This window comes from Phoca vitulina, unplaced genomic scaffold (genome assembly GCF_004348235.1).
Source record: "Phoca vitulina isolate PV1807 unplaced genomic scaffold, GSC_HSeal_1.0 scaffold22, whole genome shotgun sequence".
Lineage (NCBI taxonomy): Eukaryota > Metazoa > Chordata > Mammalia > Carnivora > Phocidae > Phoca > Phoca vitulina.
In genome coordinates, this window is record NW_022589725.1 from 13,320,383 (window position 1) to 13,381,330 (window position 60,948).

The 60,948-nt window shown below is 40.2% G+C and overlaps 2 protein-coding genes and 2 pseudogenes across 2 annotated transcripts; all 4 read right to left on the reverse strand.

Annotated features, from left to right (window-relative positions):
• Nucleotides 1–5,679: 5,679 nt before the first annotated feature.
• Nucleotides 5,680–7,410, reverse strand: DEFB132 (defensin beta 132). Its single transcript, XM_032419401.1, has 2 exons — nt 7,223–7,410; nt 5,680–6,003 (listed from the first exon to the last, which is right to left on the reverse strand). The coding sequence occupies exons 1-2, from the start codon at nt 7,272–7,274 to the stop codon at nt 5,726–5,728; spliced, it is 330 nt and encodes a 109-aa protein (XP_032275292.1). The 5' UTR covers nt 7,275–7,410; the 3' UTR covers nt 5,680–5,725.
• Nucleotides 7,411–13,938: 6,528 nt separating this feature from the next.
• LOC116641935 lies at nt 13,939–14,669 on the reverse strand (annotated as a pseudogene).
• A 16,967-nt stretch (nt 14,670–31,636) lies between these two features.
• Nucleotides 31,637–35,706, reverse strand: LOC116641610 (annotated as a pseudogene).
• A 2,752-nt stretch (nt 35,707–38,458) lies between these two features.
• On the reverse strand, nt 38,459–41,200 carry DEFB129 (defensin beta 129). Its single transcript, XM_032419394.1, has 2 exons — nt 40,827–41,200; nt 38,459–38,904 (listed from the first exon to the last, which is right to left on the reverse strand). The coding sequence occupies exons 1-2, from the start codon at nt 40,882–40,884 to the stop codon at nt 38,459–38,461; spliced, it is 504 nt and encodes a 167-aa protein (XP_032275285.1). The 5' UTR covers nt 40,885–41,200.
• Between the last annotated feature and the right edge of the window lie 19,748 nt (nt 41,201–60,948).

Sequence of the window (60,948 nt, forward strand, 5' to 3'; positions counted from 1 at the left end):
AAATTTTGTGTATCAGTGAAAGTGTTCTTTTTTATAATTATATATATATATATTTAAAAATTGAGGTATAAATGACATATATTAGTTTCTAGCATACTTTAAAGCAACTTTCAAATATATAATACAATATTATTAATTGTAGTCACCATGCTATACATAACATCTGTGGACTTCTTTATTTTATAATTGAAAGTTTGTACCTTTGATCCCCTTCACCCCTCCCTCCCAACCACCAATCTGTTATCTGTATTTCAGTTATTTATTTTTTTAAGATTCCACATTATTATAGTTACATTCTTAATTATTTGGGATAACAAGGATAATAAATAAAACATTTATATATAATTTATATATTATATACATATAATATAAATATAAAAAATATTTTTGACCATTTCTAGTTATCGTGCCACATGGATCCCTGTGAATCCTTGACAGAGAGTGAGGAAATGAGTAGGAAACTGGAAAATGTTATTATTTTTTTTTTGTAAGATTTTATTTATTTATTTGACAGAGAGAGAGACAGCGAGAGAGGGAACACAAGCAGGGGGAGTGGGAAAGGGAGAAGCAGGCTTCCCGCCTATCAGAGAGCCCGATGCAGGGCTCGATCCCAGGATCCCGGGATCATGACCTGAGCCGAAGGCAGACGCATAACGACTGAGCCACCCAGGCGCCCTGGAAACTGGAAAATGTTTTGCCAGTTTGAGTCGTGACATGCTTTATAATTATCATGATTCCATTAGGATATTACTTTTTCTTGGTATTGTGTTTACTGTAGAAAAATTAGAAAGTAGAAAAATTACATGTATAAATAATAGAAAACATTGTCCATGATCCCATATCTTTGTATATCCATTTAGGGCCTCTTGCTTTCAGAAATGTTTTTATGATGATAGAGAAATAATTTACTTGCAATCCCATGCTATTTTCTAAAGAGATTAAGTGCTAAGGAAGGTCATTATCTGCTGACTTGGTTAGGGAGGGAAGGACATGAATGGAAGAAGAAGCGAGAGGGCAAGATGGCCTTCACATAGGGAGCGGGGTTTGTGGGGGAATTATAGGGAGCGGGTTGGGAATCCAAGGTGTGGGAAAGAACTGTGATGAATGGAGGAGTGGAGTGACTGCCAAGACCCAAGGCCTGTGGGCTGAGCTGTCAGTGACTGAAAAAGAACTTGGAAAAAAAACAAGGATTTTTAAAGGGAGGGATTGTGAAGATTTGGTGGATAGGATAATGGAAAAGGTCTTCTGTATTTCCCCATGAAATCTTCGGTAAAACATTTTTTTCTCATGACTGCATTGTGGAGCTGAATCTGCTTTGGGACATGTTGCATTTCTTCTTTGAGGAAGTCATGGAACAAAAATAATAGCTGTTGATAGAACCCCACCCAGCATTTTGGGTACCTGTTTGTATGTGTGCATGTGTCTTTGCTATAAAATGGGATCAGTGTGATTTTTATAGTGCTCTTTGAATTAATAGCACAGTTGGATTCATTCTGTATGACTGAAGAAAGCTCTAAATTTATCCTTTTTAAAGGATGCATAGCATTACACATTATGTATATATCTACTTTATTTAATACCTCTCATTCCTGGATATTTAGGTAGTTTCTAGTTTTCCACTCTTCTAATCTATGCTGTTAGGATTATGTTTGTACAATACATTTAAAAAAACATGGATTCTTGGGGTGCCTGGGTGGCTCAGTCGTTAAGCGTCTGCCTTTGGCTCAGGTCATGATCCCACGGTCCTGGGATAACTGAAGTATACTTGACATATAATATCATATTAGTTTCAGGGGTACAACATACTGGTTGGACAGTTATATGCATTACTCAGTGCTCACCATGAGAAGTGTAGTTACTATCTGTCATAAGTTATAATAGCATTGTACTACTATTACAATATTATTGACTATATTCCCTATGCTATACTTTTCATCCTGGAAGTTTATTTTATAAGTGGAAGTCTATAACTTCTAATCCCTTTCCGTATTTTGCTTCCCTACCTCACAACTACCAGTTTATTTTCTGTATTTATGACTGTTTCTCTCTGTTCTTGTTGTTCTTTGTTTATGCATTTGTTTTGTTTTCTAGATTCAACGTATAAGTGAAATCATATGGTCCTTCTCTGACTTATTTCACTTAGCATAATACCCTCTAGGTCCATTCATGTTGTTGCAGATGACAAGATGTCATTCTTTTTATGGTTGAGTAATATTTCATTATGTACATATAATATTTGTTTAATTTGCATTTATTTGATTCCAAGTAAGATACTGTTTGCCTCATGTTCTTTGGCCATTTTAGACAGTTAAGTTGCTAGTTCATGTCACTTATCCATTTTTCTACTGGGGGTTTCATATTTTCCTTCTCTTTAAAATTTTGTTTTCTCCTTTTTTTCTTTAAAGATTTTATTTATTTATTTGACAGAGAGAGAGAGTGAGAGAGAGTGCGTGCACAAGCAGGGAGATCAGTGGGTAGAGGGAGAGGGAGAAGCAGGCTCCCGGAGAAGCAGGGAGACCGATGCAGGGCTCGATCCCAGGACTCTGGGATCATGACCTGAGCTGAAGGCAGACACTTAACCGACTGAGCCACCCAGGTGCCCCTCATGTTTTCCTTCTTACTTTATGTTAACTTACTATATTTTTAGGGTATCAGCACTTTTTTTTTTTTTTTTAAAGATTTTATTTATTTATTTGATAGAGACACAGTGAGAGAGGGAACACAATCAGGGGGAGTGGGAGAGAGAGAAGCAGGCTTCCCGCTGAGCGGGGAGCCCGATGTGGGGCTCGATCCCAGGACCCTGGGACCATGACCTGAGCCGAAGGCAGACGCTTAACGACTGAGCCACCCAGGCGCCCCTAGGGTATCAGCACTTTATCATATATGTCTCACTTTGTCATTTACCTAAGTATTTATGATACTTTAATTTTTCTGTTTCACTTTGACGTTTATTTTATTTTAATAGCTTTTTTTGAGGTATAATTGACATACAATAAACTGTATACATTTAAAGTGTCCAAGTTGGTAAGGTTTTGCCTTATGTATACCCCTGCTAAGCCATCACCATAGTCAAGGTAATGACCACATTCATCACTTCAGAGTATCCTCATGGCCCTTTGTAATTCCTCTCTCCAGTCCGCCCCACCCACCCTCCCTATTCCTGGGCAACCACTGGTCTGCTTTCTGTCATTAGCACTTACTTTGAATTTTGGAGAATTTTATATAAATGGAATAATACAGAATACACTTTTTGGGTAATTAATTATTAAAGAAATACAAATTAAAACCACAATGAGATACCACTACACACCTATTAGAGAGGTTAAAATTAAAAAGACTGACTATATACCAAGTGCTGGTGAGGGTGAGGGGCAAGTGGACCTATACTGATGGTGGGAATGTATAATGACACAAGCATCTTGGGGAACAGTTTGGTATTTCTTTAAAAGTTAAGCATTCACCTACCATGTGATCCAGCCATTCCACTCCTAGGTATTTACCTAAGAGAAATGAAAGCATAGGTCCATACAAATACTTGTACATGAATGTTCATAGAAGCTTTATTTGTAAATAACTCCAAACTGGGAACAACCCAAATGTCTATCAACAAATCTGGATAAATAAATTGTGGTATATTCATACTATGGAATAGTACTCATAAATCAAAAGAAGTGAACTATTGATACATGCAACAATATGGATAGGTTTCAAAATGATATTTTTTGACATGGAAGTTAATATTTTATGCTATATAATCATCAACTTAATTTTACATGAATTTTTCCTTTATTGCCATACTTAGAGCTTCCTTGCTCCCAAATTAAGTATTTAACTATATAATCTTTTTTTTTTTTTTTAAGAGAGAGAGTGTGTGTGCATGCACGTGAGCAGCAGGGGGTGCGGGGGTGCAGAGGGAGAGGGAGAATCCCAAGCAGGCTCCACACCCAGTGCGGAGCCCAAGGCAGGGCTGGATCACACAACCCTGAGATCATGACCCGAACCAAAAATCAAGAGTCAGATGCATAACCAACTGAGCCACCCAGGTGCCCCTCACTATATAATTTTTTATTTTTATTTTATTTTATTTTTTTATTTTTTTTAAAGATTTTATTTATTTATTTGAGAGAGAGGTTGAGAGAGAGAGAGCACATGAGAGGGGAGAGGATCAGAGGGAGAAGCAGACTCCCTGTGAGCAGGGAGCCTGATGTGGGAATCGATCCAGGGACTCCAGGATCATGGCCTGAGCCGAAGGCAGTCACTCAACCAACTGACCCACCCAGGTGCCCTATATAATTTTTTAATACTTTATTTTTCACACTGTCATTTTTAAACCATCTGGACTTAATTCTGGTTTGAGGTATGAGGTAGGGAATTGGCATATAAGTTTTTTGTATGGTTAGCTAGTTTCCAGGATTGCTTGGAATTGTTTAGGCCTGAGTGTCCTGGTTTGTTTCTCTTGGGTGGAATTTGGCATCTGTCACATAAATGTTATACAAAATTAATGGACATCAAATGTAAGAGGAAACTTATGTATAATCCTGCTTTCCAACAACAACAAAAAAAAGTCATAATTTTCATGAGTTTCATTGTATCATTTGAAGAGATAGTTTGACATAATGGCAACCATAGCATAAGTGGTATTTTGGATAATGTTATTAGTGTGTACTGTATTTTATAAGTGTTTTCATTTGTCCATAATTATACATATACATATTTATATACATAATTATACATATACATAATCATTAGTATATAATATTTCATCCTTTAGAGTTTTCTCATTTTCTTGCCATTTTAAATAACATTGCATTGCACATCTTTGTGCCTTTTTGCTTCTTTTGAATTAACTTAACAAATGGATAGATTCCTAGAAGTTATGTTTACTGGGTTAAACAAATAGAAGTTCTGTTTCTTTGTTCTTATTTCCACCTGGCTTTGCAACAGGGTTATGCCAATTTTATATTGTGGGTGGGCACGTTGGAGTCACAAGCATCATTGCAGAGCGTGTTACCATGTTGGATCTATGTATTTGGTCTATTTTATTACACAAATGAGTAAGTGAATGCCTCATCAGTCAGTCTACATGGCTGACCCAAACATACACTTTTAGCCCTTTCCTTTCTCACCTCATGCTCTGTGGCGGCCGTGGAGGAGCACCTCTTGGACCTCCGTTCCCGAGAAGCTGCTGAGAGTGCGGTTGGTGGATGGCCTCCAGCTACCACACTGCCAGGTCCATGGTAACATTCACCTCCAGGCCACGTTCTCCAGGGGCCGCTCCCAGCCATGACTATGCTCCATGGGGTACCAGAGCCTGGTGATCTCTGCCCTGGGCGGGGCTCCTCTGAGGGGGCGATCCTTGCTTTGAGCCTTTCCGTTAGCCTTAGATCTGTAAACTCAGGCTCCTCCTGGGCAGTCCTCCTGTCGCCCTCCTTTTACAGATCCCAGACCCGCATTGCGGTCTGAAGACTCTCCTGCCTCCTTCTGCCCCTCACCTTCCTCCATCATAGGCCTTTGCCCCCCCCGTGAGTCTTTTCATGTCCAATTCCACCTTGACTTCCGCTCTTGGAGGCCCCAAACTGACACATGCCGGGTGGATGAGCGCATAGGGCAGTCATTTGCATAGGATAGATACAAACTCCAGTGTTTATTAAGTGAATGACGGAGTGATGTAGAAGACAGGAGCTTTGAGATGGGTCATAAATTGGAGCCTCAGAAGGAAGGAGCCTCAACCTTTTATAGGGGTACGGTAGTTATGTTGAATACTTGGAAATGACAGTGGTTTTGGTGGTATACCCATTTGATGCTCCTCATTTTGTCTTTTTGTAGTTTTTCTGCAGCGGTTCTGAGCTTTGTGGACAGGAGGTGGTGCGATGGTCCTTAAGGGGTCTTTGACACAGCACAGTTTGTACCTGTCGCACATGAATATGGATCTTTCCAGGGAGTTGCAGGACATCTTGCAGCGTCCCGGGAACTTGTGCGTGCACCTTGCCCCGCCCCCACTGGCTGCAGAGGAGAGGACAAGAGTGGAGGTTAAGGGTAGAAGCAGCCCAGGGTCTTCCCAGGGGTCGGGGCTGTGTAGGAGTGTTTGGCGTTTTATTCTGAGATGTATGCTTGAGATAGCTGGCAATTGAGACGTGGGGAGGCAGGGAAGAGGAGACAGAACTTGCCTTGACTGCTGGCCTTTGGGAACTCTAAGGAGCTCTCCCTCTGCCAGTCTTTGTGGCTTCGCCTCTGTAGTTAAAGCCTGTACTTTTCGCTGTCACTGCTACCACAGAATGTATGCGTGAAACCAGGTCTTCACGTCAGGGAGGAACTTGAACACTTGAAAGGGGGAATTAGGGCTATTCTTACCCCACAGCCTCCACTTTATATGATGTTTCTGCCTCATTTGTTCTCAGGGAATATGAAACTAAATATCAGTCAACCCAGGGCAAAGGAAAAAAAAAGTCACATCATTCCCGAAGGCATTAAAGGGAAAGTGACTGTTGCTACTGACAGGGTATTTGTGCATTCATACACTGCCTGACACCAGGGGCACTTTCTGGTTAATTCTGAGGGCTTTATCTCCGCTCTGTCTGCCATCACCTCAGCACTGGCATTTTCTGAGAACCCTTCTCCTCTGGCTTTCTACACACCCATTGCCTGGCTCTCTGCTTTCTCTCTCTTTCTCTCTGGCTCTGCATGCTCTCCTCACCCCAGGGTTCAAGTTGAGCACCTTGTTTGCCATCCTGCGTGAACTTGCCCTCTGAGAGGTCTCTTTGCCCTGCCTGCCAGCATTCTGTTGGACACAGGGATGGGACCCCTCTGTCTTCCTCCCAGGCGCGGTCTTTCCTCCAAGCACTAACCCTGGGGCTGATTTGGCAGGATGAAAATGGCAGAGAGAGATGCCTTCTCAGCATCTTAGGAGTTTAGTAGATATAGGGAGCTCACGAAAAGTGAAAGAAAGATATTTTGGACCAGGTTGAGGCTGACTCTTGTTTTAGAACAGGAAAAAAATTTGGGGGACTGATTTTTGTATAAGGTCTTATATAGGGTGGTGGCTGGGTCCAGGGTGTTGAGGCTGGTGGTGAGTATTGAGAGATCCCCCACCTTAGGTTGGAACTCAGTAGGGTGAGTCCTGCCTCCAAGCCTCAGACTGGCTTGTCTGTCACCAGGTCTGTCAACCAGATCTGCTAGTGTTCCTGGCCCCCAGCCCTCCTCCCTTCTCCTCCATCCATTTTACCTGTAGTCATCAGGAATCCAAAGGATGCAAAGACCAGGAGCAGGAGCTTCATGGCTGAAGGGGTGGTTTGGGGAGCAGGTGGTGGTTTAATGGAGTCTGGGCCCTGTTTGTGATGTGCTTGGAGCTACTGCCTTTATAGGAGCCACATGATGCCAGGATACTGGGCAGTGAGCCAGGGAAGAGTTCTTTGCCACCCAGAACAGTCAGAGTAGATCATGATGTCTACTAGTCTGGAGCTTTGATTGATTTATTGAGCACCTGTATTCTAGGCTGTTGGGAGGGGAAGAGGCAGAATAAAGAGAACATCAGTTCACAGCACCCATCTTTCAAACTCTGCTTTCTAGCCAGTGTTGGTGAGAATGAGTACTCTCTTTCACTGTTGCTGGGCGTGCTGATTGGTATTGTTTTGCTTTTGGAGAGCAATTTGGCAATATACATCAGAAGTCTTGAAAAATATCTATATTTTGCCTCAGGAACTATTCTTGGACTTTTGTCTAATGGAAATAATTGAACAAGTAAGTACACTAACAGGTTTATCTCAACATTGTTTGCAATAGCAGAAAAACTGAAAGCGATCTAAATGATGGTAAAACATGAATGCAATTGAATATAAAATATAATCAAACACCATGCAGTGATTAGACCTATAGGAGAGACTCATTCACTAGGAGGGCAGCTCAGTAAGGACACTCCAACACTCTTCTGTTTCAATTAGAAATGTGTGAGGTTGCAAGAGACAGGCAACTCAGCTAGCAGTGGCTTACCTCATAGAAGTATCTAGTATTTATCCAACAAGAAGAAGAGGGGGATTTGGTGGTGGTATGAAGTCGTTCTTGGATCCTTCTTCTCTGCTCTCCTCAGCGTGTAGATGTGCTGATAACCGGTTTATTCTCTCCTATCTCCAAATCCACCCTTCTTTGTCCTGCTCTGCAATACTGGATTTGGGTCCTGGAAACATGCCTCTTTTGCCAACTGGCCCTGTGTTAGGTTTTGACAATAGAGGGTGTTGGAGGAATACCACAAAGCGATAATCCCCTTCTGGGTTCCAGTTTTCCATTTTTAAATTCAGCCAAGGAGCCCTGTGGCTCTCAGACGAGCCCCAGCCTTGCCCAGGCCAGACTCTTTCCACCTGGTGGCCAGTCCAGTAGCAGCGCTGGCTGTGTCCTCAGGCAACTGTCTGCCCAGTGACCACGTCTGCAGATCAGCTCTGGCCTGCTCCCTCGGGTGAGTTTCCTTGTCACTGCTCTGTGGCAACCACATCCTCTTTGAAGAGAATGTGTGAGGTGTATGTGGCTCTTCTAAGTCCTTAGTTCCTCCACTGGAAATCAGAAGTAGGGAAATGTGTTCTTTCTCTGACATTAATATTGCTACTACTTCAGGTCCACAATCATTTACCTTTTTTTTGTTGATTAGGCCATTTAGCAGTTTTTATTTAATTGTCTTTTTGGGAGAGTAAAGCAATAGACCCTTGAAGTAGTTTGACCCAGATGTATACTTTGTCCATTTCCATACCATGTATATACCCACCAATAGGAATAATAGCCATTAACAGATTGACCCTTATGACTAAATGGGACATTTTCCAGACTGGTCACTATATCCCTCCTGGGATGTTCTTCCAATTTGTAAAAATGACTTTTCTTGTTTGCCCTATGGGTACACGACTTGCACCCTAGAGGAGTCAGCAACCATTCCAAAATTTCTGGGACTCACCTCGATGCTTCCACAGCTACTCTCAGGAGTGGGTCTGAAGGAGTGACTGTCTTGGGGAGGGTAAGAGATATCACCTTATTCATGGGGAGTGGGCATTTAAGCTCTAAACAATAGTATGAAATCTGTTAGTCATGCTAGACAAAAATCACCAAGGAAATCACCTTAGATGTACAATAGACCAGCCTGAGTTCCTTGGCCTAGGTATCTTAGAGCCAATAGAATTCTCTTGACTCAGTTGGGCAGCAAGGGGGCATCTTCACATTGGCTAATATATCATGTTTTGTATTAGTCGATACCAGCTGACTAATTGGGTTAGAATAATAAGTTTCCTGCACAGGAATAGGTAGAATAGTTGGACTTGGCATGCTGTTTAGCACTCTAGAAACACTTCTCTTAGCTTGGTCTGGGTACCCTAAGTCCCTGGTTTAGGAAAGAACTTCAGGTGCTACTTGCTGTTTCAGTTATCTGTTGCTACATAACAAACTGGCTTAGAACAATAACAGTCATTCATTCAGCTCATGAATTTGCAGTTTGTGCAGGGTTCAGTAGAAGAGGCTCATCTCTGCTCCACATGGTGTCCACTGGGGCATGTCAACGAGGGCTGGAGGATCTATTTCCAAGATGGCTCACTCATACGACTGGTGCTGATTGTCAGTTGGAAACTCAGTGGGCATGAGGGTTCTCTTCATTTAGGCCTCTCCATGTGGGCTTCCTTACAGAATGGTGGCTGGGTTTCAAAGGTGAGCATCCCAAGAGAAAGGGACTAGCTTTCTGATTGCCTTGTCTTCAATAGGTGTAACTCAGAGAACATCAATCAAGGCTGAAGAAGCAAGTAATAAAAGTATAGACATATTTGGCAATGTAGAGATAACATTGAGAAAGAGTATTGTATTGACTCATCTTGGATGGTGTTGGAAAAGGAGAAGAAAGAAAAAATATGCTAATTATGTCATTGTTCTAGAAGGGAACTAGTAGATACTGTAAAAAGAGAGGAATATCTAAGGGTACTGTATAAAGTTTTTGTTACAAAGATGAGCACTCAAAAGTCTAAATCTAATTAAATGTCTGCAACCTAAATATCAGAAGACCACACACAAATACTATGTAGTGAAGGACTTTTTAAAAACATAAAAAATACTTAATTTAAAATATTGCAGAATTCAGATTAAATATTTACCTGCCCTATCATTCACTTTGAAAATTTCATATTAGATCATAAGGCAAGCCCAACTCTACACTATATATAAGATAACTAAATTTCTGTTTTAGAAAGCAAGAGAGGTCTGGCTTGAAAAGTGTTACAAACATACCAGTGCTCCTATCTTGTCTGTACCCTTGGAACCTGGAGCAAACTGGCTTTTTCTGGAGTGACACCACTGCTCTATGAGCTGGAGCTTATGCTGGGGTCATGGAACCTTTGTCTTCTTGGCTTGCACCTCTTGGAACCTCTGCCTATGAGGTGGGAGGGTGATCACAGTCCAAGTATTCTTGGTTTGGTGCGCCTGGGGTAGAGCCTCCACCCTAGGAGTGGGAGTTAGGTGGAGGGGAGGGAGGTTCAGTCTTTTGGACTGTGCTTGCCTTGATTAGAGCTGGGGTGAAGGCTGGAATGAGAGACACTTCTCCTGGGGTGGAACTATAACTCTATCGCTGGGGGCTGGGGGAAAGAGAGTCACTGTATTTTGAGCTGCCCCTGCCAGGAGTTCATGGACCTGCTGTGTGTGTGTGTGTGTGTGTGTGTGTGTGTGTGTGTGTTTGTGTTTGTGTGTGTGTGTGTGTGTGTGTGTATTGGGAGCAAGTGCTGGTCCCAATGTTACAGACTCCTACTGTCTTATTGAGATTTAGTAGTTTTCTTGAATAAGTGCTTCCTGATTTGCTGTATACCCTTAGGTAAATTTCCAGGGACTTAACTTTAAAACTTTTTTGTCCTTTCTTTTTCCCAGAGACTTTTAAATGATTGTTTTTGTGATTTTCACCAGTGAAATGGTGAGGATGGAGAGGACCTGCTGAGTTTCTCACATAGCTGAAGTACTCCTTTTATAAGGGCTTTTAAATTTTATTTTATTTTTTAAAATTTATTTTATTTATTTATTTTTAAGTAGGCTCCACAACCAACATGGGGCTTGAACTCATGACCCTGAAATCAAGAGTCGCATGCTCTACCAACTGAGCCAGCCAGGCGCCCCTATAAGGGTTTTTTAAATTTGATGTTTCAGAGACTCTTGAGTGACCAGTTCAGTGCAATAATTCCCTTCCATCCACTTCTGCATCCACTCATGTGTAGGGACCCTCCAGATTTGACAGGTGGTTCTCAGATCTAGTTGCCCGGTTTTGTGGTTTTCAAACTGTAGCATGTATCCTAGTCACCCGGAAGATTGACGAAAATGCAGATTGCTGAGCCCCTACCCCTAAAGTTGCTGATTTAGTGGGTCTCAGGTAGGTCTAAGATGGGCATTTCTTTTTTTTTTTTAATTTCTTTTTATTTTTTAGAAAGGGGAGAGGCAGAGATAGACTTTTTTTTTTGAGAGGGCGAGTGAGCCAGTGGGCGGGGGGGGGGGGAAGGAGGGAGGGGTAGAGGAAGAGGGAGAGAATCCCAAGCACTCTGCTGAGCATGGAGCTGGATGCAGGGCTCGATCTCATGACCTTGAGATCATGACCTGAGCTGAAATCAAGAATCAGACGCTCAACCAACTGAGCTACCCAGGTGCCCCTAAGATTGGCATTTCTGAAACATTCCCATGGTGTTGATGCTGCTGGTTCTGAGACCACACTTTTTTTTTTTTTAATTAAGGTATAATTGAATACATTATATTAATTTCAGGTATAGAACATAATGATTCTATATCTGTATAGAATTTCGATGGATTTAGAAATGATCACCGCACTAATAAGTCTACTTAACACCCATTAGCATACATAATTACGGAGTTTCCTTTTTCTTGTGTCGAGAACTTCAGATTTACTCTCTTAGCAACTTTCAAATATGCAATACAGTATTATTAAATATAGTTGCTATGTTGTATAGTCTGTCCCCATAACTTATTTATTTTATAGCTGGAAGTTTGTGCCATTTGATTCCCTTCATTCATTTGCCCACCCCTCATTCTCACCTCTGGCAACCAACATTCTGTTCTCTATTTCTGTGAGCTTGACTTTTGTTTGGTTTAGATTCCACATATAAGTAAGATCATATTACATTTGTCTTTCTCTGACTTAGCATAATGCCCTCAATCCATGCTGTTGCAAGTGGCAAGATTTCCTTCTTTTTATGGCTGAATAATATTCCATTGCATATATAAACCACATCTATCCATTCATTCACCAGTGGACACTTAGGTTGTTCCCATATCCTGGCTATTGTAAATAATGCTGCAGTGAACAAGATATCTTTTTAAATTAGTGTTTTTGTTTCCTTCAACTAAATACCTAGAAGTGGGATTGCTGGATCCTTGGTAGTTCCATCTATAATTTTTTGAAAAACTTCCATCCTCCATATTGTTTTCCACAGTGGCTGCACAAAGGCTCCTTTTTTGGAGACCACACTTTGAGAGCAACTGGCTTAATCTTACATTCAAGGCAAAATATTCTTGTTGAGGCACATGTTAGCACTTTTATTGTGCTTGTAGTCCACTTTCATTTTTTTCACTTTCACTTCTTTCTCTTTTTTCACTTAGTTTTGTTAATACCATCTGTGCATGCACGCGCACGCACGTGTGTATGTGTGTGGGTGCGTGTGCACATGCACATGTATGTTTGTATTTGCTACTGTTGGGGAGAATATAATTAAAAACAAAATCTCTTCTCAACCCATAAAACCTCCCCACAGAGGTAGAAGAGAAAGAAAACAGTTTTGTCACTGAATAGGCATTAAACCAGAACATGATACACATCATAGACAATCTGCTAAGAGATTGCAAAGACCGAAGTCTTACCCATATCTGTAGCCAAGCAGATACAACTCATTAGAGACATTTTCTCAAGATAAACGATCACTAGCCCTCAAGTAAGAGGATGTCAAAGTAGCATTTGTTACACATAGCTCATCCTAGATTCACTTGATAATTGGAGTGGCTATCTGTGTTTGCTGATTGGTTTCATCTAAAGGAAAAACAAAATTCTCATATCCTTGAATTTTGAAGCAAGGAACCCTAGGAATCTGCTGAGTTAGGCTCCTATCTATCCGCAGAAACTGGGAGATGTATGCCATCTTTCTTGATGACTACATTTCAAAGAGGTGGCTCCCAGGTCTTTGGAAAGACCTTCCCTGGGTTGTAAAGTGGTCAAGAGGTCTATTTACATTTTAAAAAGATTTGCATATGTTTTAAAGAGAAAGAACTTACAAGTTTTCTAAAGTAAATATTCTAAGGAAAGGGAGGGGAAGTGTAATAAGTCTCTAACAGGGAGAATGAAGGCTCTTTTTTTTTTTTTTTTTTAACTTTACACAGATTTTTATTACACAGAAGTTGTCACATATTTGGATACTTCTCTACTTTGTACACAATTATTCTTGCTTTCCACAGAAAGGCTGCTCCTTAACTTTTCATCTGGTGATGGCAAGCACTAAAATCCCGATTTTATTTTATTTTTTTAATTTAATTTTTTTATTTTTAAAGATTTTACTTATTTATTTGGCAGACAGAGAGACAGCATAAGCAGGAGGGGCGGCAGAGGGAGAGGGAGAAGCAGGCTCCCCACTGAGGAGGGAGCCTCACACTGGGCTCGATCCCAGGACCCGGAGGTCAAGACCTGAGCAGAAGGCAGATGCTTAACTGACTAAGCCACCAGGAGCCCCTAAAATCCCAATTTTAATAGAAGAGTAGTACAAATGCCTCAGTGATTTAAGTTGAAAGCAGTACATTGGTACATGGCTCTTGCACTCGGTTATCAGGATTGTGTAAATGTCTTTTTGTTCAAAAATATAAGATAAATTGTCTGTAGGCATGGACAATGACAGTAGTAAACTGTTGTATGTTGTCACCTGAAACCAGTAAGTGATGGTTGTAGTGATTTTCTTAAACATCAGCCAGTCTTTTCTTCAGTCATCTCCTTCAGCTGACTTCTTCAAAGTTATTATTGAGGAGCACAGCCTTGAGCTTCTTCTCACAGCTTATTAATAATGGTAAAGCACTATTCTAGAAATCAGAACATGCCACCTCCCATACCACTTCCCATACCACCCATCCTGCCCATTCCTGGGTCTTTCTGTTCTTTCAGAATTCTGGCAACTGCCACCTCTGCTGTAGTTGACAGAGACGCCACTCCAGCAGCATCCAAGAAAGCAGTTCTTACCACCAGTGACTCCTTTTTCCACCACGTTCGGAAAATCTCTAAAGCATAGTGTCATAACCAACTTCTGAGGAACTTTGCATAATTTTCTCAACTTTATCAATGATCCTTCAACACCTGCATTCTTAGCAGCAGTCACTGCAGGAATTTTGAGTGTTCTCTTAGTAATTTCTATACCAATTTTTTGATCTGCAGTAGCTGGAATCATTGAATCCAAGGCTGGAATGCACCGAAGCGGGGCACAACCATCTCCCAGAGCAATGCCTTCTTCAGCAGCAGCTCATGTAGCTTTGAGGGCATCTGTAATGCTGCCTTTCTTTTCATTCACTTCAACGTCACTTGTGCCACCAACCTTCAGCACAGCTACTCCATCTGAGAGTTTTGCCAGACGTTCATTCAGTAGCAGTCGTGGTGCCAGCCCCAGCCTCTTCATCTGTGTTATTGGCAACATCTTGAACAAGTTTAGCGCCAATATTTTCATATTTATCTTTTAAGTCAATGGAGTTTGTGAGGGTCACATCATCTTTTGTTACTTTGGGACTTCCCCAGTTCTGTTCATAATCACTGTTCTTCCCTTTGGCTTCATAGTCACGGCTCCCGCATCCGCTAAAGTCTACATTTTGAAACTTTAAGGCTCGGGCACCTGCACCCAGTTTTACATCTTCAGCATAGGCCCGAGTGAGATGGGGGCCAGGGCCCTGGACGCTGGCCTAATCTGGCGAAGGACTGCAGGTCATCGAAGCATTTCTGCGGGGCAGTGGCCGGGTGTGTGTGTGGCAAGGCAGGCCGTCAGAGGCGAGTAAGGCAAGGCTCTTATTTTTAATTTTTATTTGCCCTTACGCTATCCTGCTTGCTGTTTGCTTTAGGGAGGATTTAGGTATGTGGCAAATCATTTTCATCATGTATATGCCTTTCTTTTAATTTCAAAAAGTTAATTTTGATGTTCTTTCTATAGGTTCTTGAATTGGCTGCTTATTTTTATCTTCCTTTTATGTGTTTGTGTTTTTTTTTTTTTTTTTAACTTTACCAAACATCTTTGTGTGTTTTGTTTTAATCACATAAATAATATATAATATACTTTCTTTTAATTCTATGACTTTTTCAAACAAGTGTATGACTGCACGTTGGTAAGAATTGCCAAAATAAAAATTCTCAACAACACTAATTGCTGGTGAGGATGTGGAGAAACTGGGATCTCCTGCATTGCTGGTGGGAATGCAAAATGGCACAGTCACTCTGGAAGATGGCTTGTCAGTTTCTTTTAAAGTTAAACATGCACTTACCATCCATTGGACCTAGCAATCCTGCACCTGGGCATTTGCCCTAGTGAAATGAAAACCTAGGATCACACAAAAATCTGTAAACAAATGTTTATAGCAACTTTGTTTGTGATAGCCTAAACTGGAAAACCCCAAATGTCCTCAATGAGTGAAAGGAGAAAAAATCTGCACTGTATCTCTAGAATGCAATACTGTTCAGCAGTAAAGAGGAATGGGTTATTGATGCACACAGAAAATTGGATAAATCTTAAAGACATGCTGAGTGAGAGAAGCTAGTCACAAAACATTTTATTTAGGTGCCATTCTAGGAAAAGCAAAACCATAGTGATGGAAAGTAAATCAGTGGTTGCCAAGGGTTGTGGTGGGATGAAAGTTTGAATAAGAAGGGGAATTTTTTAGGCAATGAAGCTATTGTATGTTCTGTTTGTGGTGGTGGTTGCATGAATCTAAACATATCAAAATTCATAGAACTGTACACCAAAAGAACAAAAAGCCAAATTTACTCAGTGATATTGAGCAAATTATAAAAAATAATTGTATCATTCTCTACTTAGGGTTCTTTAGCTTCCTTTCAAAAATTTAATATGTCCAAGAGCTCTTTTCACACCTAAAAATGTGGATCTCCACAATTCTTTTCTAATTTTACATCACTTTACACATATGAATATACAGTGAGTTAGCCAAAAACAGTACTGTTTGATGAACATGTATTTTATTTTTCCAGTTTCTCCATTTACAAAAATGAGAATGATTATTTCCCATCACTTCAAATAGTTCTCATTCTTTTTTGAGAGAGAGAGAGAGAGAGAGAATCTTTTTTTTTTTTTAAGATTTTATTTATTTACTTGATAGAGAAAGACACAGTGAGAGAGAGAGAGGGAACACAAGCAGGGGGAGCGGGAGACGGAGAAGCAGGCTTCCCGCTGAGCAGGGAGCCCAATGTGGGGCTCGATCCCAGGACCCCGGGATCATGACTTGAGCTGAAGGCAGATGCTTAACGACTGAGCCACCCTGGAGCCCAAGAGAGAGAATCTTGAGCAGGCTCCACACCTGGCACTAAGCCTGATGCGGAGCTGGACATGGGGCTCCATCTCACAACCCTGAGCTCATGACCTGAGCTGAAATCAAGAGTCAGATGCTCAGGGCGCCTGGGTGGCTCATCGGTTAGGTGACTGCCTTCGGCTCAGGTCGTGATCCCGGGGTCCTGGGATCGAGTCCCGCATTGGGCTCCCTGCTCTGCGTGGAGCCTGCTTCTCCCTCTCCCACTCCCCCTGCTTGTGTTCCCTCTCTCGCTGTGTCTCTCTCTGTCAAATAAATAAATAAAATCTTTAAAAAAAAAAAAAAGAGTCAGATGCTCAATTGACTAAGCCACACAGGTGCAGGTGCCCCCAAATAGTTCTTCTGTTTGTGGTCATGCTGCCAGTTCAACACATGGGTTAATTTGATTTCTTTGCCTTTTAATTTTACTTTTAAGGTGTTGATTTTTTAAAAACAATTTTATTTATTTATTTGAGAAAGAAAGAGTGAGACACAGAGAGAGCATGAGGGGGGGAGGGGCAGAGGGAGAAGCAGACTCCCCGCTGAGCAGGGAGCCCGATGCTGGACTCGATCCCGGGACTCCAGGATCATGACCTGAGCCAAAGGCAGACGCTTAACCGACTGAGACACCCAGGCGCCCCAGGATGTTGATTTTTTATATTAGGTGAAATATTTAAGTGATTCCAAAGTTAAATCTTCCAAATAGGGTATATTCAGAGAAGTCTAGCTTTTTAAAAAAGAAACCTGTCTTCTCTGCTTTATTTCCTCCTACTCCTGTAGGTGGATGTCCACTTAAATTTTTTCTTTTGTTTTAAAAATAGATGTATCTAATGCTTTTGTTTTCATCTCCCTTCCCCTCCATCACTCTCTTCTCAATACGGAGAATTCCAGGTTACTTAAAGTCAATGAAGCCAGGAACAGGAGAGCAGCAAAAGCCAGAGGCAAGAACTTCATGCCTGAAGGATGGGGACATGTCTGGGGACAGTGCAGTGGAGTGGATGGACAGAGGTACCTATGTCACTTGCCTGGAGCTCTATCCTTTATACAACTTCAGATGAGATAAAAAGTTGGACAGTGAGCAAGTAATAAAGTAAAATAAAGCAGAAATCTCAGCCATCACAGCAAATGGATTAGGCCAGACTATTGGCTACTGCATACATTTACTGAGTTCTTACAGAATATCTGGAAGACTAGCAGTCAGTCTCTCTCTATCTCTCTGTCAAATAAATAAATAAAATCTTTAAAAAAATAAAATAAATAAAAATACACTTTCTAGCTACTCTTGGTAAGGGTGAGGCAAAATGGGGACAACTGTGTACTCTGTGAGTTTAAATTAATGCAATATATTTTGGAGAGCAATTTGTAATATATATTCAGTGTCTAAAACAAAGTTAAACAAAATGAAACTATGATACCCTTTGACCCAGAATTAATACACATGGAATAAATGGATAAGTTCACAAAGATGTCTAAATACTACATTTCCTTCTTAGCATTGCTCATAATGAGGGTGTGAAAATCTAAATGTCCATCAATAGAGAATTTGCTAATTTATGATACATAACACATTAGAATTCCATGCAGCTTTAAACAGTGATAATAATCGAGGACTTAGGAGATAAAAAGTTGTTAATGATATATTAACTGAGAAAGGAAAATTATGGGATAGTATGAGCTAGTCTTTGTTATATATATTTATACATATACATATATGTGTTTAAAACATAAAAAAATAATCTGGAAGAATATATACCCCAAATTTTAAGGGTCTTTATCTTTGGGAAGGATTACTTGTGATTTTTAATTTTATTTTTCATAATTTTATGTTTCATATGAATGTTATAAAATTACTCTATGTAACTTCATAATTAGAAAAAGTCAATTTGGGAGGCGCCTGGGTGGCTCAGCTGGTAAGCGTCTGCCTTCGGCTCAGGTCATGATCCCAGGGTCCTGGGATCGAGCCCCGCATCGGGCTCCCTGCTAAGCAAGAAGCCTGCTTCTCCCTCTCATAATCTCCCTGCTTGTGTTCCCTCTCTTGCTATCTCTCTCTGTCAAATAAATAAATAAAATCTTTAAAAAAAAAAAAAGTCAATTTGGGGCACCTGGCTGTTTCAGTCAGTAGAGCATACAACTCTTGATCTCAGGGTTGTTTTTTTTTTTTTTTTTTTTTGATCTCAGGGTTTTGAGTTCAAGCTCCATGTTGGGTGTAGAGATCTCTCAAATAAATAAAAAAAAACTTAAAAAAAATCAAACTACTTCCATGTAGGGAGCACATCTTCTTTGAAAACCTTTTTTTTCTTAGTCCTTTATTTTATTTTATTTTAATTTTTCAAGTTTTTAAATTGTAGTTGACATAATATATTCGTTTCAGGTGTACAACACAGTGATTCAACAATTATATGTATTACAAAAAGCTCAGTGCAAAGAGTAGTTACCATCTGTCACCATACAAAATTGTTGCAATATTTTTTACTATATTCCCTATGTTGTACTTTAATCCCTGTGAATTATTATTAATTTTATAGCTGGAAGTTTGTATCTCTTAATCCACTTTACCTATATTGCCTATCCCCTCCACCATCCTGCCCCCTGGCAACCACCAGTTTGTTGCTGTTGTTGTTTGGCTTGTTTTATAGATTCCACATGTAAGTGAAATCATATGGTATTTGTCTTCCTCTGTATATTTCACTTGGTATTATACGCTCTATGTCCATCCAGTTGCAAATGGCAAGATTTCATTCTTTTTTATGGGTGAGTCATATTCCATTGTGTATATATATATCACATCTCCTTTATCTTCATCTGTTGATGAACATTTAGGTTGCTTCCATATCTTGGCTACTGTAAATAATGCTGTAGTAAACGTAGGGGTCCATATATCTTTTTGAACTAGTGTTTGTGTTTTCTTTGGGTAAATACCCAGCAGTGGTATGGTTTGTATGGTACTTCTATTTTTAGTTTTTCAAGGAACCTCCATATTGTTTTCCAGAGTAGGTTTTTCGAAAAATTTTGAGATGAATATACTTACACAGCAATATTTGTTTTCTTTCCTGATTAACAAAAGATTGATTGGATTAAAATCAGATTCACAGGAATCAAAGATCTTTCCCGTGTTAAGCTTTAGTGACAATTTCAAGGATATAAGTAATTATGAAGCACAGGGAAAACATGCACAAGTTCGGGGTGTCCACCCACTTCCCAGCTCCTATGTGTTTCATTAGAATGAGCTGTGGATTGGGTTTAATGTAAGAGATCTCTGAGTTGTCTAAGTGATGCGTGTGAGCATATCACACCAAGGGGGATGTTTCATTGAGAGACATTTCCATTTTATTCTCTGAAAATTACTTAACACGATAAACACATGACATTTTTCAAGGAGCCATGCCTTGGTAAATTATAGATTCCAGATTTGTTTACTAGAAACAATTCTAGATGTATTCAGAGCAGATGTATTCTGTTAGATAAAGACTATGCTGCTAGTGAATACCATTAGTGAGTTCGCCAGGTCTGCTGGCATGCTTATAAGGGGACTGGATAGAGTCAACTTTGTTTTTTTCTTTCCTTCCAGGAGCATCCCTGATAAAGGGAGAGGGTTGACTGTGGGACTGTTGTTGACCCTTTCCTTCCCATCTCTTAAAATAGAAGCATATGGTATTACCACTGAATTAGTGACTTACAAAGTGTGTGTGTTTTTCTTAACAGCAGTTTTAAGTACTTTCATTATCATGGTTCCTATTCTGTGCTCTAATGCCATTTCTCCTAAATTCCTTTTACAGTAGGGTAGCCAGAAGGGAAGGCAATAATCCAAGTGTGAACTAACCAAGTCTTAAATTTGACAAATGCAGGAATTGTCCAAGTTTTGGGGGTTTATTAAGTCCTTTAGGATAGGCATATTTGCTCTTCCTCCTCTTTATGCTCAAGTCCTCTATAACTTCTTCCAAGCTATTGCTAAAAGTATCAGATGAGGTTATCCATATAGATGCCGTACTCTGTAACTGGCATCGGGCACGTGCTCCAAAGCTGTTGCCACTGGGAGTCAGGGTAGCATGGCAACTAAGTGTAGGGGCTCTGTTGTTAGACAGACATGGATTCAAGTCCTGGTTCTGCTACTTATCTGTGACCTTCAGCAGTTTAACTGAAACCTCAGATGTATTATTTATATAGTGTGTATAGGGTTTTTGTTAGGATAAAGGAGATAATACTTTCAAGGTTCTCAGTCCTGTACTTTAAAAATGTTCCATAACTCTTAAATATTCTCATTATTAGTATTGCTTTTCTATAGATCTTCTAGGTTTCTATCTTTCCCTTAGTACACTATGGTATTATGATAGAGCACTTATTAATTCATTGGGTTGCTTTTGAATTGAACTTCCATTTATTGATCTTGTTCACCAGGATTGATTTTTAATTCTCAGATTCTCCAAGAGTTAGAATGCATCAAGTGATACTCTGGTTATGAGGAATCTGGAGTTATAAGGGATTCTTTGTCATATATCCGTAGAATCTCTAGAGCCAAAGTGATCTCACCATTAGCATCAAATGGTACTTTCACCATGATTATGTGTTTGTTTCTAGGATTGTGCTCAAAGCTGAAATTCAAGATGGGAGGACAGACAGTAGGAAGCACACTGAGTTCTGTTTTCTTTCTTTGCCCAGACTTAACTCAAGAGAGAAAGCAACTGACAGTATTAATGATTACTTGTCATGTAATTCTTTTTTTTTTTTTTTTAAGATTTTATTTATTTATTTGACAGAGAGAGAGAGCATAAGCAGGGGGAACGGCAGAGGGAGAGGGAGAAGCAGGCTCCCCGCTGAGCAGGGAGCCCAACGTGGGGCTCGATCCCAGCACCTTGGGATCATGACCTGAGCCGAAGGCAGGCACCTAACAGACTGAGCCACCCAGGCGCCCCGTCATGTAATTCTTAGGCAGTTTGTTTTCACCTGGTAGAGACTGCAGTACCCTCTCATCATCTTGTCTTATTTTTTCTCCCTTAGATACACAGGAAGCTTGATAATCTTATCAGCTCAGAGGATGTTAACACAGGTCTGCAGTGTGCTGATTGGACTTGGTGAAGAGAAAGGAGTTGGTAGCTTAGTTGCCTGCTACATATAGGCCAGGAAATGCAGGAAAACTCCATAAAAATAACGGAGACTTCCACTTCCGCAGAGTCGCTGTAGCTCCATAGTCAGTTCCAAAGAGAAAGATGGTTTGCCTCCTGTACACTCACATGTTAGCTGAGCCTCTGGATTTTTGAGGTATATTGAGAATGTTCTCATTAAAAGCATTGATCTAAGTGGGTTTTCTGAGGTCAAAATTTTAATAGCTTTTATCTAATGAAAGCATTGCAGGAAAGAAGCAGAATTGTTATAATCGGACTTGTAAAAAATATGTCTTTTAAATTGAAGGCTAAATTCTTCTAAGAATTCTAAAAGAATTCTAAATTCTTTTAAGTGTGAAATGTAAACAAATTTATTTTTTAAGGTTAAGGCCAAGCTCATGAATGAAACCTTGTTAATGATGTCATTAGGTAAATTAGGAGAAATAACTTAAAATTAGGTAAATTTAATTAAAAGAAACTTGCAGTTTTAAAAGTACTTGGCCCATATTTATTTTTTTTCTAAAACAGGGCATGTTTTAAAGAGAGTGTTTTTATGTGAATTGTACTCCAGGATAAATCGTATTCACAAAGAGTGATTTTTCTAGATGTAATCCATTGAGTACATGTCAAGATGGCATATGTGTTGTATAACTTCCATTACAGAGAGGTAAATTGCTCTATTTAAAATGATTTTTATCCTTAGATTATTTAAATTCATTATGTATAATATGTATTATGTCTCGATTTATATACCACATTTTAAAATATAGTCTATTCATTTTGAAAAATATGTCTTCATGACACCTTTGCAATACTTGAAATATGGTACGCAAGGAATTATTATTTGTAAGTAATTTGAAATTTTATTGAAACAGTGGAACAAATGTTTTATTTCTTAATTTAAATAAAGTATTTAATATACTATTAAAAAAAAAGAATGTTCTCTGGCTTGTGCCTTGAAGATTTTACTGTGGCCAAGAGTGGGCAAAAGCTTCTTAATTGGTCTAGGCTGTAGTGCAGACTACTTTGTCCCTTATTATCTATTCCTTTCACCCCCCACCATTGTTTTGGATCTCAACTATGGAATTAAACACTCTCCTCCATTCATGACACATAATCATTGGTCTATGAAAGGCCCAGCTCTTGTTTTATCCATTCATTTCTCTTTCATTGTATACCCTATTTGCTCGAATGAATTTAATGATTATCTTTTACTTGTTCTTTTAAATGCATTATTCTCTGCATGTATTTTTAGTTTACATAAATGGTATTATACATCTTTTTCTTATTTTTTTTCACTGAGGACTATAATAGTTAATGTCCACCTACATAGCTGTGTGTATATTGAATCTGTCGCTCCTAACTTATGTGTTGTATTCTAAAGCATGCATCCATATAATTTTATTGATCCACTACTCCAGAATGGCTATCCAGATTGCCTTAGATTAGTATTGGGATTACCAATACCGATAATGCTGTAACTAACAACATAGTACATGCCCTCTTAGGACTTGGGCAAAAACCTCTTTGGGACATACTGAGGAGTCGAATTCTTGAGTCATAAGATAAGTGTATAATGAATTTAACTTAAGTAGTAGATTGTTCTCAGAAACATGAACTGTCCATACTTCTCCAAGTAGTATTAGAGGGTTCCTATGTCCCTCCATCTTCTCCAACATGTGCTATTATCCACCTTTCTAATTTTACCAACGCCATTGTTAGTTTGATTTGCTTTTCTTTGATTACGAGTGAATTTGAGCATCTCTTTGTATGCTCTGTTGACTATAGAGTCAACACAATCCCTATCAAAATTTGAGCAGGATTTTTTTTTTTTTCAGAAACTGACAAGCTGATATTAGCACTTATATAATAAGACTTATATAATAAGACAAAAAATAATAACATTTTTTTTTTTAAAGATTTTATTTATTTATCTGACAGAGACACAGCGAGAGAGGGAACACAAGCAAGGGGAGTGGCAGAGGGAGGGGGAGAAGCAGGCTTCCCGAGGAGCAGGGAGCCTGATGCGGGGCTTGATCCCAGGACCCTGGGATCATGACCTGAGCTGAAGGCAGATGCTTAACCATCGGAGCCACCCAGGCACCCCAATAACAATTTTGAAACGAACAGAGTGGCAGGGCTTTCACTTGCTGATTTCAAAACTTATTATAGGGGCACATGGCTGGCTCAGTTGGTAGAACATGTGACTCTTGATCTTGGGGTTGTGAGTTCGAGCCCCATGTTGGGCCCCATGTTGGGTCCCATGTTGGGCATGGAGTCTAGTTAAACAAAAAAATAAATAAAAACAAAACTTACTGTTTAAAGATTTTTTAAAAATTGATTTATTTGACAGAGAGAGCACAAGCAGGTGGAGTGGAAGGCTGAGCAGGGAGCCTGACATGGGGCTTGATCCCAGGACCCCGGGATCATGACCTGAGCCAAAGGCAGACGCTTAACTGAATGAGCCACCCAGGTGCCCCTAAAAACAAAACTTATTTTAAAATGACAGTCATCAAAACACTCTTAGCCAGGAAGTAGGAATAGAATGTAGCCCCCTTAATCTCATAAAGATCAGTTGGTCAGCAAACTAAAACCACACAATGTACATGTTCCCCCCCCAAAATCATTCCTAATGTAATTTGTCCCCTAAAATGTGTCTTGCCCTGTCCTTTCTCTTTATTTCTTCGGCCTTTCTCAGATCATTAAAAATCACCCATGTGGACATATATAAGTTATCTAGAGAGAGAAAGACTGGTGGGTAATCACTCCAGTTTGAGAAGTCCCAAAGTTGATGATGTCACAGACCACTGATCTGTATGACAAACCTAAGTCTCTGCCAACAGGCAGCCCTTTCAGAGCTCAGAAGTCCTTTAAGAACCCTGAACAAATTACTCTCCCTCTTCCCATATTAAAACAACATAAAGTGGGGCGCCTGGGTGGCTCAGTCATTAAGCATCTGCCTTCGGCTCAGGTCATGATCCCAGGGTCCTGGGATGGAGCCCAGCATCAGGTTCCCTGCTCCGCGGGAAGCCTGCTTCTCCCTCTCCCACTCCCCCTGCTTGTGTTCCCTCTCTCGCTGTCTCTTTCTCTGTCAAATAAATAAATAAATAAATAATCTTAAAACAAAACAAAACAAAACAAAACAAAAACAACATAAAGCTAAACAAAGTCAAAGCTGTACCCCTTCCCAGAACAGGAGTTTACTTCGAGGGCTCATCTGCAGAGAAGAAAACTACTTACTGGAAAATGTTGTTACATGTTAAAGTCAAGTGGCGTCTGGTGAGACCCGTGGGGACAGTGCAGGGTGCTACAGGTGATGCTGACTTTGGAGGGCCAATGACCACCTTTGGGTGCTTCATCAGACACAGTTTTGGCTTTAGGCCCATGGAGCTGTCCTGAAAAGAAACATTTCTGATTATAACAAATTACTCTTGGGCCCTGTTCTTTCCCATGGATAGTTAGATCCCAAGGGACTCCATGGTTAGGGTTCTTTCCCCTCTCCCATGCTTTGTTTTTTCTTACTCAGATATTTTTCTTACCTTAACTGAGCTCCTGTGGTCATGTCCAGATGGGTAGGCTAGATTAGGAGAGGAAGTTTTGTGATGGAACAGTGCTCAGAGAGGCTGGACTCATGCATTTAGATTCTCACTTCAGCATGTATTTCTCTTTACAGCTCAGGAGATCCATGGTTGATGGAGGTGTTGATTTCTTTTGGTATCTGGAGCAGTCAGCTGTGAACTCCATGAGATGTGGTCCTTTATAGCACCTTGGATACTTCTCAAGAAACAGTTTCTTCCATCCTTGGACTGAGGGTTCCTGAAGGGTAGAAATGGTGTTTTTCCCATGTTGACTGTTAGCCCAGCTTGGCGTAAGGTAGGGCACACTCAGCCATGAGGGAAAGAGGGAAGCTGTATGAATCTGGCAAGGGGCCCCAGGCTACTTCTTCCTCATGCAAATTGGTATGGTCAGGATGGCCATTGCTGGAGGGTCAGATACACTCCACTGGAGGACCAATTAACAAACCAGGAACTGAGAATGGATGGAAGAGAACAGTTCTCCCATGCAAAATAAATTCATGCCCAAGTGAGCAAGGGTTCAGAGACCCAGGGATGGGAGGAAATGCTAAGCACTACCTTACATGGTGTCATACATTATCTTATAACAGCCCATGTGACCTTGGGTCGGCAGTAAACCGAAGACATGGGACCAATTAAAAGACATGCTCGTTTTACATCATAATATATAAATTTTTTTGAAGATTTTATTTTTAAGTAATCTCTACACTCAATGTGGGGCTTGAACTCACAACCTTGAGATCAAGAGTTGCATGCCTACCAATTGAGCCAGTCAGGTACCCCTATTAATTTATTTTTTATGTCTGTCTTCTGCCATTAGAATGTAATCCCCATCAGAACAAAGCCCTATTTATCTTGCTCACTTTGGAGCCCCAAGAATTTAACACTTACCCCATACATACTAGGTCCTCATTAAATAGTTTTCAAATGAATGAATGAAAGACCAGAAATGTAACATGAACACAGGACTGCCCCGATTTATGACATGGAAGGAAAAGAACCCATTTCTATTGAGTATAACTGTGGCCTACAGAGTGTTCCAGGGGTGTTACATAAGTGATATCATTTAGTACTTTTAGCAATTATTCCAGGCAAGGAATATTCTCCCCATTTTGCAGGTAAAGAATTGGAGGCAGTGGGAGTTCAAGTTTCTCAGAAGATGTCTTACTATGAGTAAGTAGCAGAAATAAAATTCACACCCATGTCAATCTGACTCCAAGGGTTGTGTGTTTGAGAGGCTGGCACCTTGGCTGGAGGAATGGCATCAAGGCCATGACTGGGGCAATAACAGTAATGCTCTAAGGTGAAGCTGCAGCCATAGGATGCACATCAGGAATCCTTTTTTATGAGGTAGCAGGAGAAGGACAAGCCAAGCAGAAGGGCAAGGTCTGCAGAGGAAGCATGGACAGATGAGAGCCCCAGAGGCCTGGTGGGGGACATAGCATTCCCGACAACATATTCAGTTGTCCCTAATTGTTCCCAATTGTCTTTTACAATTTTTGTTCCCTTTTCAAACCAGGATCCAATTAAGGACAATGCATTGTATTTCATTGTTATGGCTCTTCATTCCTTTTTAATCTAGAGTAGTCCTCCCCCCCCACCCCCATCATTGTCTTTTCAAGAGCTGAGGCAGTTTTCTTGTAGCGAACTTGATTCTTAATTCATCTGATTATTTTCTTGTGAGGTTGTTTAATTTGTTCTTCTGTTCTCTGAATTTTCTATAAACCTGCAGTTAAATGTAAAGAGTTCATTCAGTTTAGGTTAAACATTTTTGACAGTAATATTTCATGGTGTTGCTGTGTGTTTTGTATCACACGCCATTAGGCGTCACACATTTTCAGAATGTGCCAGTATTAGTCATGGTAAGTCTGGACACTGGATTAAGGTGGTGCTGCTGGATCTCTACCTTCTTTTTTATTTTTTTTATTTTTTATTTTTTTTATTTTTTATTTTTTATTTTTTTATTTTTTTTTTTAAAGATTTTATTTATTTATTTGACAGAGAGAGAGAGACAGCGAGAGCAGGAACACAAGCAGGGGGAGTGGGAGAGGGAGAAGCAGGCTTCCCGCGGAGCAGGGAGCCCGATGCGGGGCTCGATCCCAGGACCCTGGGATCATGACCTGAGCCGAAGGCAGACGCTTAACGACTGAGCCACCCAGGCGCCCTGGATCTCTACCTTCTAATGTTACATCTCCCCCCTCTGTCACTGGCTAATAATCTGTGGGGTAAAACTTTGACATCAAGCAAATACCTAGTTCTCCATCAACATTTCACCTAATTTTTTAAGTATATATTATGATTTTTATCTGAATCAGTTGTTTCATTTGGGGCTGCAAATTGGTGATCTTCTCATTCTATCACCTGAGGAATGCATCTTTTTGAGGTCCATTACCATATGTGTGATGAAATGATGCAGGCGTGCTACCGCTAGGGAGATAATCTTTCAGATAGTCCTGGCTGAGTTGAAGTAGCCACCCTTGTCCTTAGGTCACTTTTCTCTAGGCACCTTCCTAGCCTTCCGATCACTCAGTTTTTTACTTTGCACCTGGCAATCCTGGGATAACTGACCAGGTGTCTTAGCCTGTTTGGGCTGCTGTAATGGAATAACAGAACAGGTGATATAAACAGCAGACATTAATTCTCATTTCTGGAGGCTGGGAAGTCCAAAATCAAGGCTCTGACAAATTCAGTGTCTGCTGAGGGCTTGCTTTCTGGTTTATGGACAGCTGTCTCCTCACTATGTCCTCACATGGTGGAAGGGGTGACTGAGCTCTCTGGGATCTCTTTTGTAGGGTTACTAATCCCATTCCCAAAGGCCCACCTCCAAATACAGTCACATTGGGGGTAGGATTTCAACATATGAATATATATTTTTTAAGATTTTATTTTTATTTTTTAAAAAGATTTATTATTTGAGAGGGGAGCTGGGGGAGGGGGCAGAGGGAGAGAGAGAATCTCAAGCAGATTCTCTGCTGAGCATGGAGCCTGACGTGGAGCTCGATTTCACAACACTGAGATCATGACCTGAGATGAAATCAAGAGTTGGATGCTTAACCAACTGAGCCACCCAGACGCCCCTTAAGATTTTATTTTTAAACAATGTCTACACTCAACGTGGGGCTCAAACCCACAACCCCAAGATCAAGAGTTGCATGCTTCACTTAATTGAGCCAGCCAGGCGCCCCTCAACATATGCATTTGGAGGGGACACAGACATTCAGACTATCAGACTTCTAGTTCTGGCCCTAGCTTATTGGTTAGCCCAGCTTGAGCTCTGCAGGCCATCACCAAGGCATTTCAGCCAATCAGTGGTGGAAATGTCTGTCTCATGGAGTTTCTTAGTGATTGAATTGAATGTTCAAATTTATATTCCAAATCCTTGGGGTAAGCATATGAAGCAGGCGCAGCCTTGTGGGACATGTTTGTTTGTGTGTTAGGCAGTGAACACCACAGATAAACTCTGACTAAATATGGAGACGGGTAATTTGTAATAGAGAGAAAACCAACTCAAACCAGCTTAGGCACAAAAAGACATTTATCAGCGCAAGTATCTGAGGTGTCTAGAAATGTGACTTCTTCAAGCAAGCCTGGTCCAGTGATTGCAGTGTCATCCAGACTCTCTAACCATATGCTTCTTCTCTCTGGGTGTTCATCTTGTTGTCCCATTCTGCAGACAGAATTCTTTGTGTGATGGAGAATGGGGCCCAAAGCAGCACCAGATTCATTCCTTTGCAGGATGAGGTCCTGAGACAAGATCCTAGTTCCAAATGGATTTTTTTCCTGCTTTGTCAAAGATTATTTGACCATAGAGTTGAGGGTCCATATCTGGACTCTCTGTTCTGTTCCATTGGTCTGTATGTCTGTTTTTGTGCCAGTACCATGCTGTCTTGGTGATCACTGCTTTGTAATATAGCTTGAAACCAGGCAACGTGATGCCCCCAGCTTTGTTTCTCTTTTTCAACATTTCCTTGGCGATTCGGGGTCTTTTCTGATTCCATACAAATTTTAGAATTGTTTGTTCCGGCACTTTGAAAAATGTCATTGGAATTTTGATCGGGATGGCATTGAAGGTATAGATTGCTCTGGGTAGCATAGACATTTTAACAATGTTTATTCTTCCGATCCATGAGCATGGAATGTTTTTCCAATTTTTTGTGTCTCCTTCAATTTCTTTCATGAATGTTCTGTAGTTCCTAGAGTATAGATCCTTTCCCTCTTTGGTTAGGTTTATTCCGAGGTATCTTACGGTTTTTGGTGCTATTGTAAATGGAATCATTTCTCTAATTTCTCTTTCTACAATTGCATTGTTAGTGTATAAGAAAGCAACTGATTTCTGTGCATTGATTTTGTATCCTGCCACATTACTGAATTGCTGTATGAGTTCTAGTAATTTGTGGGTGGAGTCTTTTGGATTTTCCACATAAAGTATCATGCCAAATGGAAATATCCTGGGAAAGAATTCTGATTGGTCCAACTGGAGCTACCTGTTACCCCATTCACTTTGGCCAGGCCAATTTCAATTAAAAAAAAAATATAGGTGAGGCATGGGTTTGAGCACCCAGCTTGTGGTCAGGGGGAGGAGGTAGTGTGATTGATGGAGTCAGAAGATGATTTGGTTTGGGAGACAAGGAGAGAGCTAGACTCAGAAAACAGCAACTATTCATTCTATAATGGAACCAGTAGCTGATTTTCTTTACATATTCCTTTGCCAATCAGTCAGCATTCAAGAAGGGTTGGTTAATAGTTACGTGGTTGTAGGCTTGCAGACTCCCAGATCATCTGGGTGAGAGAGCAGGGCAAGGGAGCAAGAGGAAATAATCTGCCCTCGCTAAGGGTGGGGACGGGGGTTGAGATGGAGGGTGTGGGTAGGGAAAGGGAGGAGGGTGGGGAGATGTGCTCTGGGAGCAAAGATTTCCTCTGACACTCAGTGTCCAAGAAAGCTTACTCTGGGATAAATATACTTTTTTTCTGGAGGTGGGAAAGGGTGGGTCCAGAGCAAAGGTTGAAATCGCCCTGTTGAAATTAGACCCCTATATCTCCCTTGAGACCAGAAACGCCATTAGCATCTTCTCTGAGTTCAACAGACAGTGAATGCATCTCGTTTGTAAAGGATGATTTGAGTGCTTCCCAGTAACCTTGAGGAGGTCAAGGATGAGGGTCCCTCAGGTCTTCTTGCCACTGACTTTGGGCCTTGGACTGCTACATCGGCTTTCCACATTCTCTCCCACTCAAATCCCAAAGATCAGATAAATCCACCCAGGTTCTCCGGCAACTGAGAGTACACATTCTGTTGTCCCACCGCCCCCACACCCTTAATCATGTAGTCTCCATGGTGTTGAGCCTCCCTGCCTCCCTCCAAAAGTCCTGCCTCACACACAGACACCTAACTCTACTCAGTCTTTAAGAGCCGGTCAGGTATTGCCTCTTCCTGGAACCCACCCCTGTTTCCTCTCTTCCACAGCCTCAGCACATAACCTCTGCCTACTTAGGGCTGGAGGCCCTTTTTTTTTTTTTTTTTTCTTAAAGATTTATTTATTATTTGAGAGAGAGCTAGCACTTGGGCTGGCGGGGGGAGGTGGTGGTGAGGGGGAGATGGAGAGAGAATCCCAAGTAGACTCAGTGCTGAGTGTAGAGCTGGATGCGGGGATCCATTTCACGACCTGAGTCGGATGCTTAACTGACTGTGCTGCCCAGGCACCCCTGGAGGGTCTTTCTACCTGCAAGTGGCAGTGAGCGCTTTTACTGCGGCCTCTCGCTGTTCCACGGTCATTTACTTTCTATTTCTCTATCTTGGTTGACTGTAAATGTTTTACAATACAAAAGTAATCAGAGGTCATTCATCTCCCAATCCTTAGTGTCTTGCCCAGAGACCAGGAAGGAGTAAATACTGATAAATATTTGTTGAATGGCTGAAGAAATGTAAAGAATGTACTTAAAAAAATGAATACAAAAAAGTTGCCACCCCCTTATTATTGACCTGGCTTACTTACAGTTAAGTGGAATAACATTTGTAGTCCATTTTGATTGAAACTTTGAAAGCACAGAGCTGTATTTGCTCAGTGTCATTACCACTGTCAAGAAGAAAATCAAGGTATACCTGAAACTAATACTACGCTGTATGTTAACTAACTGGAATTTAAATAAGAGCTTAAAAGAAAGAAGAAAATCAAGGTCATTAACAGATGTTTTCCTAGATTGTATTAAGAAATTAATGTAGCTGAATCATAGCCAATTTACATTCTAGGTTAACCAATTAATATGACAGAGTGGTAATTTTTCTTTGAGTCTCACAAATACAATCTGCATATACATGATTTTGAGAATAATTTAATATGTGAAGTTCAACATACAACTATATTCTAATGTCACTATTTTAAATTTAAAGAAATAGATCCTTATAAGATCAAGATAACCCATAAGCCTGAGGTTGGTTTTTACTTTTTTCCTTATTTTTTAAAAAAGCAAATAAATTTTAAAACCACAATGTTTTACATAAGGCAAATCTGTGATGTGAAACTTGCAGTTTGCAAAGAATACAGGGAAGTTGACTTAGACAGTAGTGGTGGTCATGTTAATTAAGCAGTCAGGTAACATGACAAGTCCGTTTGCAACACCAAAAAGTTTCTTTTTTCCCGATAATTAAAGGTCTCATGTTGTCTCCAGTCTCTGTTCTGTTTTGTGTGAGCCCCATCACAGAAACTTTTCAGAACTTTAGTAATGGCAGTGTACGGCTTTATTGCCCAAATCCTCCATATCAAAAGCATGTACTATCTTGGGGCCTTCTTTCTGGATGTGAAAACTTACCATAGATTTGCTGCAAGGATCTTTTTTAAGTTTCTTTTTTTTTTTTATTATGTTATGTTAATCACCATACATTACATCATTAGTTTTTGATATAGTGTTCCATGATTCATTGTTTGCATATAACATCCAGTGGTCTATTCAGTATGTGCCCTCTTTAATACCCATCACCAGGCTAACCCATCCTCCCACTCCCCTCCCCTCTAGAACCCTCAGTTTGTTTTTCAGAGTCCATCGTCTCTCATGGTTCGTCTCCCCCTCCGATTTCCCCCCCTTCATTCTTCCCCTCCTGCTATTTTCTTCTTCTTCTTTTTTTTTAACATATAATATATTATTTGCTTCAGAGGTACAGATCTGGGATTCAGCAGTCTTGCACACTTCACAGCGTTCACCATAGCACATACCCTCCCCATTGTCTATCACCCAGCCACCCCATCCCTCCCACCCCCCACCACTCCAGCAACCCTGTTTGTTTCCTGAGATTAAGAATTCCTCATATCAGTGAGGTCATAGGATACATGTCTTTCTCTGATTGACTTATTTTGCTCAGCATAAGACCCTCCAGTTCCATCCACGTCGTTGCAAATGGCAAAATTTCATTCTTTTTGATGGCTGCATAATATTCCATTGTATATATACACCACATCTTCTTTATCCATTCATCTGTCCATGGACATCTTGGCTCTTTCCACAGTTTGGCTATTGTGGACATTGCTGCTATAAACATCAGGGTGCATGTACACCTTTGGATCCCTACATTTGTATCTTTGGGGTAAATACCCAGTAGTGCAATTGCTGGATCATATGGTGCTCTATTTTCAACTTTTTGAAGAACCTCCATACTGTTTTCCAGAGTGGCTGCACCAGCTTGCATTCCCACCAATAGTGTAGGAGGGTTCCCCTTTCTCCGCATCCCCGCCAGCATCTGTCATTTCTTGACTTGTTAATTTTAGCCATTCTGAGGGGTGCCTGGGTGGCTCAGTCAGTTAAGCGACTGCCTTCGGCTCAGGTCCTGATCCCAGGGTCCTGGGATCGAGCCCCACATCGGGCTCCCTGCTCGGCCGGGAGCCTGCTTCTCCTTCTCCCTCTGTCTGCCTCTCTGCCTACTTGTGCTCTCTGTCTGTCAAATAAATAAATAATATCTTTAAAAAAAAAAAGAAAAAAAAAAATTTTAGCCATTCTGACTAGTGTGAGGTGATATCTCATTGAGGTTTTGATTTGGATTTCCCTGATGCCGAGCGTTGTTGAGCACTTTTTCATGTGTCTGTTGGCCGTTTGGATGTCTTCTTTGGAAAAATATCTGTTCATGTCTTCTGCCCATTTCTTGATTGGATCATTTGTTCTTTGGGTGTTGAGTTTAAGAAGTTCTTTATAGATTTTGGATACTAGCCCTTTATCTGATATGTCATTTGCAAATATCTTCTCTCATTCTGTCGGTTGTCTTTTGGTTTTGTTGACTGTTTCTTTTGCTGTGCAAAAGCTTTTTATCTTTTTTTTTTTTTTTTTAAAGATTTTATTTATTTATTTGAGAGAGAGAGAGAGAATGAGAGACAGAGAGCATGAGAGGGAGGAGGGTCAGAGGGAGAAGCAGACTCCCCGCCGAGCAGGGAGCCCGATGCGGGACTCGATCCCGGGACTCCAGGATCATGACCTGAGCCGAAGGCAGTCGCTTAACCAACTGAGCCACCCAGGCGCCCCTAAAAGCTTTTTATCTTGATGAGGTCCCAATAGTTCATTTTTGCCCTTGCTTCCCTTGCCTTTGGCGATGTTTCTAGGAAGAAGTTGCTGCGGCTGAGGTTGAAGTGGTTGCTGCCTGTGTTCTCCTTTAGGATGTTGATGGACTCCTGGTCTCACATTTGGGTCTTTCAACCATTTTGAGTCTATTTTTGTGTGTGGTGTAAGGAAATGGTCCAGTTTCATTCTTCTGCATGTGGGGCTGTCCAATTTTCCCGACACCATTTGTTGAAGAGACTGTCTTTTTTCCATTGGACATTCTTTCCTGCTTTGTCGAAGATTAGTTGACCATAGAGTTGAGGGTCCATTTCTGGGCTCTCTATTCTGTTCCATTGATCGATGTGTCTGTTTTTGTGCCAGTACCATACTGTCTTGATGATTACAGCTTTGTAATAGAGCTGGAAGTCTGGAATTGTGATGCCACCAGCTTTGCTTTTCTTTTTCAACGTTCCTCTGGCTATTCGAGGTCTTTTCTGGTTCCATACAAATTTTAGTATTATTTGTTCCATTTCTTTGAAAATGTGGATGGTATTTTGATGGGGATTGCATTGAATGTGTAGATTGCTCTAGGTAGCATTGACATCTTCACAATATTTGTTCTTCCAATCCATGAGCATGGAATGTTTTTCCATTTCTTTGTGTCTTCCTCAATTTCTTTCAGGAGTATTTTATAGTTTTCTGAGTACAGATTCTTTGCCTCTTTGTTTAGAGTTATTCCTAGATATCTTACGGTTTGGGATGCAATTGTAAATGGGATCGACTCCTTAATTTCTCTTTCTTCTGTCTTGTTGTTGGTGTATAGGAATGCCACTGATTTCTGTGCATTGATTTTATATCCTGCCACTTTACTGAATTCCTGTATGAGTTCTCGCAGTTTGGCGGTGGAGTCTTTTGGGTTTTTCACATAAAGTATCATATCATCTGCGAACAGTGAGAGTTTGACTTCTTCTTTGTCAATTTGGATACCTTTTATTTCTTTCTGTTGTCTGATTGCTGTGGCTAGGACTTCTAATACTATGTTGAATAGCAGTGGTGATAGTGGACATCCTGCTGCAGGGATCTTTAACACAAAATCTTTTGTAAGCTACATAACCAGTTGTAGCTGTTCCAGCAGCAGTGGTAACTGCTGTGATCCACTCAACAAGTGTGCTGGAATTGGAAGTCAGACTCATGGCTTGCTAAGTGTGTACATAGGACACTGAACACAGATATACTTCCCTCCCCTCCATAGCAATTTTTGATTTATTAGTAAACTCAAACCCAGTGTATGTGCAAAAATCCAAATTATTTGACAACAATTAAGTAATCATTCCAAGCTTGTTGCCTTCCACTGTGCATTCTGTGAGTTTTATTCTCATAATTAACAATAAACAGTCACATCTGACCACAATTTTTATAAACTGATATCTTGGGTTTGAGTATAAAAATCCTAGTAGGTTGTTCAGCCTTGCCCAGAGTCAGTGACTGACAAACCCAGAACAAAGGCTCAGGGTATTCTCAGAGGCACCTGTGGGTGGTTCCTATGTCTTTTTACCTAGAGCTCAGAAAGGAGGAGGAAAAGGGTATCGTTTCATTTATGGACTGTATCAATCTGCTTGGGCTGCTATAACAAAATACCACAGACTGGGTGGCTTCAACAACAGAAATGTATTTTCTCACAGATCTGGAGGCTGGAGTTTAAGATTATGGTATTGGCAGGTTTGATTTCTGCTGTGACTTCCTATTTGGCTTGTAGATGGAGAAGGATATTCCCCGGTATTATTCATCCCGAGAAGACGGGTGAGTTCTATGATAGGACTCAAAAGAAGGCCTTACATTTATACGAGAAATAAATTTCTCTTTTTTTGGAGGGTAGACAATGAAGAGGGCACTCCAACTGTGGGAAGGTAAGCTGGACATTCAAGAGTTTGGCAAATAGCATAGCAGAGAGGGAATCTCATGCCCGTAAGATACTTGGGGTTCTTCAGGGGACACATGTTTAGCAGGAGTTGAAGTTATTCTTTGTATGGCAACTCTTTCGTGTTGTACAAAAACTTCCAGAAACATACTTTATTTTTATTTTTTATTTATTTCAAAAAAAATATTTTGAGATTTTATTTATCTATTTGACAGAGAGAGAGAGAGACAGCGAGAGAGGGAACACAAGCAAGAGGAGTGGGAGAGGGAGAAGCAGGCTTCCCGCCAAGCAGGGAGCCCAATGTGGGGCTCGATCCCAGGACCCTGGGATCATGACCTGAGCCGAAGGCAGATGCCTAATGACTGAGCCATCCAGGCGCCCCAATTTTTAAAAATTTTTAAGTTCAATTTAATTAACATATACTGTATTATTAGTTTTAAAGGTAGAATTTAGAGATTTATCAGTTGCATATAACACCCAGTGCTCATTCCATCAAGTGCCCTCCTTAATGCCCATCACCCAGTTACCCCTTTCCCCCACCCACCTGTTTGTTTCCTAGAGTTAAGAGTTGCTTATGGTTTGTCTCCCTCTCTGTTTCCATCTTACTTTATTCTTCCTTCCCTTCCTCTATGTTCATCTGTTTTGTTTCTTAAATTCCACATATGAGTGAAATCATATGGTATTTGTCTTTCTCTGACTGACTTCCCTTAGTGTAATACCCTCTAGTTCCATCCACGTCATTGCCAATGGCAAGATTTCATTCTTTTTGATGGCCGAGTAATATTCCATTGTGTGTGTGTGTGTGTGTGTGTGTGTGTGTGTGTGTGTGTGTATGTGTATGTGTGTGTGTGTAACATCTTCTTTATCCGATCTTTTTTTTTTCTAAAGATTTTATTTATTTGACAGAGAGAGCCACAGTGAGAGAGGGAACACAAGCGGGGGAGTGGGAGAGGGAGAAGCAGGCTTCCCGCTGAGCAGAGAGCCCGACGTGGGGCTCGATCCCAGGACCCTGGGATCATGACCTGAGCCGAAGGCAGACGCTTAACGACTGAGCCACCCAGGCGCCCCACATCTTCTTTATCCATTCATCTGTTGGTGGACATATCTGGGCTCTTCCCATAGTTTGGCTATTGTGGACATTGCTACTATAAACATTGCGGTGCAGGTCCCCTTCGGATCACTACATTTGTATCTTTGGGGTAAATACCCAGGAGTGCGATTCCTGGGTCATAGGGTAGCTCCATTCTCAACTTTTTGAGGAACCTCCATACTGTTTTCCAGAGTGGCTGCACCAGCTTGCATTCCCACCAACAGTGTAGGAGGGTTCCCCTTTCTCAGCATCCTCGCCAACATCTGTCGTTTCCTGACTTGTTAATTTTAGCCATTCTGACTGGTGTGAGGTGATATCTCATCGAATGGTTTTGATTTGTATTTCCCTGATGCCGAGTGATGTTGAGCACTTTTTCATGTGTCTGTTGGCCATTTGTATGTCTTCTTTGGAGAAATATCTGCAGGAACAAAGTTTAAAAAGATTGTGGGAAAATCTTTGCCTTGTTTAGGGTGACGCTGTAGTAAAGAATCAGTAGGTTAGGGAAAGGTGGTCTTTAAATTGAAGGAGGTGCTAGGTAGTAGAGAGGAACATACTCAAAAACTGGAATAGGGGTCTGTGCCATTGGAATTTGGGCAATAAAAGAAGTGTGACCTGGGATAGAAGAAGGTAGATTCTGGGATGTAATGTCATGTTTACATCTCTATTTTGTGAATGATTGACAGATGGTCATATACCCTTAGAAACATGGCTGTCTTTTGATTAGCATCGTCTCCTTCGCCTAACATTTCAGTAGCTGCTTGTGCCCTCAAAACTCTCTAACCTGTTGCTATCCACTATGGTAGCCACTAGCTACATGGGACAATTGAGCACTTGAAATGTGGCCAGTATGAATTGAAATGTGCTGGAATGGTAATATACATGTGAGATTTCAAAGACTTAGTGCAAAAATAGAATGCAAAACATCTCAAATAATTTTTATATTGATTATATGTTGAAATGATAATATTTTAGATTTACCGCATCAAATAAAATATATTATCAATATTCATTTCATCTAGTTTTACTTTTCTAAATGTAGCTATTAGAAAATTCAATGACTTATATGATTTGCATTTGTGGTCTGCATTCTCTATCTGTTGGAAACACCACTCTGCCTATTGCCTATTGTCCCTTGGGAAATGCTTTGGACCAGAGGTAGAAGTCCTATGCTTCTCCCTTACCGCTCCTCCCTTCCTCTATTCCCCCATATTTTTATCTTAAATGGTTCCATGAACTGGGTTATGTTCTTCTGTGGGGAAGGTAGACTTGCCCCCCGCCCCCCATTCTGTTTTTGGCATTTGGGCCTTTTCCACAAAATCTGTGAAAAAAGAAAATAGTGTCTCTTGCTGTTTTTTGTCCTGTTACCTCAAGGAAGGCACATCATGTGAGAATCATAAATCCTTGTTACAGAGCTTAATCTGAGCTATCCGTGAGCCAAATTCAGTGCTACATTCACCATTCCTGGTGCTTGCTTTTTCTTGGGCATGCAAACTAAAATTCCATTCCTCTCCAGCTCTGCCTCCTCTGTGAGGTTTCTGTGAGAATGATAACATTATGTAAACTATAGGTGCTTAAACAGTATTTATTGAATGACTTATGACAGAGGAAACAGTCCTATGTTTCATTTTACAGCTAGCAAAGAAGAGAGGAAGTTGGTGTTTTAAGGGAAAGGCCCACATCCCTGCTCATCTGCTTCCTCCAGCTCCAGTCACGTCGTTGGTAGTGTCTATGGTGGTGGTGATGGTGGTGGGGAGTCAGCAGCTGAGTCTCTGCTTTCTTTGGTGTCTCTCTTGGTAGAAATAGCAGTATATGAAATCTTTCCTGAGAACACAGAGTTGGTGATGGCAGAGTTTACATTGGTGGCATTTGGGGTGATGAGGGTGTTGATGTTGGTAAAAGGGCTGATGCTTTTGATATGGGGGAGAAGAGATAAAATCTGATTTTTTGTTTGTATCTCAGCATCAGAATTCTTGGTAGTTTGTAGGTGTTCTTGGGAGTCCTCTCCAAGTGTGTGGGATATTTCATTTTGCATGTAGTTTTTTATCATTTGAACCACTTTTGGTCCAATGCAACATTTCTTCTTCTTGCATTTCTGTATCTCTTTTTCATCCATGGCACAGTGGTCTTTGCATCTTCCAAAACCCATTAAACATCTTCGTAAGCCAAAGTACTCTGCACAAAGAAAAAAGAAAACCACTGGGCTAAGGTTACTAGCTAGATATGATGTTAAGACTGCTGGAGGGTGAAGCATAGAATAAGAGGTTGTTTATTAATGCTAAGTTTTAAGTGCACTGTTTAGGGATATTGATGGAAGCACCTGGCAGGCCAGTAAAGTCGCTGTACACCCCTAAACTCCAAAATAAATCTCTCTAGTCCCCCTCATTGAGTAACTTTAAAAATCTAGGGGCACATAGACGAAGGAGAAAAGGGAACACATTTTTTTTTTTTTTCTTCAGGATAGGATTTTAGACCTCCAACTTAGACACTTAGACATCTTAGACACTTACAGAGCATCACTATCTTTCTTCATGATCCTAGGAAATACCAACAAGAGCAAAATCTGTCATAAAACTAATCCAAGAAAGACTTTCAAAAGAGTTCAATAGGACTTTCAGGAGTGCTGACTTCTTGCCAAACCCAGTGGTCCATGACCTCACCCTCCTTGACAACCACTTGTCCTGTGGTTCCTGGGGCATGGTGTTCTATCATTTGTAGTCTCTCTGAACATTCTGTCCCTCAGAGGCTTTATTCATCATCACAGCCTTAACCTCATCTCTGTCAAGGTAACTCCCACATGGTTATCTATAGCTCTAAATTCTCTGCTCAGTTTAGTACTTCATCTTCATCTGCTGAATTTTTTTTATCCCAGTGTCTCACCTTTTTTTCTGAATCAAGAAAGTTCTCCCTCATTCTGTAATCTTAACAATTCAACTGATTTTCCATAAATAACAAGAAGCTTATGTAGCACCTAATATTCACATACATTTCAGCATTATTTCTCTCCAGAGACAAAACAGTAAAATTCTTATATTTCAAGCAGCTACATTGATTAACCTGCTATACTCATGTGGAATTTGGGGCTCAAAGTGACTAAGTGACTTTACCCAAGACGACACAGCCATACTTGCTTATGTTACTGCTCTTCTCTTAAGGTCCCAAGATAAAAACATTAGAAATATCTTGGGGCGCCTGGGTGGCTCAGTCGGTTAAGTGGCTGCCTTTGGCTCGGGTCATGATCCTGGGGTCCTGGGATCGAGCCCCACGTCCGGCTCCCTGCTCAGCCTGCTTCTCCCTCTCCCTCTGCCTGCTGCTCTGCCTACTTGTGCTCTCTCTCTATCTGTCGAATAAATAAATAAAATCTTAAAAAAAACCCAAACAAACATTAGAAATATCTTGACTCCTTCACTTTCCCTTCTCTGACCCATTGCCAGTAATCCTAAATATCAGGGTGATTCTTTTATTCTGAAACAAATTTTCATGTTTCTCTATTCTTTCCAAAAAACAATGGCCAATCCTCTGGTTCAGTCTTTTGCCAAGATGTATTCCCAGATGCCCTGATGAGTGATTTGGGGGTTTCCAAGAAGACAAAGCCCGAGAAAAGGGATGAAACTAAAAATCTGAAAAAGTTGAAATGGAGAACATAGACCTATTTACTGGATCTTTAGAGGAGATTTTTTGAGTGCAAGGGTAAGGACTTCCTACTTATTATACCAAGGTATAAACTAATATGAACATTTACTTCAAAAGATGGTTTAAATTAGAAATAGAGCAGAAATGAGGTAGACTTGGCTGAGTCCCAGATGATAGTGATGTAGAGGGCAGGAAGGTAGCCTTTATATGTTGGATAGTTTCTGAGTATACAGAAAACATCCTGCTTTCTCTGTAGCTCCCTGTGTATCCCCATCAGACAGAGTCTAGGGTTGGGGCCTATGGGGATGCATGGGGGATGGTGCATGACTGAGGCAATAGGTAAACTCTTAAGCCACCTGTTTGGGGATCTCCTCTTTCAGCATTACTTGGGGTCCCATTGTCATAGACAGCCAAATCCCTGCTTCCTCACACCAACCCCTTCTAAATGCAGGATTCCACATTACCTGTGTTCACCTGGTACTGTAGCATGAGGCTGGCAAAGATAGGAAAAAGGAGCTTCATGGCTGGGTGCCAGAGAGGAAGCCTTGGATCTGGGTTGGTGTTCTTGAGCTCCAGCCTTTATTGGCCTCTTCATGGCCTTAGGCCATGAGCAGTGAAGTGCAGCCAAAGCTCATAGCAGTTGTGTTTTCACTGATTCTGAGAACAGCCTTTCCTGAACACTTCTGTGCAACACATTCCCTGCTCTTGATCCTGGGAGAAACATAAGACATATAAGATATGAAAGGAAGTGCAAGCCCTTTGCATCCCTTCTTAATATGTGAGCATGGCAAGAGTAATATATTTGTTTTTCTATCTGTCAGCTAATTATGCCTAAGGCACTTAACGTGGGAGAGTCAGAAGCATAGAAATTGCTATAACCATCAAGTCTCAGAGGATTGTTTCTGTCTTTTTTGTACTGGTGTCTCCACTGTTTAGTAGGGGCACTGGGTCAACATTAGAGCTCAGTACATGCATGTTGCATGAGTTTGTTGGAGGCAGCTCCTGGCATAACTTTAACTTCTTTTTTATTGAGATATAATTGACATATAACGTATTTGTTTCAAGTGTACAACATAATGATTTGATATTTGTATAAGTTGTGAAATGATTGAGAGTAAGTCTAGTTAACATCCATCACCACACTTTTAAGACTTACTCTCTAGCAACTTTCAAATATACAATACAGCATTGTTAACTATAGTTATGATGCAGCATATTACACCCCTGGGACTTAATGATTTTGTAACTGGACATTTGTACCATTTGATGATCTTTACCCATTTTGCCCCTTGCTCCTCCTCTGTACCTTGGCAACCATCAATCTGTTCTCTGTATCTATGAGTTCATCTTTTTTTTTGTTGCTACGTTTAAGTGAGATCATATGGTATTTGTCTTTCTCTTGTCTGACTTAATTCATTTAGCATATGCCCTCAAGGTCCATCCATTCTGTTGCAATTGGCACTGTTTTCTTTCTTATGGCCAAATAATATTCCATTATATATATTACATTTTCTTTATCCTTCATTCATCAATGGACACTAAACGTTGCTTTCATGTCTTGCTATTATAAATAATGGTGTAATGAACTTGGGGATGCATGTATGTTTTTGAGTTAATGTTTTTGTTTCTTTCAGAAAAATACCCAGAGGTGGAATTGCTGGATCATATGATAGATCTATTTGTAATTTTTTGAAGAATCTCCATATTGTTTTCCATAGTGGTTGCATCAATTAGCATTCCCACCAAAAGTACACAAGGATCTTGTTTTTTCCATATCCTCACCAACACTTGTTATTTCTTGTCTTTTTGATAATAGCCATTCTAACAGATGTGAGGTGATATTTCATTGTGATTTTGATTTGCATCTCCTTGATGATTAGTGATATTGAGCACCTTTTAATGAACCTCCTGGCCCTTTGTATGTCTTCTTTGGAAAAATATCTATTCAGATTCTCTACCCATTTGTTAATCAGATTGGTTGTTGTTGAGTTGTAGGAGTTCTTTGTATATTTTGGATATTAACTCCTTATCTGATATATGATTTTCAAATATTTTCTCCCATTTGGTAGATTGCCTTTTCCTTTTGTTGATGGTTTCCTTTGCTGTGCAGAAGCTTTTTAGTTTAATGTAGTCCAATTTATTTATTTTTGCTTTTGTTGCCTTTGCTTTTGGTGTCAAATCCAGTTTCTGTGGTATCAGTTATAACATCTCTTTCATTTCTGATTTTATTTGAATCTCTTTTTTTCTTGGTGAGAAGATTTGTCCATAAACAAATTATCTTTTCAAAAAAACAAGCTCTTTTTTTTTCTTTTAAAGATTTTATTTATTTGACAGAGAGAGCACAAGCAGGGGGAGTGGCAGGCAGAGGGAGAGGGAGAAGCAGGCTCCCCGCAGAGCAGGGAGCCCGATGTGGGGCTCGATCCCAGGACTCTGGGATCATGACCTGAGCCGAAGGCAGTTGCTTAACCAACTGAGCCACCCAGGAGCCCCTCATTGATCTTTTCTATTGTCTTTTTATTCTTATTTCATTTATTTCTATTCCGATCTTTGTTACTTCCTTCTTTCTACTAACTTTGGGATTAATTTTTCTGGTTCCCTAAGGTGTAAACTTAGGTTATTTGAGACTTTTCTTGTTTCTTAAGACAGGCCTGTATCATTATGATTTTTCCTCTTAGGACTGCTTTGCTGCATCCCATATGTTTTGATATGTTGTATTTCCATTTTCATTTGTCTCAAGGTATTTTTTTGATTTCTCTTTTTATTTCTTCTTTGACCCATTGGTTTTTCAGTAGCATGTTGCTTAATCTACACATATATGTGAATTTTCCAGTTTTCTTCATGTAATTAATTTCTAGTTTCTATACAGTTATGGTCAGAAAAGGTTTGAGGGGTGCCTGGATGGCTCCGTTCGTTAAGTGTCCGACTCTTGATTTCAGCTCAGGTCATGATCTCAGGGTGTGAGATCAGGCCCGTGTCAGGCTCCGCACTCTGAGGAGTGTCGGCTTCTTTCTCTCTCTCCCTCTCCCTCTCTCCCTGCTCACACTCTCGCACTGTCTCTCTCAGATAAAAATAAATAAATAAATAAATAAATAAATAAATAAATACATAAATAAAATCTTTAAAAAAAAAAGAAAAGATGTTTGATATGTTTTCAATCTTCTTAAGTTTACTAAGACTTATTGGCCAAACATATGATCTGTCCTGGAGAATGTTCTATGTATGTTTGAGAAGAATGTGTATTCTGTTGCTTTTGGATGAAATATTCAGTATGTGTCTGTTAAGTCTGTCTGGTCTAATGTCTGGTTTAAGCCCAATGCTTCCTTATTGATCTTTAATCTAGATTATCTATTCATTGATGAAAGTGGGCTATTAAAGTCTCCTATTATTGTATCGCAATTGCAATTTCTCCTTTAAGTCTGTTAATATTTGCTTTATCTGTTAGGTGCTGCTATGTTGCATAGACATTTAGAAATGTTATATCATATTGTTGGATCACTCCATCATTATATAATTACTTTCTTTGCCTCTTATTAGTCTTTGCCTTAAAGTGTATTTTGTTTGATATATAAGTGTAGCTATCCCAGTTTTCCTTTGGTTTCCATTAGTATGGGGTATTTTTTTTTTCATCCTTTCATTTTCAATCAGTATGTGTACTTATATCTGAATTGAGGCTATCGTAGGCAGCATTTAGATGGGTCTTATTGTTTCATCCATTCAGACGCGTTATATCTTTAGATTGGAGAATTTTAGTCCATTTACGTTTAAAGCAATTATCAGTAGGCATGCACTTAGAGCCATTATGTTAATTGTTTTCTGGATGTTTTGTTACTCTTTGGTTCCTTTCTTCTTGCTGTCTTCCTTTGTGATTTGATGATTTTCTGTAGTGGTATGCTTAGATTCCTTTCTCTCAGTCTTTTGTGTATCTATTGTAGGTTTTTGGTTTGTGGTTACCATGAAAGCTTACATAAAACAACAGATAACAGTCTAATTTAAATTGATAACAGTTTAAATTCAAATGCATTCTGAGACTCTCCAATTTCTCTCCCCTCCCCCATTTTGTCTTTTTGATGTCACAATTTATATATATATATTTTTTTAAAAGATTTTATTCATTTATTGACAGAGAGAGAGACAGCGAGAGAGGGAACACAAGCAGGGGGAGTAGGAGAGGGAGAAGCAGGCTTCCCGCGGAGCAGGGAGCCCGATGCGGGGCTCGATCCCAGGACCCTGGAATCACGACCTGAGCCGAAGGCAGACGCTTAACGACTGAGCCACCTAGGCGCCCCACAATTTATATTTTTTATTTTGTGTATCCATTAACAAATTATTATGGTTATGTTGTTTTACGACTTTTGTTTTTTTAACCTTCATGCTAGCTTTATAAGTAATTAACCCATCACCTTTACAACATTAGATTGTTCTGAATTTTACTATATACTTACTTTTACCAGTGAAATCTGTACTTTCGTGTTTTCCTGTTACTAATTAGTCCCCTTTCATTTCAGCTTAAAGAAGTCCCCTTAACATTTCTTGTCAGATATAAGACCAGTTAAGGCTGGTCTACTTGTGATGAATTCCTTTAGATGTTGCTTATCTAGAAAACTCTATATTTCCATCACATCTGAAGGACAATTTTGCCAGGTAGAGTAGTTTTGGTTGGCAGTTTTTCTTTCAGTGCTTTACATATATTGTGCCACTTTACTCTGGCTTGCATAGTTTCTGTTTAAAAAATCTGCTCATTGTCTTATGGTGAGTCCTTGTAGGTAACAAGTTATTTTTCTTCTGCTGCTTTTAAGATTCTCTTCTTGTCTTTAAATTTTGAAACTTTAATTATAATGTGCCTGGTGTGGGTCTCTTTGGGTTCATATTTTTTGGAACTCCCTGGGCTGCCTGGATCTGGATGTCTGTTTTCTTCCCAGGGTTAGGGAAATATTCATTCATTATTTCTTCAGATAAATTTTCTGCCCTTTTTTCTTTCTCTTCTCCTTTTGGGACCCCTGTAATGTGAATGTTGGTCCACTTGATATTATTCCACAAATCCCTTAAGCTTTCTTCTGTATTTTTCATTCTTTTTTCTTTTTGCTGTTGTGATTGGGTGAGTTTCCACTGTCCTTTGTGGTCACTGATCCTTTCTTCCATTGCATCTAGTCTGCTGTCAAACCCTCTATTGTATTTTTCAACTCTGTTATTATATTCTTAAGCTCTGTGACTTTACTCTGTAATTTTTAATATTTTCTATTTCTTTGGTGAAATTCTCACTTTGTTCATCCATTCTTCTACTGAGCTTGGTGAGCAACTTTATGACTGTTATTTTGAACTCATTATCTGGTAAATCACTTACCTCTGTTTCATTAAGTTCCTTTTCTGAAGTTTTATTCTATTCCTTTGTTTGGAACATATTCCTCTGTTTCTTCATTTTCCTTGACTCTGTGTGTTGGTTTCTATGCATTAGATGAAACAGACACCTCTCCCAGTCTTGAAGGATTTGCCTCATGTAAGAGATGAATCCTATTGTTCAACCTTACCCTGGCATTGGTTGTCTCTCAAATCATTGTGATTGTCCAAGCAATCTACTTTATTTTTGGTACCAGTAGTTGAGGTGTGACAAGACCTGTCAGTATTCCAAAGGGAAGGAGCTCAGTCAGCACTTAGGTTCAGGCTGATTGGAAGCCTGACTCCCAAGCAGCAACTTTTAAAATATGTGAATATACTTTTTCCAGGAGAAGACTGGGAGATGGGCATTCCTGTCTGCTCCCTCTGCACTGAACTCTGGGGTAATAGCCATTTGAGAGCTATTTCTTTTTTTTGCTCCCATCACACTGAACCTGTGAACACAAGCATCACTGGTCACCAGAGCCAGGCTTTCAAGGGATGTGTCCTCTGGGTGGCAGACATAAAAGCTGGGGCACAGATGTATACACAAGCTCCTTTCTTGGAGACACTGGTGACCTAGGGCAGGTCAGAGGGAGAGCATGAAGATGGCACCTCCCTGGTCTCTGGAGAGGATTGCAGTTGCCCCCCAGATGTGTGTTTAATTTGAAGCCTATCTGTCAGGCCACAACTGGGAAGGAAGCTAATAGGCCTCTTTCACAGAAAGACCAGGGATGCATTTCAGTTTGCTGTCACTGTGCTGTGCCCTGCAGGAGAGAGGGTGTAACTGGCTAAGAATTCTTTCTTCCTTTGTAACAGTCCTGCGGGCCCTGTGAGCACAAGCCCCACTGACTACCAGAGCCAGGTAATGAGAGATGTCCCCTGTGTGGCAGCTGCAAAAATCTGGGTGCCCTGTGAGTACACAAGCTTCTCCCTTGGAGATACTTGTGAGCCAGAGTGAGGCAGAGGGAAAGTGAAAAGATTGAGGCCACCAGCCTCTGCTCCCAGAAAGCACCTCAGTAGGCCCCTAGATGTTTGCCAAACCAGAAGCTCCAAGATAAGAAATAAGCTTCTTTCCACAGAAAGACTGGGCATGTGTTTCAGTCTGCTGTTCTGCACTGTGCCCTGTGGGCTTGGTAGCTAGCCAAGAACGGTCTCTACATTTGTTACAATCCCATGGTGCCCATGAATGCAAGCCCTGCTGGTCATCAAAGCCAGGCAATCAAGAATTTTCCCCTGGGTGGCAGCCACAAAAACTGGGGCACCAGATGTAAAAACCAGGGCACAGTACGTGTGTATAAACTCCCCTCTGGGCAGTCGTGGTATTCTGTAGCTGCAGAGGGAGAGAACAAAGTAAGTGCCTTTCTCTGAGGTCTCTGGAGAGGATTACAGTTGGTTCTTAGATGTGTGTTTAATTAGAAGCCTGCTTTTCAGCTGCAGCTCTGAAGATAAGCTAATAGACCCCTTTCACAGAGACTGGGCACCTCAGTCTGTTGCCTCTCTGCTCTGCCTTGGTGTTGGTAGTGGGTTAAGAAATCTTTCTGTTATTGTCCTGTGGGACCTGTAAGTGTAAACCCTGCTGACAACCAGAGGCAGGCAGTCTATTTTTTCTTTTTAAAGATTTTATTTATTTATGTGAGAGAGAGAGAATGAGAGAGACAGCATGAGAGGGGGGAGGGTCAGAGGGAGAAGCAGACTCCCTGCTGAGCAGGGAGCCTGATGTGGGACTCTATCCTGGGCCTCCAGGATCATGACCTGAGCCGAAGGCAGTCGCTTAACCAACTGAGCCACCCAGGCGCCCAAGAGGCAGGCAGTCTAGAGGTGTCCCCTGGGCAGCAGCAGCAAACACTGGGGGGCCAGATGCTGTACAAGCTCCTTTCTGGGAGATATTGGTGAGCTGAAGTGAGGCAGAGAGAGAGCACAAATATGGCACCCACCAGCCCCAGGCTTTGGAGAGTATTTCAGTAGTCCCCTGGATGTGTGTTAAAATAGATGCCTGCCGTGCTGGGTTGGGATTTATGGTGAGATTGTGTCTCAACTTCTCCTACCTACTTCAGTGTGTAGGTCCATTTGTCCAATGTGTAGGAGTTGTTCAGCTAGGCCCCCGTCCCTGCGGAAATTGTTCTGTATGTAGCTGTAGATTCAGTGTGACTGTGGAAGGAGGTAAGTTCAGGATCCTCCTACATTGCCATCTTTATTTGGAACCTTCTTGCTTTTCTTTTGATTGATTAAATGTTTTTCACTTTAAATTTTTTCCCATCCCTTGTTTGGAAGACACACACTATATTTACTTGTTAACTTAGAAATTTTATTATACATGCTCACCTATCAAAATCTAAAGTTAATTAGTATCTTTCTCCTCCTTATAAAGATTTAGAGCATTATAACTCCATCTCTCCTGGCTTATTCACAATAGATATTGTGTATTTTAGTTATATATATATTTTTTAGTTATATAATTTTTGACCCAAGACATCAATATTATTGTTTTATAAATCAGCCTTTTCTCCTGGTATTATTCCATGATCTGAAGTCAACTTTGTTGGATATTAATATAGTAACTCCAGTTTTGTTTTTACTGGTGTTTGCATGGTCTATCTTTTCCCCTTTTATTTTGAGACTATATTTATTTTTGAGACTATATTTATTTTGAGACTATATTTTGAGACTATATTTATATTTCCATATAAAATATATATATGTATTTGTAAATAACATATAGTTTAAAAATCCATTTATGCTCAACACATCATTCATCATTAGGGAAATGCAAATCAAAACCACAATGAGATACCACTTCACACCCATTGGGTGACTACTATCAAAAATCCCAGAAAATAACAAGAGTTGGTGAGGATGTGGAGAAGCTGGAACTCTTGTGCACTGTTGACGGGAATGTAGAATGGTGCAGTTGCTAAGGGTAATAGTATGACAAGTCCTCAAAAAATTAAAATAGAACTACCATATGATCCAGCAATTCCACTTCTGGGTATATGCCCCAAATAACTGATAGCAGGGTTTAGAAGATGTATTTATACACTCATGTTTATAGCAATGTTATTCATGATAATCAAAAGGTGGAAGCAACACAAGTCACCGAGAGATGAATGGATAAACAAAATGTGATATATACATACTATGGAATAGTATGCATATTTTAAAACGAAGGACATTCTGAAATGTGCTGTAATATGAATGAACCTTGAGGACATTATACTATATGATAAGCCAGTCACAATAAAGACAAATACTGTATGAGTCCTCTTATATGAGGTACCTAGAGGTGTCAAATTCATAGATACAGAAAGTAGAAGTGTGGTTTCCAGAAGATGAGGAGAGGTGAAAATGAGGAGTTATTGTTTAATGGGTAAAGAGTTTCAGATTTGCAAGATGAAAAGAATTCTGGAAATTGGTTGCACAAAATGTGAATGTATGTAACACTGTTGAATTATACACTTAGAAATGATTAAGATGGTAAATTTTATGTTATGTCTGTTTTATGACAATTAAAAAATATTAAAATAAGCCCTGGATCTTCTATGGGTCACTAATTGTCTAGTGAAAAAAAAATCCATCCAGTTTTTAATTTGTGTATTTAAATCATTTACATGTACTATGATTATCAATATGTTTGGATTTTGGTCTACTGTTTTAGTATTTGTTTTCTGTTTGTTCTCTGTCTTTTCATCTCCCTATTTCACCTTTTCTGCCTTCTTTTTTTTTTTTTTTTAGAGATTTTATTTATTTATTTGACAGAGAGAGAGACAGTGAGAGAGGGAACTCAAGCAGGGGGAGTGGGAGAGGGAGAAGCAGGCTTCCCGCTGAGCAGGGAGCCCGATGCTGGGCTTGATCCCAGGACACTGGGATCATGACCTGAGCCAAAGGCAAACGCTTAATGACTGAGCCACCCAGGCGCCCCACCTTTTCTGCCTTCTTTTGGATTATTTAAATATGTTTCTAGTATCTCTTTAAAATTTTTTTAGTTTTTTTTTTTGACCATATAGTTTTATGGTGATTTCTCTAGGGATTACAATATATAATCTTACCTTTTCATAATCTACATAGAATGATTATTTTATTATTTCGAGTGGAATGTAGTATTCTTACCACTATGTAAGTCCCTTTATACTATCCTCTTTATGTTGTCATATGTATTACATTTACATATAATAAAAACCCCATGAGACATGTTATAATCATTGCTCTCAGTTGCTATACATATTTTAAAGCTCTTAAGAAGAAAGACTAGTCTATTATATTTACCAGAATATTTACCATTTCTGTTGCTCTTCCTTCATTGTTGAAGTTCCATTTCCCTCTGTTCCACCCTTCCTCCCCCACCCCCTTTTTTGGGAAGAAATTTCTTCAGCATTTTTTTTAGAGCAGGTCTGCTAGTTTTCCTTTATCTGAAAATGGCTTTCTTTTTTTTTTAAACCACTTTGGCATACAAAAAGATGTATATACTTAATGTATGCAATTTGATGAGTTTGGAGATAGGTATACACCTATGAAACCATCACCACAATCAACACCATATGCTCATAAACATGTATGGCCTCCAAAAGTCATTTAGAATCTATTTAAAATCTTCTGACATTTAAAATTTATTTTTTTACATTTGAACATCTAATATTTTATCATTTAAAATCTATTTTTTATTATTTTTAATTAATTTAAATTACTTTTTTTAAGAAGTTTTATTTATATATGTAATCTCTACACCCAACATGGGGCTTGAACTAACGGCTCTGAGATCAAGAGTCACACAGTCCTCTAACTGAGCCAGCTAGGAGCCCTTAAAATCTGTTTTTTAACTTATTTTGTGATAAGAACACTAAACATAAGATACACTGTTTTAGCAAATTTTTAAGTATACAATGCTGTATTCTTAACTGTGGGCACTGTGGTGTACAGTACTTATTCATGTTTGTATAACTGAAACTTTGTACTCTTTGACCAAAATTTCTCCATTTCATCTTCCCTCCAGTCCCTGGTGACCACCATTCTACTCTCTGCTTTGTGTGTTTGGTTAATGTAGATTCCTTATTTAAGTAAGATCATGTAGCATCTGTTCTTCTGTGTCTGGCTTATTTCACTTAACGTAATATCCTCCAGAATCACCCATTTTGTCACAAATGGCAGGATTTCCTTTTTTATTAAGGGTGAATAATATTTTATTATATATAAATACCACATTTTCTTATCCATTCATTCATCAATGGACATTTAGATTACTCCATGCATTGACTATTGTGAATAATACTGCAGTGAAAATGAATGCAGATATTTCTTTGAGATAGTGATTCCATTTCCTTTGGATATATACCCAGGAATAGGATTGGTGGATCGTTATGGTAGTTATATTTTTAATTTTTTGAGGAACCTCCATACTATTTTCCATAGTGGCTAAACCAATTTACATTCTCAACAACAGTGTACAAGGGTTCCAAATTTTTGCATATCCTTGCCAACACTTGTTAACTTTGTTTTATTGATAATAGACATCCATTTTTTTTTTTTAAGATTTTATGTATTTATTTGACAGAGAGAGACACAACAAAAGAGGGAACACAAGCAGGGGGAGTGGGAGAGGGAGAAGCAGGTTTCCCGTGGAGCAGGGAGCCCGATGTGGGGCTTGATCCCAGGACCCTGGGATCATGACCTGAGCCGAAGGCAGACGTTTAATGACTGAGCCACCCAGGCGCAACGATAATAGACATCCTAAGAGGCATATGGGGATAATCTCATTGTGGTTTTGATTTGCATTTCCCTAATGGTTAGTGTTGTCAAGCACCCTTTTCATATGCTTGTTGGCCATTTGTATATTTTTGGAGAAATTTCTATTGAGGTCTTTTACCCATTTTTATTTTTTATTATTATTATTTTAATGTGACAAAATGATATTTTATTTATAAACCACACATGTTCTCCTCTGCCCTCCATTAAATTTTACCCATTTTAAAAAATGGTTAATTTTTCTTTTACTACTGAGTTGTCAGATTTCCTTTAATATTTTGGATATTAATTTCTTATCAGATACGTGGTTTACAAATGTTCACTCCTTTTCCATAGATTGCCTTTTCACTCTATTGGTTGTTTCCCTTGTTGAGTAGGAGCTTTTTAGTTTGATATTTTGGTAATTGTTTGCTCCTCCTTCTCTTCCACCTCCTCTTTTTTTTTTTAATTTTATTTTATTATGTTATATTAGTCACCATACAATACATCATTAGTTTTTGATGTAGTGATCCATGCTTCATTGTTTTCGTATAACACCCAGTGCTCCATGCAGTACGTGCCCTCCTTAATACCCATCACCGGGCTAACCCATTCCCCCACCCCCTCCCCTCTAAAACCCTCAGTTTGTTTCTCAGAGTCCATAGTCTCTCATGGTTCATCTCTCCCTCCAATTTCCCCCCCTTCATTTTTCCCTTCCTTCTCCTAATGTCTTCTATGCTATTCCTTATGTTCCACAAATAAATGAAGCCATATGATAATTGACTTTCTCTGCTTGACTTATTTCACTTAGCATAATCTCCTCCAGTCCCATCCATGTTGATGTAAAAGTTGGGTATTCATCCTTTCTGATGGCTGAGTAATATTCCATTGTATATATGGACCACATCTTCTTTATCCATTCATCTGTTGAAGGGCATCTCGGCTCTTTCCACAGTTTGGCTATTGTGGACATTGCTGCTATGAACATTGGGGTGCATAGGGCCCTTCTTTTCACTACATCTGTGTCTTTGGGGTAAATACCCAGGAGTGCAATTGCTGGGTCATAGGGTAGCTCTACTTTTAATTTTTTGAGGAACCTCCACACTGTTTTCCAAAGTGGCTGTACCAACTGGCATTCCCACCAACAGTGTAAGAGGGTTCCCCTTTCTCTACAACCTTTCCAACATTTGTTGTTTCTTGCCCTGTCCATTTTTGCCATTCTAACTGGTGTAAGGTGGTATCTCAATGTGGTTTAAATTTGAATTTCCCTGATGGCTAATGATGATGAGCATTTTTTCATGTGTCTGTTAGCCATTTGCATGTCTTCTTCAGAGAAGTGTCTGTTCATGTCTTCTGCCCATTTTTTGACTTGATTATTTGTTTTTTGGGTGTTGAGTTTGAGAAGTTCTTTATAGATCTTGGATACCAGCCCTTTATCTGTAGTGTCATTTGCAAATATCTTCTCCCATTCTGTGGGTTGCTTCTTTGTTTTGTTGACTGTTTCCTTTGCTGTGCAGAAGCTTTTTATCTTGATGAAGTCCCAAAAGTTCATTTTTGCTTTTATTTCACTAGCTTTTGGAGATGTATCTTGAAAGAAGTTGCTGTGGCCGATGTCAAAGAGATTATTGCCTATGTTCTTCTCTAGGATTTTGATGGGTTCCTGTCTCACATTGAGGTCTTTCATCCATTTTGAATTTATCTTTGTGTATGGTGTTAGAGAATGGTCGAGTTTCATTCTTCTGCATGTGGCTGTCCAATTTTCCCAGCACCATTTATTGAAGAGACAGTCTTTTTTCCATTGCATATTTTTTCCTGCTGTGTCGAAGATTATTTGACCATAGTGTTGAGGGTCCATATCTGGACTCTAGTCTGTTCCATTGGTCTATATGTCTGTTTTTGTGCCAGTACCACGCCGTCTTGGTGATCACTGCTTTGTAATATAGCTTGAAATCGGGCAACATGATGCCCCCATCTTTGTTTCTCTTTTTCAACATTTCCTTGGTGATTCGGGGTCTTTTCTGATTCCATACAAATTTTAGGATTGTTTATTCTTGCACTTTGAAAAATGTCATTGGAATTTTGATCGGGAGGCGTTGAAGGTATAGATTGCTCTGGGTAGCATAGACATTTTAACAATGTTTATTCTTCCGATCCATGAACATGGAATGTTTTTCCATCTTTTTGTGTCTTCTTCAATTTCTTTCATGAGTGTTCTGTAGTTCCTAGAGTATAGATCCTTTTCCTCTTTGGTTAGGTTTATTCTGAGGTATCTTATGATTTTTGGTGCTATTGTAAATGGAATCGTTTCTCTAATTTCTCTTTCTACAGTTGTGTTGTTAGTGTATAAGAAAGCAACTGATTTCTGTGCATTGATTTTGTATCCTACCACATTACTGAATTGCTGTATGAGTTCCAGTAATTTGGGGGTGGAGTCTTTTGGGTTTTCCGCATAAAGTACCATGTCATCTGCAAAAAGAGAGAGTTTGACTTCTTTGCCAATTTGAATACCTTTTATTTCTTTTTGTTGTCTGATTGCTGTTGCTAGGACTTCTAGTACTATGTTGAACAATAGTGGTGAGAGTGGGCATCCTTGACGTGTTCCTGATCTTAAGGGAAAGGCTCTGAGCTTTTCCGCATTGAGGATGATATTTACTGTGGGTTTTTCATAGATTGATTTTATGAAGTTGAGGAATGTTCCCTCTATCCCTATACTCTGGAGAGTTTTAATCAGGAAAGGATGTTGTATTTTGTCAAATGCTTTTTCTGCATCAATTCAGAGGACCATATGGTTCTTCTCCCTCCTCTTATTAATGTGTTCTATCACATTGATTGATTTGCAAATGTTGAACCACCCTTGCATCCCGGGGATAAATCCCACTTGGTCGTGGTGGATGATCCTTTTAATGTATTGTTGGATCCTATTAGCTAGGATTTTGTTGAGGATTTTGGAATCTATATTCATCAGGGATATCGGTCTGAAATTCTCCTTTTTGATGGGGTCTTTGCCTGGTTTGGGGATTAAGGTAATGCTGGCCTCATAGAATGAGTCTGGAAGCTTTCCTTCTTTTTCTATTTTTTGAAACAGCTTCAGGAGAATAGGTATCATTTCTTCTTTGAATGTTTGGTAATTCCCCAGGGAATCCATCAGGCCCTGGACTCTTGTTTTTTGGGAGGTTTTTGATCACTGCTTCAATCTCGTTACTGGTTATTGGCCTATTCAGGTTGTCAGTTTCTTCCTGTTTCAGTCTTGGCAGCTTATAGGTTTCCAGGAAGGCCTCCATTTCATCCAGATTCCTCAGTTTATTGGCATACAGTTGTTGATAATAATTTCTAAAAATTGTTTCTATTTCCTTGGTGTTAGTCGTGATCTCTCCCCTTTCATTCATAATTTTATTAATTTGGGTCCTTTCTCTTTTCTTTTGGATAAGTCTGGCCAGTGGTTTATTGATCTTATTAATTCTTTCAAAGAACCAGCTTCTAGTTTCATTGATCTGATCTACTGTGTTTCTGGTTTCTAATTCATTGATCTCTGCTCTAATCTTAATTATTTCTCCTCTAATGCATGGCTTAGGCATCATTTGTTGCTTTTTCTCTAGTTCTTTAAGGTGTAGAGTTAGTTGGTGAATTTGGGATTTTTCTATTTTTTTGAGTGAGGCTTGGATGGCTATGTATTTCCTCCTTAGGATCGCCTTTGCAGTATCCCATAGGTTTTGGACAGATGTGTTTTCATTCTCATTGGTTTCAATGAATTGTTTAAGTTCTTCTTTGATTTCCTGGTTGACCCAAACAGTCTTTTTCTTTTTTTTTTTAAGATTTTATTTATTTATTTGACAGAGAGGCACAGCAAGAGAGGGAACACAAGCAGGGGGAGTGGGAGACAGAGAAGCAGGCTTCCCACGGAGCAGGGAGCCCAACATGGGGCTTGATCTCAGGACGCTGAGATCATGACCTGAGCAGAAGGCAGACGCTTAATGACTGAGCCACCCAGGCTCCCCTGACCCAAACATTCTTGAGCAGAGTGGTCTTTAGCTTCCAAGTGTTTGAATTTCTGCCAAATTTTTTCTTGTGATTGAGTTCCAGTTTCAAAGCATTATGGTCTGAGAATATGCAGGGAATAATCTCAATCTTTTGGTATCGGTTGAGACCTGATTTGTGACCCAGTATGTGGTCTATGCAGGAGAAAGTTCCATGTGCACTCGAGAAGAATGAGTATTCTGTTGTTTTAGGGTGGAATGTTCTGTATATATCTATGAGGTCCGTCTGGTCCAGTGTGTCATTCAAAGCTCTTGTTTCCTTGTTGATTTTCTGCTTAGATGATCTGTCTACTGCTGAGAGTGGAGTATTGAGGTCTCCTACAATTAACGTATTGTTATCAATATGACTATTTTGATTAATAGTTGGCTTATGTAGATGGCTGCTCCCATGTTGGGGGTGTAGATATTTACAGTTGTTAGATCTTCTTGTTGGATAGACCCTTTAAGAATGATATAGTGTCCTCTTTTTTTTTTTTTTTTAAGATTTTATTTATTTATTTGACAGAGAGAGACACAGCGAGAGAGGGAACACAAGCAGGGGGAGTGGGAGAGGGAGAAGCAGTGTCTCTAACTACAGTCTTTAGTTTAAAATCTAATTTGTCTGATATAAGAATTGCTACCCCAGCTTTCTTTTGAGGTCCGCTGGCATGGAAGATGGATCTCCATCCCTTCATTTTCAGTCTGAATGTATGTTTAGGTTCAAAATGAGTCTCTTGTAGACAGCATATGAATGGGTCCTGTCTTTTTATCCAATCTGCAACCCTGTGCCGTTTTATGGGAGCATTTAGGCCATTCACGTTGAGAGTGATTATTGAAAGTTATGAATTAATTGTCATCATATTGCCTGTGAAGACCTTGTTTTTATAGATTGTCCCTGTAAATTTCTGTTGTATATCACTGTTGGGGTCTTTCTCCTTTTATAGAACCCCCCCTTAATGTTTCTTGCAGGGTCGGCTTAGTGATCACATATTCTTTCAGTTTCTGCCGGTCGTAGAAGCTCTGCATCTTTCCATCCATTCTAAATGACAGCCTTGCCGGATAAAGTATTCTTGGCTGCATGTTCTTCTCGTTTAGTACCCTGAATATGTCTTGCCAGGCCTTTCTGGCTTGTCAGGTCTCTGTGGATAGGTCTGACGTTATTCTGATGTTCCTCCCTCTGTACGTAAGGAATCTCTTCCCCTCCCCCTAACTGCCCTTAAGATGGTTTCCTTGGTTCTAAGATTTGTGAGTTTTACTATTACATGCCAGGGTGTTGGCCTGTTTTCCTTGATCTTGGGAGGGGTCCTCTCTGCCTCTAGGACACGAATGTTAGTTTCATTCCCCAGATTAGGGAAGTTCTCGCTATGATTTGCTCAAATATATCTCCTAGTCCTCTCTCTCTCTCCACTCCCTCCGGGATTCCAATAATTCTGACATTGGAACCCTTCATGGTGTCACTTATTTCTCTGATTCTATTTTCATGGATTCTGAGTTGTTTTTCCCTGGCCTCCTCTTTTCCCTTTTTACCTATTAAATGGTCTTCCAGGTCACTAATTCATTCTTCTGCCTCACTTACCCTGGCTGTTAGATTATCTAGATTAGCTTGGATCTCATTGATAGCGTTTTTAAATTCTGCCAATTCAGCTTTCATTTCTGCGCTTAGAGACTCTATGTTGCCATTAATTGATTTCTCCATTCTAGCCATTGTCTTCACAATTGCTAGCCTGAATTCCATCTCCAACATCTTGGTTGTATCTGAATCCATTTGTACATCTGTGGCATAAGTCATAATCCCTGAGTTTTTCCTCTTTTGGGGGTTCCTCCTCCTACTCGTTCTGTTGAGGGTGGTTGAAGGAATGTACAGAGTCCAAATTATTGACCAGAACCCAAGCAAGATGCACCTGTTTTCTTGGGACCTTAGGGTTGCTGGCCTCTTGTTCTCCCAGCCTGTCTTCTGGGGGAGGGGCCTGCTGTGTTGTTACTCAGGCAACCCTGTTTGGGCAGAGTTGCCCTGCCCCCTGTGGCGAGGGATGGGCTCAGTGGGAACCAGTTTTTTGGGGCTTTTGTTCTCTGGCGGTTTTCTGCGTCTCTTCTGAGAGTCAGAGCAGAAGAGACTGTTTCCAACCCTCTACTTCAGAGCAGAGAGATCGCAGTCTGTTCTTCAGTGAGCTCTCCAGTCCACCTCTCTCCCTTTCTGTCTGTGCTGCTATAAAGTGCAGTGTCCTGGGTTGTGGGCCCCTCCGCAGCGCTCCCAGTCCTCGCCTCCAGGTCGGGGCAGATCTTTGCCCTTTGTGCTTCTAAAACTGCCAGCCGCCCCCAGTTCGCACATGCAGCCCTGCTGCTCTGGTTTCCATCCGGGGGGCTGCCCTAAAGTCCTTTCCCCGCTGCTACCGGTCTGCAAGTCTGTGCCCAGTCCCCAGCGCGGGAGGCTGTCGCTCACAGGCGGTGCAGGATCCCCATGGCCAGGCTCCATCCAGCTGCCATTTATCCTCTGATATTTGCCTGCTGAATCATGGTTCCCCACTTTGTACCTTGAAACCAACTGCCTGCGATATTCTGTTTGTTGAGATCCAGATCTGTCTTCTTACACATCAGGCTGATTTTGAGGGTGTTCAGAGGGTCTGGTAGATATCCAACTCAATTCCGGGGATCAGTTGGAATAGGGTCCCCTACTCCTCTGCCATCTTTTCCTCTCCCCCCTCTTTTTTTTTTTTTTTTTTAAGATTTTATTTATTTATTTGACAGAGAGAGACACAGCGAGAGTGGGAACACAAGCAGGGGGAGTGGGAGAGGGAGAAGCAGGCCCCCTGCCGAGCAGGGAGCTCAATGCGGAGCTTGATCCCGGGACCCTGGGATCATGACCTGAGCCGAAGGCAGACGCTTAACGACTGAGCCACCCAGGTGCCCTGCCCTCTTTTTTTTTTTTAAAGATTTGTTTATTTATTCATTCATTCATTCATTTATTTGAGAGAGAGAGCACAAGCAGAAGGGGCAGTGGGAGAGGGAGAAAGAATCTCAAGCAGACTAGTGCTGAGCATGGAGCCTGATGTGGGGTTTGATTTCATGACCCAGAGATCATGACCTGAGCCGAAATCAAGAGTTGGACGCTTAACCGATTGAACCACCCAGGCACCCCAGGACTTTATTTTTTAAATGAAATTTTAGTTTCATTGCAAAATTGTTGCAATTATTGCAAGGAAGATACAGAGATCTGTCATATACACCCTGCCCCTGCACATGCATAGCCTCCACCATTATCAACAAACTCCAGCAGAGTGGTTTACTTGCTATGATTAGCATATAATAATCACTAAAATCCACAGTTTATATTATGGTTCACTCTTGGTGTTGTATTTTCTATGGCTTTAGGCAAATGTATTGACATGGATTCATCATTCTAGTATCACAGAATAGTTTCACTACCTTAAATACTTCCTGTGCTCCACCTACTCATCCATCCCCCCACCCCAATCCCTGACAACACTAATCTTTCTGTCTCCATAGTTTTTCCTTTTAACAAATGTCATACAGTTGTAATCATATAGTTTGTGTCTTTCTGAAATTGGCTTCTTTCACTTAGTCATACGCATTTAAGTTTATTCCATGTCTGCTGATGGCTTAATAGCCCATTTCTTTTTGGCACTGAATAATATTCCATTGTCAAGATGTATCACAGTTGTTATCCCTTTACCTTCTGAAGTATATCTTGGTTGTTTCCACATTTTGGCAATTATGAATAAAGCTGCTTTAAACTTCTGTATGCAGGTTTTTGTGTGGGCATAAGCTTTCAATTCCTTTAGGTAAATACAGGTTTCCCCCACTATCCAAAAGTGGAGCATTCCTATGAAATCTTTTGTGAGATGAAATGGTGTAAAGTGAAGAGATAGTTATCATTAATTTATATTGAAAAATTTGAGGATGTTCCCAGAACTGAAAAGTAACCTTTCTTTTGGCTTTTCCGACACCTTTAGACACATCTTGTCAATGAATGCACAAATTAAATTGAGATGAAGCACAGATGCTCACTGATCCAGTTTAAAGCCCTGGCAGCTTGATGCTGAGATGCTGAGTGTAGATCTGGGGGTAGGGGCTTGGTGGTGTCACTGTTGTTACTCAGGGTGCGCCGCCTCTATAACAGCTTGCTGCAAAACAAACCCTGAATGTTATTTTCATTTTTTGCCTTTTTTTGTTTTGTTTTTTTTTAATATTTTATTTATTTATTTGAGAGAGAGAATGAGATAGAGAGAGAGAGCATGAGAGGGGGGAGGGTTAGAGGGAGAAGCAGACTCCCCGCCGAGCAGGGAGCCTTATGTGGGACTCGATCCCGGGACTCCAGGATCATGACCTGAGCTGAAGGCAGTTGCTTAACCAACTGAGCCACCCAGGCGCCCCAATTTTTTGCCTTTTTTTGTAAAAGCAAGAATCCTCTTAAGCTTTCTTTTGGTTAGTGAAAACAGTACTAATGGAGGTCTTTTGTCGAAGTGAAGTGGTATAACGTGAACTTTTGGGAAGTGGGGGATACCTGTACTGAGGAAGCACAATTGCTGAATCATTAGTTTTGTGAGAAATCACCAAGCTGTCTTTCAAATTGGCTGTGCCGGTTTGCATCCCCACCAACAATGAATGAGGGTTCCTGTTGTTACACATCTTCACCAGTATTTAGTGTTGTCAGTGTTTGGATTTTGGCCATTCTAATAGATGTGTAATGATATCTCACTGTTGTTTTAACTTGAATTTCCCTGACGACATATGATGTGTAACATCTTTTCACATGCTTATTTGCCATCTGTGTATTTTCTTTGTTGAAGTGTCTGCTAAGGTCTTTAGCCCATTTTTTTTTACTTGAGTTGTTTATTTTTTTATTATTGAGTTTTAAGAATTCTTTGTATATTTTGGGTAACAGTCCTTTATCAGATGTGTCTTTTGAAAATATTTTTCCCCAATCTGTGGCTTGTCTTCTCATGTTCCTGACATTGTCTTTTGCGAGGGCAGAAGTTTTTAATTTTAATTAAGTTTACCTTATCAATTACTTCATCATGGATTGTGCCTTTGGTCAGTCAGTCATGAAAACTTCCGCTCTAGGTTTTTTTTGGGGGGGAGGGGCAAAGGGAGAGGGAGAGAGAGAATCTTAAGCATTCTTTTTTTTTTTTTTTTTAAAGATTTTTATTTATTTAACAGAGATAGAGAGCACAAGTAGGCAGAGTGGCAGACAGAGGGAGAGGGAGAAGCAGGCTCTCTGCTGAGCAGGGAGCCCGATGCGGGGCTCGATCCCAGGACCCTGGGATCATGACCTGAGCCGAAGGCAGCCGCTTAACCAACTGAGCCACCCAGGCGCCCCGAGAATCTTAAGCATTCTTAATGAACGCTGGGCTCGATCTCACAACCCTGAGATCGTGACCTGAGCCAAAATCGAGAGCTGGACTCTTAACCATCTGAGACACTCAGGTGCCCCTAGGAATTTTTTTTAAAGTGATTTCTTTTTCTTTTT

Coding starts and splice junctions, on each gene's coding strand:
- DEFB132 (XM_032419401.1), bottom strand. CDS start 7,274: ATGAAGCTCCTGCTCCTGGTCTTTGCATCCTTTGGATTCCTGATGACT. Junction 6,004..7,222: donor TGGATTCCTGATGACTACAG/GTAAAATGGATG, acceptor TCTCCTCTGCAG/CCAGTGGGGGCGGGGCAAGG.
- DEFB129 (XM_032419394.1), bottom strand. CDS start 40,884: ATGAAGCTCCTTTTTCCTATCTTTGCCAGCCTCATGCTACAGTACCAG. Junction 38,905..40,826: donor ACAGTACCAGGTGAACACAG/GTAATGTGGAAT, acceptor TTCTTTGTGCAG/AGTACTTTGGCTTACGAAGA.